At 46.4% G+C, this 60948-nt stretch overlaps 2 protein-coding genes and 1 pseudogene across 2 annotated transcripts; 2 read left to right on the top strand and 1 right to left on the bottom strand.

The window, feature by feature from the left end:
- Positions 1–2908: 2908 nt before the first annotated feature.
- On the bottom strand, positions 2909–8876 carry LOC146360156 (uncharacterized). The gene is made up of 2 exons (XM_084821999.1): positions 8871–8876; positions 2909–4030 (listed from the first exon to the last, which is right to left on the bottom strand). The coding sequence occupies exons 1-2, from the start codon at positions 8874–8876 to the stop codon at positions 2909–2911; spliced, it is 1128 nt and encodes a 375-aa protein (XP_084678125.1).
- A 2399-nt stretch (positions 8877–11275) lies between these two features.
- LOC146360154 (uncharacterized) lies at positions 11276–34616 on the top strand. Its single transcript, XM_084821861.1, has 4 exons — positions 11276–11371; positions 29359–29589; positions 30453–30788; positions 34375–34616. Exons 1-4 carry the CDS (start codon positions 11276–11278, stop codon positions 34576–34578), a joined length of 867 nt encoding a protein of 288 aa, XP_084677987.1. The 3' UTR covers positions 34579–34616.
- On the top strand, positions 14047–14224 carry LOC146360155 (U2 spliceosomal RNA; annotated as a pseudogene).
- Positions 34617–60948: the final 26332 nt, after the last annotated feature.

Genomic DNA, 60948 nt, shown 5'->3' with positions numbered 1-60948 from the left:
GCAGGGCCAAAGGCAAAGGGGGTGGGGCCAAAAATACCAGCATATTTTAGCCACACCCTCTTCCCTTGGCTCCACCCCTTTCCTCCAATCACTCGTCATTTGGAGGTTTCCTGGCTTTTCTGCAGGTCTTTCCCCCATTCTTAAAGGCTGAAATGCCTCTCCTAAGGCTTAGTTACTGGCAGTCAGAGCTTTAAGCTAAAATATGCAGGTATTTTTGATATTTTGGCCCTCCCCACCACTGCAATGCAGCCCCCAAGAGCTGAAATGGAATTCAGCACCTAGGCTCAAAGAGTTTCAACACGCTTGCTCTAATAATGCACACGAAGGAAGACACAAGGCACATATGCTGGAGCATTTCCATAAAGTATAATATACTACTGGCAATACAGAGGTTTACAGTTATAAATAGAAGGCACTGTGTGCGTCGGCTGATGACCTCCTGTCATATTAAAGATAGGCATCCAGTGGTAGTGTCATGTATTCCTCATTCGGACTGTGTGGGGGAAAGAAGAAGTAATGCACTAAATTGCATGAACAGGTTTTCAAAGTCAGACAAATCTTTAGTGTTGTCACTCAGAGGTAAAAACCCACAAAGACCCAAGCCCAGCAATTCAGCAGTGAGACATTTACAGGTTCAGGAAAAGTCATGAGCTAGAGTTACAGGTGCATCAGTGGGGTGTCACTAATAACGTAATAGCTGCTGCTCATGGCACGAACAGGAATCATGTTCTTTTAATAGTGTGTCTGGTTTAACTTAAATGGCCATACAAGTTCTATTACCAAGCAATTTGGTGCCCTCCGGAGGTGTTGCACTACAACTTCCATCACACCTAGTCATAATGCTTATTGGGATGATGGGAGCTGTAGTCCACCTGCAGAGAGCATCAGGTCATGGAAGGCTGATCTAGCTTTTTACTGCTAAGGATGCGCAGATCTATCAAATTCGCTTTTGTTCAGTTTGTCAGATTTCTACCATTAAGTTCATTTCATCCTGTTTCCACATCAATTTGCTAATTTTGTTTTTAAAAATTCCACATGAAAATGTGTGTACAAATTTTCAGGTACATTTCTCCCAGTATGCACTTCTTTAAAAGTACGCATTCCTCTCCCATTGTATAGAGTGATTTTGTGCAAATTTTCCCCAATATATGCATTTTGTGTACACATTTCATAATACACACATTTTTGTGCACTTTTTTTTTAATGATGACTGCAACATTCAGAAATATGTGGATTTTGGAGCACAACCATGTTCGTTTGTGAATAAGTCCGGGGAGTACGAATTAGTACGAATAAGTTTGTATCAAAATGCAAATCGAATGAAATTCGCGCTGATGCCTACTTACGCCTATAAAAAGCCAACAGTTTTGTTCCAAGTAAGGGTGAAGACAGAGGTGGACTTTTTACCTAAGCATGGTGGAAGTGGTTTGAGCTGACCACACATACACTGCCCAGAAAACACTTTCCAGGAGCTGAAAATGCTGGGATGTGTGTTGAAACCACTTGCACCACACTTAAAATGTTATATCCGTTTTCATCCTGAGGTCGATGACAGCAGTTCCTTCCCCAGTAATGTGAACCCAGTTTTACTTTTGCCATCTCTGTTACAGACAAACATATAGCCAGTTAAGTCAAATGCTGGGGTGATGAGTTGCTCTCCACACCAGTTGTGGGTGTCCACTCACAGGTTTTCTCTACCCCTCTTGTACCAAACAGGCTGTCTGTTTTCTTTAAAAACAAAAAAACAAAACTTGAAGCCGCACTTATTCATACATATGCATATAACATGTGTTCACTTTCACAAACATTAAAAAACTGTTCACAAAACTATAATGGTTGTGAGGGTGGTGGGGGAGTGTGTTGGTGACATCACAGGTGTTGGCCAATAGGCAACCGCCACAGTTGGTTTTTCGGATTTGAGCTGACATGTTGAAAATCTACAGAATTGTTCCCTGCTCCCGCCTTCCCCAAAACTTACCCCAGGGAAACCCCCCCCACCCGTAAACATGGGGAACAGTGGTAGTGCTATCGCACTACCTTTTCCACTCTTACGAAGTTACATCGGGTTTTCACCCTAACTTAAATCAACGTAAACCCACCACCACCACCAAACTGGAGGATGAAGATCATCATATTCCCTCTCAGCTTAATTTGAGCTAGCACTTACCCCATTTCTATTTGGAATTTCAAGAACGTATGACATGGTAACAAAGAAGTGAGTGTATTACAGCGTGTGCAACATGCATTTCCCCTCACCACAACTGGAATTAAGGACTTGGGCTCATACGTCAAAAGTTGTGGACCTTCAGTAGTGGTACAGCAGAGCCACGCCTCACAGGGACGCAGTGCCGGCAACGTCTGAGTAGATGAAGTCATCTGCCAATCTGCCCCCCGCCCGAATTCCCTGTTCCCGCTGAGCATAGCTGCCCTCTTCACAGAAGCTGGGGAGACATTAATTTTCCCAGCTTGTTCCTCATTGTATTTTGGGGCTGGGGGTGAGGGCTTGATCTTGGATGGGCAATTGAGACCCATTGGCTACAAAAGACCTGTTCCTGAAGGAGATGAAAACTGTTAGAACTGGTTTGTTGCTATGGATCAACACAATTAGCCTGAATTTTGGACTCTCCTTGGGGCTGTGGCTATGGGGACTGCCATGATGAACTTCTGTCCTCGCCCCCACCCTATTTTTTTCCCTGGTCTAGCACTGCAAACAGCACCTGATGGCTGGATTTAGCTCCCCTTTGGATTTCCCACAATGCTCTTGACTTACTGTTACTCTGGGGCATTGTGGGAAATTTAAAGGGTGGCTAGACCCCACCACTGCTTGGAGCTCTGCTATGGCAGCTGGGTAAGCCTGCCAGGGCCCAACATGAGGGGCCCACCAAAAGAAACCTTGCCCAGGGCCCTCTCAATCCTGGAGCCAGCCCTGAATGTCCCACCTTTCCTTATTTGCACAGCAGGCCTCCTGCTTTACCTCCTTGGGTGGCCCCTGCTGACGCAGCTGCTCCATCTTCTCCTCATGCTGGCGCTGGCGCTCGTTCTCGTCATGCTCATATTTCAGCCTCGTGAGCTCGAACTCCATCCGCCTCTTCTCCAGCTCCGTCTCAATGGCTAAATCCAACCTGCTGCTTGACCACTCTGGCTCTGCCCCGCTGACCACGATGCGGGGCACCTGCAGGCCAAGGTGTTCAGTCACCCCGTCATTCGGCTGCTCTGGAGGCTTCCCTGCTTCGGGGCAATTCTCCCCGTGCTGCTCCAGCTTTGGGCTTTCCTGAGGCCTGCTCGTCTCGCAGGGGGGCTTCTTTTCATTCATCTCTGGCAGGCAGACTTCCATGGCCAGCTGGAGTTCTATCCTCATCTTCCCCGCCTCACCAAGGGCCACAGAAGTTGTCTCCGCTGCGGCTTCTGCCATGCCACCAACGGTAGATTTCTGGCTTACCACTCGGAAACTTCCTTGCCGCTGGCGCATGCGCTCCATCTTTTCTTCATGCTGCCGCTGCTTCTCCTTTTCCTCGTACATTTTCCGCTCATGCTGCCTCTGCCTCTCGTTCTCCTCAGAGATGTGCTTCAGCTTCGCCAGTTCAAATTCCATGCGCATCTTCTCCAGCTCGATTTCTGTGATGGGGTCCAGCTTGCCAACAAGCTGTTCCTCTTCCCCTCGAGTGCCTGTTCTGGATGGCGACTGCTGGCGGATGTGCTCCATCTTTTCCTCATGCTGCCGCTGCTTGTCATTCTCCTCGTGCTGCCGCTTCAGCACGGCCAGCTCAAAGTCCAGCCGCATCTTCTCCATCTCGCCGTCAGCTCCCTGGCTTTGCCTGTCATTTCTCTGCTCCTGCTCCTTAACAAGGTTGCTCTTTTCCTCTTTGTGGTCATTCTTATTCTCCTTGGCAGCTGCTTCCATTTGCAAAGGGCTGTTTATGGCTTCTAACTGGCGCCTGGTCTCTAATGGTGTTCTCTGGTCTCCGTTAGCCAGAGCATCAGTCACAGCAGTGGGGACCGATGATGGCGCTGGAGGGTTGACATTGGCATCCTAAAACACATGGAGCGGGGAATCAGACTTTCATTTCTGAGAGGGAATAATTAACAAAGTCATAGGGGAATTAAAAAAAAATTTTTTTTCAAATGTCCCAGGCCAAAATGGTTCTATTGCAGAGAAGACTTTGTTCTGCTGTAATTAAGGGTGCATAATACCATTGTTCTTGCTGAGCTCTTGCTCTCTAAAATATATGTTTGTAAGCTGACAAGACGCAAGAATGTCTTATCTAGTTAGCAAGGCTAAGGTCAGAATAGTGGATATCATGTTCTTGCATATTATGTTCTTTGTTTATCATGGCCTATGACCCAGTTCCTGGGATATAGACAATGGTGCTAAGAGAGGAAATGTTGAGGACTGCGACCCCACACAGGAGGGGGAGGAGGAGCCGTTTCATATGTGTCACAATGTCTATAAAAACAATGTGCTGATGTAAATCGGGGCTTCTGGCTCTTTAGAAATGATTCCAGCCTTAAGCCTGTGCGTTAAATAAAGAAACTCTTTTTCCTTCACTCCATGGTCTCTCTGACTCTGAGTTCTGCAACATAAATGGTGCCATGACTTGGATGTGGCAGGCTCTGAGACAGAGAGGTGGCAGTTGCCTGCTCTTAATCGCCGCACCGGGAGGGAGAGCTCGGCGCACGCTTCCCTTTCTTGGCGCCACTGACCTTTTTGTCGGGTAAACAGGAGAAAGCCTGCACCGGGATTGCCCAAACGGCAGCGAGCAGCAAGAGAACCTTGAGAAGCGGAGGAAGGAACTTGAGCCCTGCCTGTATCGCAGCTGCAATTGAGTTGAAACCCACATTGGAAGCCTTCAGGAGTAAGGCAAGTATGGAGTAAAAGAGGGCCCCGCCTTTAGGGAGAAGGGCCACTGGGCAGAAAAAAAGAGGGCCCCACCTTATGAAGAAGGTCAGTGTTAGTATACGTATACAAAAGAACCTACCCCTTGCGGGTAGAAGGGGGGCCTGATCACACCCCCGAGCGGGCGCCAGTACTCAGCCGGCCAGTACTCAGCGGGAAGCTGGGGAAGCCGCTTTCCGCTCTAGTGAAAAGTGGGAAAAGTGGGTGGCAAGGACATATGAATAAAGTGGTGAAAATTGATGATTGTGTGAGTGGCTACTGTGGTTTCTGTTGCATACCATTGACCGTCCGGGTGCCCAGGCCAGTAGCGAAGTGCATGGTGTGAAATTCCTTTTGTGTCGGCCAGTGAGACCCCTTACTCACTGACCAATCCCCTTTCCCTCCTTGTGTCTTTATCTTAGGAGGGAGGCTATGGGAGGTGGGGGAAGCAAGACTTGCACCCCCTTGAGATGTATGTTAAAAAAAAAAAGGAAAAAGATTTTTTTAAAAGGATTCAGAATAGAGGGAGGAAACAGCAAAAAGCTCAAGGCCGAGCTAAAAGAAAAAACAAGAACAAGAACAAGAACAAGATCTGAGGCTTTTAATCACAGAAATGTTGCAAGACAGCCTGGCTTTTAACGAAGCGTGGGAGTGTGAGGCCGAAGAAGTAGCTAGTGTGCCGGGAGGGGAGCAGGAGAATTGCCCACAAAGTTCTGAGTTGTGCAACATCATCACCTTGCCTAATTGAGATGAAATCCCTAAGAAATGGAAACTGAAAATGAAGACCCGGAAGATGAAGGTGCAAAATGGAATAAAGGTGAAAAATCAGCCCCCAGGGCACAGGCTAGACCCCTCTTTGAGTGGAAAGTGTGCCATAAGACGGTCCCAAGGCAGAATGAAGCGGAGAGACCATGTTGAAGATCTCTGTCAAGGTAACCGTGTTTAGCTTTGAACTGTGTTAAAATTGCACAGAGCCTGTAGCTACTGACCAACAGCTATATGATTTCTGAAAAGCGTAACCATTAAGCTTTTGCCGTGGGATTCCCTGCAATGAAGAAATCTCACTGATTTAAGTGTCCAGTGTTAAACTGCCTGAGTGTGTGTGCTGAAGAGACCGAGAAACCAGACAGCATGTTCCTGGCCAAGCCAAAATTATGCTACTACCATGCTCCTGGAAGCTGCAATAAACTGTGTAACCTGGGAGACCCAACCTGATTGAGAAGAAAAGAAGATATTGGAGTAACTGTCTTGAAAAACAGTGAAATCTGTGTAGCTGGCTGGCTGACGCGGTCAGTGATGTTACAAATTTAAATTAAGACTGTTTTCCTGTTTGAGACCCCAGCGAAGAAAGCTTACCTGAGTTATTTGTTGCCCGTGCCAAAGCAAAGAATTTGGCTGCCCTGTACCTCATCGTGTCCTGTTTTAATCTTGGGATTTACAAATACAAACAAACTGGGAAGCTTGCCTTTGAAGTCCTGCAAATCACCCCACTGCCTCCCCAAAGAAAATTAATGGCTGCCTAAAAAAATGCAAGTATAAAGTGATGCCCATCACCCCCCAGCGTCCTGAGTTTTGGCACTTTGCTTTCGTGTACCAGGTTAGAAGAGAGAGAAAAAAGAGTAAGTTTTTAAAATGTCTGTGAGAACCTGACAGAAGTAAAATAAAATTTACAGAGGAGTTGCCCAGGTTAAAGCGTCACGGCTAGAGAGCTGAGCTGTGCCGCTCTGTTTAGACAGAGGCCTTGCTAAAAAGTTAAAGGCCCTTGTCTGTCAGAAGGGGTATAGGGCCACACTTCCCCTTTTTAAACTGTTGCAAAAATGGGGAGCCTTTGCTGGAAACATCTCATCTTCATTGCCCAGAGCCTTCTCTGTTTGCCTCCATCATTGTCTGGGCTTTTTAGAGACACTCTGCACATGGACTAAAATTTTGAATTGTCAGAGACTTGCCATGGACAGTGCTGTGAAGCTTTTCATAAACTTGAACTCTCATTGCTGTAGACTGTGTGTCTGTTTTTGTAGTCAGCTCAGTGCACAGCTGGATCTGCTCCATCATGCCTTACCATGCAAGAAGTGTTTTCCATTCATTGTGCTAAATTGAAAAAAAGTTTGTTGTGTGTATTTTATGATTTCTTAGATATCATAAAATATATGTGATATTTGCAGATGTTTTTACTGTTAGTTGCAACTCCAAATGATACTGAGTGTGGTTCCCAATGGTTGACAAGAAGAAAGAGAAAGAACATTTGTAGAAAAAGCGTGGCCATAGTTGCCCCAGGGTGAATTAAAAGCAGCTGATTATGCCTGGAGCTTATTACCTAGGGGTAAAGTAGCCACAATAATGTAATAGTTCTTTAAGATGAGAAAATGTAACTAGAAGGAGAAAAAGAGCCTATCCCAAATGTGCGTCATTGGGAGTAGTGTAGAGCAGAAAAGTTTAAGTAAGTGAGTTTAACTTGCAAAAAAGACAAATAAAGAGACAAGGCTGGTGCATAGAGCGGAGAGTTATATAGAAAGTTTGAAACATAATCTGCAATACAGGCAAATCAGCAAAAGAAAGAAAAAGCAAGAGAGGGAGGGAGAGATTTCTCTCTCCCAACACACAAGCGGGGCTAAAGCGCCTCACCCAGTATCAAACCCTGCTGTTAGAAGCCATGAGAGCAAGTATAAAAAAGTCAGTTAATATGACTAAAGTGTCTGAAGTGCTGTAAGGTGCCACTGAAGCCCCCAGAGCGTACTTGGAGCGTCTTTTAAATGCCTATCGCCAGTATACCCCCCTCGACCCAGAGGCCCAAGAAGACGTGGGCGAGGAAAAGAAGACCCGGCAGAGGCAAAAAATTCTTAAGAAAAAACCAGTGTGCCCAGTGCAGACAAGATGGACATTAGTGGCATGAATGCCCAAATAAAATAAATCAAATACAAAAGAGAAAACCAAAGGAGCCAGAATAGGCGAAGGAGACAGCTTGGTTGGCAACCACACTGGCAAAAGCAGGGGTCTATAAAAATGTATAAAGAAGCCCCCTTCATTAAAATGGCTAAAGCCAAAAGTCTTAAATAAGACAGACCGGGCCCCCTTAATCTCAGCCCCGGGAAGCCCCTGGTCACTGCCGCTGTGAAGGGCCGTGACATTGACTTCATGATTGACACTGGAGTGGCATCAAGAGCAAGCAAACGTTAGCCTTAAACAAGAAGTCCAAACACTGGTCAAAGTTCTTCAAGCCCAGCGTCATTTTGTCTTAGAAAATAGGCCCCAATTCCCATCACAAAAGATCACCCTTTCCAACCAAAAGATGAAGTATGAGTTAAAGAGGGAAAAAATAAACCTTTAACTCCCAGATAGAGAGGACCAAAAACTGTTATACTTTCCACCCCCACAGCTATAAAAGTAGCTGAAATTAAACCCTGGATACATTAGACACGAGTCAAAAGAACGAGAGGGGGGAAATGGACTATAAACAAAAATCCTAAAAATCCTTTAAAAATTATTCTAAAAAAGCAGTAAGAAGACTCAGGCTAGACCTTACTGTGGGCACACTGGGAGACTGTCCACCCTGCGTACGGTCAGACCTGCAACTAGAGAAATTGAAGAAGGGGACTAGACCCTACTGCAGCTAGCCAGGTGAATAGCTGCCCGGCGTACGGTCAGATCCCAAAGAAGATCAAACGTGCGTGTTGTAGTGTTAGTAGTGTTGCATTGTGTTTCCTTAATAAGGTGCAAAAGGGGGGTCTGCCCCTAGAGAAGGAAATCTGTCCCAGCGATTCGCTGATAATTACTGGCTTCACTTAGCTAACATCACTGGAGTAAAACATTTTTGTTTACCAAAAGATATACCTGCAAACAGGCTTATTAGCTCTTGTCTAATACCTGTCTGTAGACATCCTGAGAAAATTTAAAAAGATACCATGTTACGCAATTATGGTATAGGCTTGACTTATTCCCAAAATGCTGATTGGGGCGTAGTTGCAAAGATCCTACCCCCTACAGAATTTACTTTACGTACCCCCATCGTTGCTAAAACAAGTGCTACGTGTGCACGAATGCTTAATTGTCAAACATTTTCCAGAAAATGTAAAGCTATCCCTGGCCCCCCTTCCACTGTAATGAAATTCAAAACATATCTTTTAATGATGCCCACATACTTTTGCCTCATGGATGGTTTTAGACATGTAGTTCCCACACTTGGTCATTCATTCCTGCCAACTTGTCTAATAACCACCCATGTTGCCTCAGCCGCCTGGTGCCAATTCTTCCCCTGTGGCCCGAGAAAATCCATCGACGGCAGCCTCGAGCACTCCAACTAACTAAAAATTGTAATAGTCATGTGCAGTTATATTCTGACTCAGAAAAATTGGCCTTAGCAATGTCACTGGTTGGGGTTCCAGGTTTAGCCTTGGCTAATAGTCTGGAGATCAACCGGTTAGCTTGCAGCTTAGCCAAAAGCATAAATGCCACCTCACGAGCATTGTCATTATTAAATAAAGAGTTGCGTGATCTAAGAGGTGCAGTTCTAGAAAATAGAGCTGGTATAGATTACCTCTTCCTTCTTCATCATTTAAGTTGTGAGACATACCAAAAGCTCTGTTGTTTTAACTTAACTGATAATGGCAATGCTGTAGATGAACAGATCAACAAGCTGCACAATATAGTAGCTAACGAAACAATAAGACAAAACAATTAGCTAAATTAGTTAACCCCTTGGCTTCCAGATCTTAGCTGGCTTGAAACATTGTTCATCCTAATTCTACCAGTGTTGTTCATAAGAGTTCTGTTATGTCTCTGCGTTCCTTGTCTTATGCTCTGTTTAACCAATCTGTTTTATGTCTCAGCTAGTAAAACTGCTGCCCTCTACGCTCTAATAGCCCAACAAGAGGCTAAGTAATATGTTTGTCACAAAAAGCTTTGTATAGTTATCAGAAATGCTATAATTGTAATGAAATTATGCATTTAAGGGGGGAATGTAGCAGCCATATTGGGGGTCAGACTAAGTAGCCTCATGCAGTCTCATGCTTCATGTTCTTGCTGAGCTCTTGCTCTCTAAAATATATGTTTGTAAGCTGACAAGACGCAAGAATGTCTTATCTAGTTAGCAAGGCTAAGGTCAGAATAGTGGATATCATGTTCTTGCATATCATGTTCTTTGTTTATCATGGCCTATGACCCAGTTCCTGGGATATAGACAATGGTGCTAAGAGAGGAAATGTTGAGGACTGCAACCCCACACGGGAGGGGGAGGAGGAGCCGTTTCATATGTGTCACAATGTCTATAAAAACAATGTGCTGATGTAAATCGGGGCTTCTGGCTCTTTAGAAATGATTCCAGCCTTAAGCCCGCGCCTTAAATAAAGAAACTCTTTTTCCTTCACCCCGTGGTCTCTCTGACTCTGAGTTCTGCAGCAAACACACACAACAGATTGGGCCTCAGACATTTGCCATGTAATGGAATATAGTAAGGAGGAAACGAAGGTTTTCAGCATTTTGGTTTATAAAAGTGTAAAGGAGACTGTATAATGTAAGGCAATGTTATATTATGCTGTGCCATGATTTGGAGGGGGTTGCTATACTTGGAGTTAATGTGGATGTGCTCACCCTGACCAGAGGGGTATTTAAATCAAAGCCCCATGGGGCAGATGGGGTAAGTAGGACAGCATTTGGTTATTGGTGCTAGCTCCTGTTCAAGGACATTTGAATGCAGAAGAGCAGAATGGACCAAGTGCAGCTGGTTGCAATGAGGAATTAAGAGATTGTCCTAGTTTCTTGGGAGCTGTGATGTAGCGCTTTTCTACATGAGGCATTTATTATGCACTCATCATTCCTTATGCATGGTTGTTTAGAGGCTCTTTAGACAATGAGGTGACCCTCCAGTTTCACTTCTTTCTTTAAACAGGACTTTTGTCAAGGTTTTTTAGAGGACAGAAAACGGAGTATTATTTGTGAAAGCGAAAGAAAACCCTTTTTCAACTTGTATATTATGCTATTCTGTGATACCACAGTGCCACCTAGAGGTTATGTAATGAAAAAGCAGGAAAGGAAACGCTCATCATGTAGTGCCCAGTTCTCAATTCTGTGGCGAAGGTGAACATTGATACAGTGGATTCACAGCCTCATGTAGAAAAGCTTGTATTTTCTTGCCTTTTGGATTAAAGAGATGGCTGATCCTGCCTGGACCTGAAGCTGCTTTACTGTTGAGTAGAGAAGTCATGAAAGTCCACTTGGGGCTCGAGGGTTGGTGCCTTCTCACCGGCTCAGTCCCCGGACACCAGTCTGCGGATCCCTGCACTTGCCTGACTTGGCGCACACCATTTACACAAAATTAAATGGGGCTATTTACGGCTGCCATTTTATGCAAATGGTGACATACGTAAATAGCGGAGCCACCATTTTTTGTGTAAAATGGCAGCTCGCAGCATGTGGGGATGCCATGCACCCTTCGCCAGGCACCCGCAGACTGTCCAGCAGCTTGCGCGGCATGCCGAGCAGAGGCAGGCGGCCAGCAAGGGTCCGGCAAATGGTGTGCAAGGCGGGCTCTGGTCCGTTCGCACATCCCTACTGTTGAGTTGCTGAGAGACCTGTGCAGAAGGAATGAGAACCTGTTCTACAGACTAGGATTTGGTGGCTGCAACGGAGCTGGAGGCTGGTCGTCCCTGAGCCAATGTTGAGAGTGATGATACTTTGTTATCTTTTGTAACTGGCTACTCAACCCTGGCTTGGGATGTTTGTGGTCAATCCATCCCTGGACATTTGAGGAATTGTGCTAAGCCATTCAGTTCAGCTGGGCTACCCTGCCAAGGGTTCATTGGGAGGTTGCTTTTATAAGGATATTCTGCTGAGTTGGGCGATTTATGTTTAATGTGTTCTAATAAATCTTTTGTTAATTGATTTGCCCTTGTCCAGATATGTGAGTAGGGTTAACTGCCTGGTTGTAAGTAATGAGACTTGAGGAAACATAAGAAGATTAGAGCTAGTATTGTGTTGGGCAGCGTCCCCTAACCTGGGCCCCTCCGGAAGTTTTAGACTACAAATTTCATCACCCCTAACTACTGGCCATGCTGGCTGGGGCTGAAGGGAACTGTAGTCCAAAACATCTGGAGGACATAAGGTTGGGAAGGCTGGTATAAGAAAACTCAGGTTCAATTCCCCTCAGGCATAAAGCTCACTGGGTGACGATAGGCCTGTTGTCAGTGCTTGGTACCGTCAGGCATTTGCCAAGAGCGTGAGCCCTTCAGAGAGCCTGTCTCCCCTTCTTTTCCCTTCCCTTACCAAGAGGCAGGCCTGGGCCAGCAGCAGCAAAAAGAAAAGCCAGTGTAGCTGGCAAGTGCTGCTATTGGCACTAGGGATATACGGATGGTGTAAAACCCCTTCCGTCTGTGTTTTGCGGATTGTCAGGAGCCTTTCATTCCGTCATCTGCCCATTAACGGAAGCTGATTTTTTTAGCTTCTGAATTTGCGCAAATTTGCATGCGCAAAGATGTGCAGATCCCCCCCAAATGCACAAATTCCCCCCAAACATGCATTTTCACGCTTTAGCCTATGGGGGAAATGTGCATTTTTGGCCGGTTTTTATTTTTTGTGTGTTTTTCTACAACAAAATTTGCTTAAAATTCTGGAAAGTAAAAAAATATACATTCTGCAAGTCTGCAAACTCTGCCTGATGGGGAAAAGCCGGTCCACTGCAGAATCTGTGGATCAGGGTCCTAAAAAATCTGAACCCATTTGGTTCTGTTGCAGATTTCTCCAACATCCCTAATTGGCACCTGCCATTTTACGTCTCTCATCATGGCCCCAGTTGACTCCAGATGCATTGTGGGGGAATTTAAATGGCGAGTGCCCGCAGCAGCACTTGTGGGCTAGACTGTCCTTTTTTTTTGCTGCTGGCCCAGGCCTGTGTTCTGTGAGGAGAAGGGGAAGCGAGATTAGACAAGCCACCACCTGGGAAAGGGGCTTCACTCTCTCTACTTCCTCGGAAGAGGTAGGCCAGGAGAGGGGGCTCCACCAGTTCTGCTGCCCCTTCACCCAGGGTGGGATGTGCTGCCACCATTGCAGCCCCTGCCAACCCTGGTGCCAACCCTGCTTGGGCCACTCACTATTTCTCAGCCTAATCTACCTCACAGGGTTGTTGTGAGTGTAAAATAGGGGAGGGGGGATGAGAGCAATGAGCACTGCCTTGAACTCCACAGCAGGAAGGCAGGATATAGGTGTAATTAAAAGAAAGTAAAATAAAATAAAAGGACAAAGAAATAAGAGTGAAGGCTTGGCTCTTACCATGGAGAACATGGGCACAGAACGAGTTTGACCCAGTACACTCAGAGACACACAATTTGTCCGTCAGCCCCTTCCCCCTCAGCCAGATACCAGCAGCCCCAGTTTGCAAGACCAGACCATTCAAGTCCACATTCCAGACCAACTGTCTTGGTGATGTCACAGGATTCCACACTCAGCCAGCTCCCTTCACATTCTCCCAGCAGCCATCTGGCAAGATGCACAATTCCGTGGCTAAAGAATTTGGCCTAGTCAGCTTTAGCTCCGTGGCATAGCACGTGCTTGGCACACAGGAGGGTCCCAGGTTCAATCCCAGGCACTTCTAGTGAAAAGGTCCAGGGAGAAAAGTCCTTCGAGAATCAGGAAAGCTGCTACCAGCTAGCAAAGACAGTATGGGGTTAGGGATGGGAGAACAAGCGATTTGCACTGTCTCTGAACACCACCTTGAAGCTTGGCTCACCTTGCTTCCTGTGCTTTTCTGCGCTCTTTTGTTGTTGTTGTTCAAACAGGAAAACTGCACATTCCGAGTGGAGAAAATGTGATTATTTTTTTTTTTAAAGAGCTCACCCAAATGTGCACTTCCCATGAAAAGCATGAAAATGTGAACTTTGGGGGAAATGTGCATTTTTAAAAAATGCGCATTTTAAAAACTGCACTTTTTTTGAATGCAAGTTTGGGAATTTTAGGAGAACATGCGCTCCTCCTTGCATTCAGGGTTGTGAATGGGACATGTTCACATGATTTGTGAATGTAAACAAAATTCTTGTAGATCCGATGTACGAGAGACCGATGGTCTGAATGATCCAGCAGAAGGCAATTTCTTATGTTCTTTAGTGGAGCTTGTGACACCCTATAATGGCTGCTGAAAATTGGATGGAAAATGAGGTGAAATTTTCAGTAGTTGTGAGTGGCCATGCTAGGTCGCTTCTCAGCCTTTTGGCTAAGATCAAATGTAGTATCTGTTCTTACCAGTTTAATATCTGATATGTCCTCTATTTGAGAACTATAAATGGATTTTTGGAACTGGAGTCTGAACTAGCAGGCACACAGGACACCTGGTCATAGTCTTACACACCATAGTGAGATGTACTATATTTCTACTTAAATTATAATAATAATTTCTAAATTTGCATATATACACATACACAAACACATACATATTAGCATATGCAATTTGTATACCAATCACTGTCATCATTTGTCCTCTTTTTTGGTGATGCACTTCCTCTTTTTGGCATTTCATAAGTGGCCACGCAAATCTCTGTGGTTGCCACCTTTTCTCTGGACTGATCCTGTGCCTTTAACAGCAGCATGATCTAATGCAAAGATAAACAAGTGACAATTATTCTGTCATTGGGGTGAAAAAAAATGTGTTGGCTAATTTCTGTGAGTCAAGTTACTGTTAAAAGGCATAGGAGAAAGTCAGGCTGTGCTCCTTCCTCCATCTCCAGTCATCCTCAGCCAGATGCTGTTGGGAATCTCACAAGCAGAGTAGATGGGGGAAAGTCATCCCTTTATGTTAGGCAACCATTCTTTTTAGGATTCAGAAACAATAAACACACTAATGGGTGAAGGGTAAAGGCTTTATTAAGCAGGAGCAAATTAGCAGAGTGATTAAAGCAGAACAGTGCAATGCAATGATTACAGCAAGCAACTGCAAAGCAAGGTTATAAGGTTTCTGTCCCTACCATTGCTGGGAATCCCATAAAACTATGGCAACAGACACAACTCTAATAACGGCTTGGCATGCAGCACCTTTCCGGAACAGCCTGGGAGTCTCTCAAGGATTCATATACGCTATTATGGTCATATTGTTAGAAAAAAGGAGACTCCATAACCGTTGGCGTCTCAAGTTACGTAAGAGCCCGAGTGGCGGGTAAATATAGGCGGAGCAAAAAGGGAATCATACTGACGCGCTCATGACTAACAGCTTGGTAAGCTGATAGTGACTGTTTATTGGATATTAACTTAGTGAGCCGATGTACTAACTGTTTCATTGGTTACTGGTAAGAACAATAGAAGCGATATGATATAAAGGGCTTTTGCACACGTGTCTCGGGGTCCAGACTGCTCTGCACCCGTTTTGCAAAACCTTCAATAAAATAGTGTTCGATCCACTGCTGCCTGCCTGGCATTCTTTTCTTCTAAACCGAAAGCAAGGACTTTTTATCTAACAATTTGGTGCCGTGACTCGGATCCTGCTTCGGGGCGCGTCCCCTTCGCGCTGAGCCGAGGGGCCGCGGAGGAGAAGTGGCCACAGGCGGTTGTTTTACACTGCCTTCTCCTCACGACGGTGGCGGCAGAGGCGCCTGGGGACCAACGCCAGAGGAAGAGGGAGACGTGATCACTCTTTTTATGCACCGGCATTGGATCAATAAGCAGCTGGACGCAGCTGCGGGCGGGACAGAAGAGGCTTTTGGGGTAAGTGAAACAGCTTACATTAGGGGATAAACGCGGGACGGTGGTGTGTTTGTGATTGTGTGAGACGCCTACGGGCGAAGCGAGTGGGGAGCCCCGATCTGCATTTCCTTACCCCGGAGACGGGCTAGGTTAGAGGAGGGCGAAGCGCAAGAATTGCTGACTGAAATTCCCACCGTCATGGGCGGGTCCCAATCTAGGTCTGCGAAGAAGTCCCATACGCCCTTGGAGTGTTGTTTGCGCAATTGGTCACATTTTAAGCAGGATTATGGAACTAAGATGACAAAGGATCGTCTTGTCTTTTTTTGCACCTGGGAATGGCCAATATTAGAACCCAAATGGCCACCCGAGGGGTCTTTTGACCCAACCTTGGTATCTGATGTGCGAACAATAGTAGCACAGAGGGGAAGTTGGGACCAGTTCCCTTATATTGATTCGTGGGCAACTTGTGTGCCCCTTGGCAGCAGGCCTGCTCCATGGGTTGTTAAATGCATGTCCCTTGCCCTTCCCATGGTGGTCAAAAGGAAACCACCAAAAGAAGGACCACCCAGGGTCGTGGCCACGGCACCGGAGGACCTACTGCTTCCTCCTCCCTACGGGACAGCCGTCACAGGGCACTCGTTGCAACCACCACCCTCTCCTGAGGGGCCCGCCCAGCGTTTAGATGCCCCCGAGAAGGACCCCTCTCATGAAATAGTACCAGAGGACCCCACCCCTCTAGTTGAACACCAGGACACTCTCCAAGATCGTCTATATTCCCTAGAGGAAAGATTGGAGGTCCTACAGAGAGAGGCAAAAGGGGGACCTAACTACAACCTGCGAAAGGACCCCCAACCACCGGTGAAGTTCACCTTCCCCATCAGAGAAGTCCCCGACCCTACCGCCCAACATCCTCAAGGGACGATGTTTGTTTATGTCCCATTCACAACATCTGATTTGTATAATTGGAAACAATTTAACCCCTCCTTTGAAGAGGATCCCGGGCCACTCCTGTCTCTGATGGAGAATGTGAGGCTTACTCACAACCCCACATGGGACGATACACAAATGCTATTGAACACCTGTTTTCTCAGCCAAAAGCCAACCATCCTTGCGGGGGCACGAGCCAAGTATAGGGAGGAAAATCCCCAGGCAACTGAGGAGGAGACGGCGGAGGTTCTGCCCACAGGGCAACCCAATTGGGGGGTGGCCACAGCGGCACATAGACGCTTACATGCTGACTATTTTCGACTCATTTTAGCAGGCATGAAGCAAGCCGCGAGAAGGGCCCCCAATTTGCAAAAAGTCCTGACTCTAAAGCAAGACAAAAACGAACCTCCTGCCGTGTTCCTCCAAAGGCTGAGGGAAGCCTTTTCTAAATATACTGACATTGACTTGAATGATCCAAATAATTTAAGGATCCTCACGACTCAGTTCGTGGGAAATAGCTGCCAGGACATCAGAAAGAAGTTGCAAAAAGTTGAAGGAGGGTTGGCAGCTGACCTAGGAGTTTTAGTTGAAGTAGCTCAAAAGGTTTATGAGAGGCGAGAAGAAGAAGAAGGAAAAGAAAAAGACAAGAGGCAGGCCAAGCTCCTTGCTGCGGTTCTTAAACCTGACAAAGAGGGAGCTAGGAAGGGGAGGAAAGGGGGAAGGAAAGGATGTCCCCTGGGGAAAGATCAATGTGCCTTTTGTAAGAAAATGGGGCACTGGAAGCGTGACTGTGAGGCTTTGAAGCAGAAAGAGAGAGGGGAAAATACGGGAGGAGCGCAGAGAGTTCTGTATGAACAGGAAAGAGATTAGGACAGACTGGGGCCCGGCCCCCTCTTAGCCGTCTCTGAGGCAAGACGGGACCCCATGGTCAAAATAAAGGTTGGGGGCCGCTCCTACAAAGCCCTTGTGGACACAGGGGCCGCCCTGTCCGTCCTCCCCCTCAGTGAGCCCCCAACGGGAGGTGGGGGGTTCACCACCATAATGGGGGTCGAGGGAAGGGCAACCCAAGTGCCCCTCTCTCATCCCCTTTTCACCAAGGTTGGGAAAACACACCTAGAACATGCATTTGTCTGTACCCCCTCCTGTCCGGTGGCATTGCTAGGGAGGGACTTATTGACTAAACTCCAAATTGAGATTGCTTTTACTCCTGATGGAAGGATGGAGATACGGCTCCCTAAACAGCAGAGTAGTAACTACCAAATGGCCCTTTTGAAGGTTGCAGAAGAATCCACCCCAGAGGCCACCGAGGACTGGAGCTTAATAGAAAACAGAGTCAACCCTCTAGCTTGGGCCGGGATTGGAGGGGCCTCTCGTGCCAAGTCGGCAGCACCATACAAAATTCCCCTCAAGGAGGGAGCAAGGCCTGTTCATGTGAAACAGTATCCCCTTTCCCGCCAAGGAAAGGAGGGCCTACAACCAGTAATAACAAAGCTCCGAGAAGAAGGCCGGCTCATTGAGATAATGTCCCCTTATAACACGCCCATCATCGCTGTGCCAAAAAGGGGAGGGGGGGCAAGGGCTTTCGTTTAGTGCAAGACCTCCAGCTCATTAATCAGCAGATCGAGGCCCCCCATCCTGTGGTCCCCAACCCACACACCCTCCTTGTAGGAATTCCGGAAGAGCACGCCTGGTTCACTGTCATAGACCTAAAAGATGCCTTTTTCAGCATCCCCCTCCACCCTGATTCAAGGCCTTTGTTCGCCTTTGAATGGGAAAGCCCGGGGGGGGGGTCAAAAGTTCAGTTAGCATGGACAGTCATCCCTTAGGGGCTGAATCTCTCACCGGTGGTCTTTGGCCAGCAGCTCCAAAAGGATCTCGAACCCTGGGTTCAGCAGCACTCAGAGGTGCATCTCCTCCAGTACTGTGACGACCTCCTGATTTCAGCCAAGGCCAAGAATGCGTGCCTGAGTGGGACGGTTTCCCTCCTCAACTATCTAGCGGGGGGGGGGGGTATAAAGTGTCAAAAGAAAAAGTACAGTTGGCTCAACCAACTGTAAAATTCCTAGGCTACCACATAACTAAAGGGACTCGGAGCCTAGGGCAAGAAAGAGTTGAAGTCATCCGTGACACTCCTGTCCCTAAGTCCCCCCGCGAATTGAGGGCCTACCTGGGGCTGACCGGATTCTGCCGACTATGGATAGCAAACTATGGGGAGACAGCGCGGCCGCTGTATGAGGCGCTGCAGAAAGATAGACTGGATAAATGGAAATGGACTAAGGAAATGAATAAGTCTTTTCTCAGTCTTAAAGCTGCTCTTTTGTCACCACCTGCTCTAGCCATACCAAATCCCAGCCGGCCATTTAGACTTTATGTGCATGAAAATAAGGGCATAGCTTCGGGAGTGCTTTGCCAGCGAAAAGGGCCCTCTTGGAGACCAGTGGGATATTATTCCAAGGTCCTAGATGTCGTAGCGCGAGGATGGCCAAGTTGCCTGAGGGCAGTAGCGGCAACAGCTCTGATTTGTACCGAAGCCGAGAAAATTACAATGGGAGGACCCATTGAAGTTTGGGTGCTGCATGGAGTGCCACAAATTTTGGGATCAGGAGGAGGAAGCAAATTTCTCGACCCAGCCCGGCATTCCCGATATGAAATAGGTTTACTAACAAACGAAAACCTCACTTTTAAGGCTTGCTCCAGCTTTAATATCGCCACACTACTGCCAACATTACTGGGCACAAACGGATCAGGACTCCCAGATCATGACTGCCTTGAAGTATTAGACCTAGACACCAAAGGCCGACCGGACCTTGAGGATGAACCAATAGACGGAGCCAGAGATCTGTTTGTAGATGGATCTAGCTATATGCTGGATGGAAGGAGCTACACAGGCGCGGCCGTCGTTACTCTAGAGGAGAGTGTGCGCGAGGAAAGGCTGCCTCCTCATTTCTCCGCCGAATCCGCTGAACTGGTAGCCCTGACAAGAGCCCTGCAAGCCAGCAAGGGAAAGCGAGTAAATATTTATACCGATAGCAAAAATGCCTTCGCCGTTGTGCATGCTCATGGGCAACTGTGGAAAGAGAGGGGATTCCTTACAGCAAACGGATCTCCAGTGGCTAATGGCGGCCTAATAGTGGATCTTCTGGGTGCCCTCCAGCTACCCTCACAAGTAGCTGTTGTCCATGTCCGAGCCCATGGGAAAGAAAAAGAGGAAAAATGGAGACAGGGAAACCAGAAGGCAGATGAGGCCGCAAAAAGAGCAGCCAGAGAGGGAATCCAAGGAACATTCCTCATTCTTCCCAAAAGAAAAGAGCGCCCCACATACTCCCCTGCTGAGTTACGGATGGCACAAGAACACGGAATAAGTCCCTGCGATGACGGATGGATCCAGATGACAGATGGAAGACTGCTTCTTCCACAGACCCTGCAGAGGGTTGTTCTAGAGCAAGTTCACCATTCTCTTGGACACCCTGGAGCATCAGCCATGATTGACTATTGCAAGAGGCTGTTTGTCTCCCCTGGCTTAACTGTATGCGCCCACCGACTAGCCGCAACTTGTGAAGTCTGCCAGAAAATCAACCCTTCCAGGGCACCCCCTCCTCCAAAAGGAGGGCGACTATGGGCCTACTATCCTTTCCAGAGGGCGCAGATTGATTTTGCTGAGATGCCACCACGTAGGGGTTACAGGTATTTGCTTGTAATAGTATGTCAAATGACAGGGTGGGTAGAGGCGTTTCCATGTAGGAACTGCCAAGCTAAAACTGTTGTTGCTAAATTGTTACAGGAGGTGGTGCCCCGGTTCTCCCTGCCTGAAGTTATAGAATCCGATCAGGGCTCACATTTCACCTCAGTTATTACACAGGGGCTGGCACAAGCTCTGGGAGTAGAGTGGCATTTACATTGCCCCTGGAGGCCCCAGGCAAGTGGACAGGTTGAAAGAATCAATCGGAGCCTCAAGGAGACTTTAACCAAACTCCAACGAGGGGTGAAGCTCACTTGGGTTGAGGCTCTGCCAATAGCTTTAACGAAGCTTCGAAGGATGCCAAGAAAGGACATAAAATTGTCCCCTTTTGAACTGATGTTTGGGTTCCCGCCTCGGGTACACTGCGGAAGGAGGGAGGAAGTCAAGTGGGAGGTGGGTGATCAGATGCTAAGGGATCAGTTGACTTCTCTACAGTCTGTTCTTTCACAGCTACGAGCTTATTCCGTTCTGTTTCAGAGACTGCCGTTAGATGCACCTATCCATCTCTTCCAGATGGGAGACGAGGTGTTGCTGAAAAAGTGGAATAAAGAAGCTTTAAAGGAAGGGTGGGAGGGGCCTTATTTGGTGGGACCAACCAGCCATTCGTGTGTAAAGCTTGTGGGTTCTAGTAAATGGACACATTGCAGCCGGATAAAGCCATTTAAGCGACCCTCGCTTCCTTCTGTCATCTGGAAAGAACAGGAGGACACAGGCAACGGTCCTTTGCTCCCTGGCACCCCTCCGGAAGCTGCCAAGGACACAGGCGAAGAAGCCATCCAGGAGCCACAATCGCCTGTAATATACAAGTCACAACATCTGGGAAAAGCTCGGGTTCGAATTACAAAAAACTTGTAATATGAAGCAAGTATTGTGGGTGGTGTTGGTAATGTTAGTTAAAGAAATATTAACGTGGATGGTGATACCTCAAGGACTTGGGCTTGACAGCTTTAAGATAAAACCCCAAAATGTCACACCAACACCCCTCAAACCACTTCTGGTACAGATCCCTGAGAAAGAGAGGCGTCCCTGGAGAACCAGGTTAGGGATCCCAATAACAGAGGAAACTGATAATGTGTGGTTAGAGTAGATAAAGTATACAGCCAAGTCTTTAAATAAGTCTGACTGTTTTGTTTGTGCCACAGGGAGATCTGTAGCAAAGGTGCTGCCCTTTCCACTGGGATGGGACACTCCTTCCCTCCTCACCTGCGTGATCCGTTTGTTCCAACACCCTGATGCATGGGGAGAGGAGGAATGCCAAACCCTCAATAAATTATACCCCCCACTCAAATCAAAGGATCGTGTCAGACCTTCCACAGTCTTCCTGCAAAGAAGAAACCATACCGGATGCATACACCGAAACCTTGCAGACACAGAGGGGCGTATAGGGAACCTGGCGAGTAAAGTAAGATGTGTTAATTCCACCCGCTTTAGGAATAATTCCCTTTCAATCCCACGAGCTGATCTCTGGTAGTATTGTGGTGGTCTAGAGTTGTATGAGGTATTGCCCTCCAATTGGTCTGGAGCTTGTGGGTTAGTTCAGTTGGCAGTCCCCTTTTCAATTGCATACCATCCAGCAGAGAAGACTGGCCAACCCCGGCAGAAACGATCAGTAACCCCTTTTGATGATCAAATATATATTGACTCCATAGGAGTACCAAGGGGAGTGCCAGACGAGTTCAAAGGAAGAAATCAAATTTCTGCAGGATTTGAATCTACCCTGTTTTGGTGGGTGACCATTAACAAAAATGTAGATTGGATCAATTACGTTTATTATAATCAACAGAGGTTTATAAACTATACTCGAGATGCTGTAAAAGGATTGGCTGAGCAGCTAGATGCCACCAGCCAAATGGCTTGGGAAAATCGGCGTGTTCTTGATATGATGTTAGCAGAAAAAGGAGGGGTTTGTGCCATGCTAGGTGGACGGTGTTGCACCTTCATCCCTAACAACACTGCCCCAGATGGCACGGTAACAAGGGCTTTGCAGGGCCTCACCGCCTTGTCTGAAGAATTAGCCGAGAATTCAGGGATTAACAACCCCGTGACTGACTGGTTAGAGAGATGGTTTGGAAAATGGAAACACCTAGCAGCCTCAATCCTTATTTCGCTTGTAGTGATGATAGGAGTTTTAGTGTTATTGGGTTGTTGCATTATCCCCTGCGCTAGAGGCTTATCCCAGCGGTTAATTGAAACCGCTCTGTCAAAACAGATGCTCTTGCTTTATTGTGCTGATAAAGAAACTCCGTTTTAAATGCTTTAAGACGTGAATAAAGACTTAAAAGAGGGAATTGTTAGAAAAAAGGAGACTCCATAACTGTTGGCGTCTCAAGTTACGTAAGAGCCCGAGTGGCGGGAAAATATAGGCGGAGCAAAAAGGGAATCATACTGACGCGCTCATGACTAACAGCTTGGTAAGCTGATAGTGACTGTTCATTGGATATTAACTTAGTGAGCCGATGTACTAACTGTTTCATTGGTTACTGGTAAGAACAATAGAAGCGATATGATATAAAGGGCTTTTGCACACGTGTCTCGGGGTCCAGACTGCTCTGCACCCGTTTTGCAAAACGTTCAATAAAATAGTGTTGGATCCACTGCTGCCTGCCTGGCATTCTTTTCTTCTAAACCGAAAGCAAGGACTTTTTATCTAACAATATGAATCCCACCCCTATCCTGGCCATACTCCAGTGAATTTGGAGAATGTTTACACATTCTTACAAACTGAGAAAATTAGCCCTAACCATTGGCAAGCAGCCAGCCTAGATAGCTGTACCAGGTTGTGGCAGACCTTGAGATCTAGCCAAAGGCTATCTAAAAGTAAATAATAGCCCTTTTCCCAGACTGATACCTGACTCTGGGAAGAAGAAGCATAGCTAACCATCAAAAGCGTCAGGCCCAACTGGATGTCTAGAGATGGGAAGGAGCAATTTGCTGTACATCATTAAACTCCTCGAAACAGCAATTGTCTTCCGCGTTTCCTCTACACCCCTCCTGTTTGTCTTCAGCATCTGGTAATCAGAGGTATAGTGCCTCTAAATATGGAGGTTCCATTCCTGGGATCCTAGCTATTGTAGTCAGTGGAGGCTGGTGGCTCCAATGTTAGTGGGCCGGTGCATCCGGTCCGGGTTTCAGTCAGAACCAGTCAAAACTCTAAAGGAGCTACCCAAGGTGTGAAGCAGTGTAAGTGCTTCTCTGTGATGCACCTTGGATCACTCCTGTAGAGTTTTGACTGGTTCTGACTGAGACTCGGACTGGATTTACCACCCCACTGACATTGGAGCCACCAGCCTCCACTGATTGTAGAAGACATTTATTTATTTATTTCCCACCAAAAATGGTGCTCAAAGTGGCTAACAATAAAAATCCAGTTTAAAAGCAAAATCTTAATTAAAACACATCAATGCAAATAAATTAAAAAACACAACAACAAAAGAAATGAGCAGCACCAACCAATTAAACTCCCTTCAGCAACAGACCAGCTCATATGCTCAAGGTCTGTCTGTGTGAATAAAAAAGAAGTTCCATTCCTAATTAACACGCCGCCGCTCCTGTGTGTGATAGGTTGAAGTAAAAGTGGCCACACTGTACTGTGATTCATAAGGAAGAGATATAGGCGAGATCTACGGTAGTGCTTTTTATCGGTATTGAAGTAGTGAAGGCACTGATAACTGTTGGGACACATTACGCATTCCATATACCGCTTTCCTGGCATTATTTCCAACTTTTTATTCCATGTTATCCAAAATACCACAACAGATGTCACTGTGTGTGTTATGAGGTATAAATGCACAAGAGGGATATAGCGTCACCATGATGGGATCGTATCAATGTGAGACAGGGTGTAGATCTGGCCACAGTTTAGGAGTTGTGTTTTAATGTAAGAGAGAGAGAAAGAGGGAGGGAGGGAGATAAATTTACCTTAGCAGGATACAGGCAACCTGGGGCTCCTCTGGATGTTTTAAGAGTATAACTCCCATAACCCCTGAGCATTGGCCATGCTGGCGTGCGCTTATGGGAGCTATGGTCCAAAACATCTGGAGGGCACCAAGTTGCCTACCACTGCGTTAGATGATGTGCCACCTTAATTATCCACTAGATTATGTGCCACTAACCTAGGACATTTTGCTGCCTGAGGCAGAATAGCAAGTGGCGCCCCACCTCCCCAAGCCAAGATGCATAGTACAGTACCCAAAGATGGCCAAGTTATTTTGGTATCTGCGACCACTGGAGGCTGGTGGCTCCAGTGTAAGTGGGGCTGTGAATAGGCTCCAGGTTTCAGTTAGAACCAGTCAGAACTCTACAGGAGCTATCCAAGTTCTGACTGGTTCTGACAGAAACCCGGAGTGGATTCACAGCCCCACTGATGTCGGAGCCACCAGCCTCCACTGCCTGAGACAGAAAATCCCACAAACACCCCTCCTTGGAAGCAAAAATACTAAAATAGTACGTCAAATAACTAACCATTTGCTGCCCTTTCATATTGTCCAAAATCAGTTACCTGAGGTGGTTGCCTCACTCTGCCTAATTCTAAACTGAACTGACTGAAGACTCAGAAGATATTTTTTTATTTATTTAATAGATCCTTTGAAGAGACTAAGACAGCATTATCCCATTTTATCCTCACCATTTTTCCTGTGAAGTCAATTAGGCAGAGAGAGAGAGAGAGAGAGAGAGAGGAACTGACTTGCCCTAAGTCATCCATTGAGCTTCACGGACAAGTAGGGTTTTGAACTTCAGCCTAAGTCCAGCACATTATTCACTATATACCACATTGATTTTAAGAGACCCTTTAGCAGAGGTGGTCAACCTGTGGTTCTCTAGACATTTTGGACTACAGCACCCACCATCCCTGACCACTGGCCGTGCTTTCTGGGGCTGATGGGATTTGGAGCCCAACAGCATCTGGAGGTCCACAAGTTTTCCAGCCCAGTACTGTTACTACTCCATTTTGGTTTGTTTATTGAGCCCTCAATACTTTTGCATAGATTCAAATACATTTGTATAAGCAACTCGAAAACAGCCAGTTTCATGGCTCTGAGAGAAGTGGAAACTCTTCTTAGACACTGTTGAAGCCTTTCAGGTGAAAGGAAGGAAAGAAGGAAGGAAGGAAGGGAGGGAGGGAAGGAAGGAAGGAAGGAAGGAAGGAAGGAAGGAAGGAAGAAAGAAAGAAAGAAAGAAAGAAAGAAAGAAAGAAAGAAAGAAAGAAGGAAAATGCCAGTAAATGTTAAACTGTTAGGGCACAATCCTATGGGGATGGCCATAAGCCTCTGAGGCTTACGGCCATCCAATGCAGAGCAGGAAGAGTGGCGGAGGGCTTTTTCACATGTCTAGCTGAGGTGTTGGGGAAGGGGAGCAAAGGAGGCTGGGGAGGCTGGATTCCTCATACGCTGGCCTCCCCAGTCCCCTCCCTTCCCATGGGAATACCCCCTTTACCTTCCCCCTGAGGCTGCTTTTTGCGACCTCAGGCAGCCAGCATGGTTCTCTCTGTGCTGGCTGCAAGGGGGAGGGGGGGAGCACGAACTCCTGGGTCCAAGGTCAGAGTGCTGGCTCCAACCTCTGATCCAGGAATCTGAACTATCCTATGCCCCCCCCGACACTGTCTAGGGGCCATAAGATTGCTCCCCCCATTGTCTCAAGAGCTGTGTTGTGAAGCAGAACAAAATGGCTGACACAGAAATCAACATGGTACTGATGGATAAACTCCCCTCAGCTTGATTTGGGATTGGAAAACCAAGATATTTTTGTGTGTGATTTGGGACCTGGAGCAGTATCCAGTGCTGCTCATATGCCAGCAAGACCCTAAAGCAACTGGAAATGAGTCAAAACACTCATTTCCAGAACAGAACAGGTCAGTGTGGAGCTAGCAGAAGGGAGCTCCACTGACCCGTCCCAATCTGGAAATGAGCATTTCGGCTCATTTCCAGGGATGATCTAGGAAGTGCTAGCTTCCTGTTGTGCCACCAGTGGGTCCTGCTGGCACAGCATACTTAGTGGAGGTGCAGCAGCAGCATTGGATACTGCCCCAGATTATCTGTCTAAACAACTGTGTGCCTGTACAGAAGTCCTTGTTGTGAGAACAAAAGATGGGGCCTTCTCAGTGGTGTCCCTGCATCTCCAAAACTCCCTTCTGATTCATGTATGCCTTACTTTTATGGTACAAGCATTTAAGTGGGCCTTTAAAACTTTTCTCTTCACCACTGCCTTTAATTAAGACTGTAAATGGCTTGTTGTGATTCTGAGCAGCTTTCTTACAGTAATTGTAAACCTTCCTGATGTGCCTAATGTAGCTATTCTATTTTTATGTCGTTCCTTTTTATGTCTGTCATTTTGTGGGATGTGTCCCTAAACAGATGCTTATGCTTTGATTTCATACTCCCAATGCGAGTGCAACAGGTCTGAATGTTAGAATTAAGGTAAGAAAAAAAGAGCTATATGTGTCCTCCTGCATGCCCCCTCTCTCTGGAGAGCCCCTGTACCCTGTTCTGTTGCCCCTTCCCTCCCATCTTATCTGGCTTGATGGCAGCAGCAACAAGGAGCCCTCCGTTTCTCGTTCCTCTGTCCACAGTGCCTGGGACACTGGAATGGAATGACATGTAATTTCCCCGGGGCAATGAGTCTTTAGCATGGAAGTCAGTCACCCTGTAAACTACATATCCAAGGGCTTTTTGCACCTGGGATGTTACTGAGGAACTATATTTCCCAGGGACCCTAGCGACAGGGATGCCAGTGTTGCAGAGCCCCAGGCGCAAGAGAGAGAAGGAGTTGGAGGTACACCAGCTCAAATTATGCTCCAATTTGGTGAAGAACCTTTCTTAGTTCAGAATACAACAATTCAAACTAATGTTGAATTTTGGCAACAGAAAATATAATGCAATGTAAATTCAGCAAAATATTTATGGTTCCAAAAGGCCATGTACAAATATGTATTTTCAGTCTAACTGGTATCCACAGAAGCGCTAGACCTCACCATAACCAGGGATACTGAGTATTACACAAATACAGTTTGCTACTGGGAGATGGCAATGGAAAGAATGGCAGTGTAAAGGAACAGAAGGGTCCTCCATTTTTGTATTTAGTTTGGCTTTAGGATATTACAGGGTTAAATCTTTTTTGTGTGCATGCTAGTCAGTTTCAGCCAAAAGGTTCATACTTTAGAGGTCAAAAGTTTAGTCAGACTGTAGAGGTCAGGAAGTCAGGAGATTATAAAGTTCAACAAAGGGTCAGATGAAGAAGCGGGGAGGTTTAACTCAGGAAATAGAAGGTTTGCAGAAATGAACAAGAAATCACTCTTTTGGTTGGTTGGAGTTGGGGAGGGGGGGAAAGTAATTTTAGAAGATAAAAGACAGAGAGGGAAGGAAGGAAGGAAGGAAGGAAGGAAGGAAGGAAGGAAGGAAGGCAAGAAGGCCAGAGTCCTAGAGGAAAGAAGGACTCAGAACTGCTGGTACTGGAGAGCTCATGGAAAGAGCTTGACCAAAGACAGTAAGATACTGTTTGGATAAGGGGCCTGGATAAAACAGAGACACAAGTCCTATTCAGGTGTTGCCTGCTTGCATGTAAGGCTAAAATGGGGAGGAAAACATGGGCACACACGTAAGCCCTACCCCAGCATTCCTGAACATAGGCCATGCTGGCAGGGGCTTCTGGGAGTTGAAGTCCAAAACATCTGGAGAGCTACCATCTTCCCATTCCTGCCATAGGGCCATCAGCCTAATTTCAACTGTCTTCTGCAAGCAATCAGTTGATGCTGGGAATTATGGGAGTTGCAGTCCAGCATGTCTGAAGGGCACCAGGTTGGCAAACGCTGTCTCATTACACACCCAGTCCTGTTTAACAATAAAATAAAATAACTGGCTGGGCCTCTTGGCAATCCACAAAGGGCCCCTTAGCAACACTCCTCTGTGCTGTTGTGGTTACAGGAAAATTATGATGTCATCATAGTGTGGAACTTTTTGACATCACTGTGGCAGTTTAGAAAAGGGCTTGTGGCTTGTGTTTGAACAGTGTGTTTCTGCTTCATACTGGGGCAGCTGGTTTCAGTTCTTCTACATGGGGCAGGTGGGGAAATAGAGGCTTCTGCCTTTGAATCCAATATTGATGCACATTCTCTTCCCAGAATTAAATCTGCTATGGTAAGAAATCATAGTAAGTTATACTGTTTGAAAGCTGCATAAAGACGGCAGTGTTTCAAAGACTTGGAGGTGACAGGGTAAGACTGGCAGTATACAATATCCATTTTGCAACCTTGAGATGGGATAAAAACAGGCCATGTGGGGTGGGCTTCGGGAAATGGGACTTTAAGCGATAGGCAGATTCTTAACTCTCTCCCATTGAAATAATTGGGACTTTTGAAAGTGCGTAATGTTTGGTTGGATCATGCTCTAAGGTTCCTCTTCAGGCCCATTCCAAGTTTGCAAATCTTTATTGTGGCTCTAACAGCTGTGGTTTTATTATGATTTTTTTTTACTGCAAACCTCTGTAGCTGACAATTTGTCAGGGAAAGCAGTCCATTCCTTTTAAAATAAATTAACCAAGCTATGAATTATTTTACCTTAAATCGGGGGTGTCAAATTGTTATTCATCCAGTGGGCAGATTCCCCCACCCAGGCCCAATCTGGTGGCTGGATAACATCGGGTGAGGGGGTTGGCCCTGAAAATCATCCCCTAAAATCATCCATCCCGCCCCATCCATTTTGCCTTTGTGAAGAGAGAAGTGTGGAGCTCTGTGCCTCTCTCTGCATGGAGAAAGGTACTTGGCTGGTGCGTGGAGGCGGCGTTCCTCCATGTGCTGGATGAATTGGGCCCCTCCTTCATGCGCTGCTCACCATCCCAATCAGGCCAGTGAGGGGCACACAAACAGTCACATGGCTGTGGCCTCCTTTGTGCACTGTTCACCATCCCAGTTTGGGCAGACCATGGTGCACGAAGGGGAATCCCAGATGTCATCTCTGATCAGTGATTGGAAGTAACACCCAGGACTCCTTTCCCCATGGGCCTTGGGAGAGAAACCTCTGTGGGCCACATTCAGTCCACGGGCTAGAGATTCCTTATCCCGGCCTTAATCTTTGGCAACTTCACCACATTTATGGTCATTCCTGCAAAGCTGATTGCTGTTATGTCTGATTAAACATAAACTCCCCCCCCCCTGCCCACTTCTGATCTGACCCAGGAAACATCCAGAGAACCCCATTCATCCTCAGATTTCTCCAACTTCGAGACAGAATCCGTGCATCACACAGACAAGGAGATTCAAGCGGATCTGGATCACACCAGCAATTTGGAAGGGTCTGAATATTCTTATCAAGGAGGCAGTGTAGAGTTCAAGGAAATGCAGGCAGGAATTGAGTTTGCTGTGCAGATAACGCCAATTAAAGATTCCAAAAAGTACAGGGAAAAGATGGTAAGTGGAGAAGGCGTGGCACGCGGAGGAGGGAATTTGGCTCACTCTCTGGGTGTCATGAAAGGGCAGCAAATGGTTAGTCATTTAAGAAAGCAATTCTTACTCCTAGAATCCATTGGCTGGTTCTGATGAGGCAGACATGCCCTTCACAGGTGAAGAGGAACTCTGCCTGTGGTTGTGGTGGTGGAATAATGGGCAAAAAGCTATCATAACACCCCCACCCACCCATATGCTGTCTAGGGGCCATAGGATTGCTCTCAAAGGGAGCAAACACAGGATACATGGAAAACAATAAACAAAACCTATCAGCTGTCTGCTTTACTTAACCTGCGCCTCCTTCACTAACATACAGACCGAAACTCCCAGGGAAGAACCCCACACACCATACTGTCCTTCATGGGATCAGCTTCTGGTCCTGAGAGATGCAACCTCCATTCTTTCAACAGACCCACCCCTTTCCAGTCTCCCACCATGAGCTTCAGAACTCTCTTTCAAGGGGTAGCTAGCAAGAGCAATATGCTGCTCTACATGAATTCACCCCCACACCTGTGCCTTGTTAGCAAGGCTGGCAGATATCCTAAAGGGAGTTTTTGGCCCATGTCCCACAGCCCAGGAACCTGTGGGAGAGTGACCAATTTCTAGGCAAGAAGCACAACCATTGCTTGGTCATTGGATTGGAAAGGAGGATGCTGGACTGGATGAACCTTTGGCCTGATCCAGCAAGTCTCTTTTTAAATTCTTATATTCTTGAGGGAGCTCCTTATGGTAGATACCGATGTCACTCGCTTAAAACGGAGACAAACTGAGCAGGGCTGAATGTTACGTGTGAATGCAACGGCTTTTCCTGTCCTCCTTCATTACAGGACACTGCAAGGGACACCCCGGCCTCTTCATACATCCCTGATGATATGACAGAGACCTTAGACAACAAGAGCCAAGTAGAGCAGCTGGCGAACAGCACCCAGAGAGGGACCAGTGCTTTGCAGCCAGGAGCATACTCCCGGGTGGGTGCAGTCAGCAGTTTGGAGGGGATGGGTCAGCTGAGCAGTAGGCAGATCACAGCAACGGATCTCGACCTGGAGAAGATGAGGTTGGATGGTGCACTAACCAGGCTGAGGTACAGGCATGATGATAACGAAAAGAGGCGGCAGCACGAGGAGAAAATGGAACAGCTACGTCAACAGACAGCTTCTCGATCAGTAAGTGGAGTGAAATAATGGGTAAACAATGAAACCTTTCGATAAAAATGGAAGCCAGGCTCTGCACTGGTTAAATTATAGGCTCTTGGGCATTGCAAGGGAAAGGGCCTTTTCGGTGGTGGCCCCCAGATTATGGAATGATCTCCCCGACAAGGCCCACCTGGCACCAACATTGTTATCTTTTCGGCATCAGGTTAAGACCTTTCTCTTCTCCCAGGCATTTGGCAGTATATGATAAGTGTTTAATCCATTCTGGAATGTCTTATGGTTATGGTTGTTTGTTTTTGAGATTGTTTGTTTGAAGTTGTTTTAGATATATGTTTCTTTTGTGTATATTGTCTGTTCATGTGTTTTTTATGTAAATGGTTTTTAATCTCTGTATATTGTATTTTTAATGTTTTTAATCTTTGCAAACCGCCCAGAGAGCTCCGGCTATTGGTCGGTATAGAAATGTAAATAATAATAATAATAATAATAACAACAACAACAACAACAACAGCAGCTCAAGATGCTGGTTTTGAACTATAAAGATCCTCAACAGATTGGTTCCAGCATACTAAGGTTGATTCTATATTATAAACCCATGTTGGAGTTATATCACTTTAATTATCATGTCTAAAGATTCCTTAGAGTTTGGCCAGGGCGAACCCAAGTTATTTGGCTGCCTGAGGCAAAGGACAAAATGCTGCCCCCACCCCACATACAGGAACCAACTGGATTAGCAGCTGAATCTTACTTCAACACTGGCGATGGGACAGGGTCCTCCACTGCACCAGAGAGCAGCAGGCTAGCTTAGGGGTGCAGGGCAGGCTGTGTGGCACACACAGTGGTGTCCCCCAACAGCTCCCCTCCCCACTACACACAACCTCTGCTGTCTGAGGCAGCTGCCTCACTCTGCCTAATAGCAGGGCCGGCTCTGAGTTTGGTTAATTCTTTCTAAAAGTTTCCCTGTTAAAGAACTACAATTCCTAGGGTTTCCCAATAAGAGTGAATGGCTGTTAAACCAGTTTCAGTCTGTGGTATAGATTAGAGCTGTGAGCAAATGGCCTATTGAAATTCACCACCCTGTTTGTGGGCAGAAAAATTGCGGGGGGGGGGGCAATTTCTCCAGAGGAAGGAGAAATGCTCCAACAGTTTCTCAGAGGTGGAGCTCACCCTTAGCAGTGGTGGTAGCATGGCTTCTTTCTTTTTTCCTCAGGGTTTTTGTTTTTGCTGCCACTACAAGTGGCAACAGCAGCAAATATATTGTCAGCCTGGTCACTATACTGCATACTTCACCATGCCCCATACCTAATGTAATTCAAGGGTATAGTGTGTTGGGGTGGTGGGTGGGGAGGTGGCCAACACAAAAATCGTGGAGAAAATTTGGCAGTGGCCAAGAGTGCAGCGTGCATGTTTTCTTTCTACTATACATTTTTCCATTGCTCTGCAGCCTCCCTGGCTGCCTGCACTTCTCCATCCCAAAAAACCCTATTGGAGAAATTACTTCATGATGCCTTCCCCTGGGCTTTAATTGAAGTGTGGGAAACTGAGGAGGCTGCATGCTGCCAGAGAGATAATTATACTGTGAAAGACAGGACACTTGCGCACACTCCTCAGCTAAGTAAGGGAAGGACAAGAACACTGAACCCAACCCATGAGAATTTATCTGAAATTTTCTTCTCCTTGGAGTTTCTTTTTAAAAGCCATTTCCTTCCTATCCAATTGAATGAGAATGGTCGAAAGAAATTTTTGGCACAACACTAGTATAGATATATCTTTAGGATGCCCATGAAGCATGTGAAGTGGCCTTCAGATGTTTGGGAGCCGGGAAACGAGGTGCTGAAAAAGGCTAGTGGTGGGGCCTTCTAATTTTAGAAAGCCAACAACTCACTGTACCGAAAGACGCCTCCACCATTTGGTGGCTGTTGCTGCCACTGGTGGTCCACTATGAAGAGAACAACAGGTGGTTTGTATGTATGTATGTATGTATGTATTCCCTGAGAGAGGAGTAACTCCATTGCAACCCACGGTCTGCATTTCTGGAGGAGGCACACAGAGGCAGCTTTGCAGGCGGCTGCCCTTGCATCTTGCTCAGGGGTATGCTGGAGACCTTCTGTTTCTACAGGGGAGGATGTAAAACAGTGGCAGACATTAAAGACAAAAATGAGGAAACAGCATCCCAGTCAACTTGGAATCATAGAATGGGCTACTGTGATGCTGCTCAGCACCCCATTAGACATGTGCAGGGGGGATGGCAACATTTTGAATGGTCCAGGGTAGCCAAAGACCAGCACTTTGGCCTGGCCTTGGTGACACACCTGGAGTTCTGCTCATTTCAGCAGATGAGGGAGAGAGATGGATGACAGGGCTGGAAAAGGAGGTGTGCCCCGCAACTGCTTTTTCTCCAAAATAAAAGTGGGCAGGTTAAGCACACTTGCAGGTTGGCCCTATGCACATTAGGAACATAGGAAGCTGCCTTATACTGAGTCAGACCATGGGCCCATTTAGCTCAGTATTGGTCTGCTCCGGCTTTGCCTAACCTGGTGCCTTCTGGAGGTGTCGGGCTACAACTCCCATCACCCCCAACCATGCTGGCCAGGGCTAATGGGAGCTGTAGTCCAACACATCTAGAGGGCACCTGGGTGGGCAAGGCTGGTCTGTGTACTGACTGGCAGCGGTTCTCCAGTTTCAGACCAGGGTCTTTCCCAGTTCCACTTGAAGATGTCAGGAATTGAACCTGGGACATTTTGCATGTAAGGCATTAGGACTTGACAACTACATTGTTGTGTCTTGTACTGGGAAGAGTCAGGGAGATTTCCCCATTTTCTTTGACAACTATCTATGTAAGGGCAACATGCTTCCAAAACATAGATCATTCTTTCAGATTCTCCTGCAGTATATTTCTTGCCTGAAGGTTTTTTGCGGCAGTCAGAAAGTAAAAAATTCCTGCCTGTTTACACAAATACCCCTCCGTGTGGCTTCATTCAAATGATATCAGGGCAAAAGGGGTCATATTCTTTTGCTGCAGGGTGGGGGATACTTCCAGGGAGAACAAGAGAAGATACATCAGAAGCCTCATTGTAGGGTTTTCCTAACTTCCACTCTGATCACATCAGAAGTAAAGACACCGCCGTTTTCACAGGAGTGTTAAAGCACCACCCCATCAATTGTGCAACATCAGTCAAAGTGAAGTCCTCTATCAGTGTTGTCAAATTTTCATGGCGAAATCTACACACTGAATTTAAAATGTTGACATTTATCTGAATTTGCACCAAACCTCCATTTTAACAACAGGCAAAAGCACCATCCAGAGAATTATGAGCATTCTTAAGTCCGTAGCAAAATCAGTGGAAATTAAGTTAAGCATATTTACCATGAAATGTCTACTCAGAAGTAAGTCCTACAGAGTTCAATACTATACACCCACCTGGGAGTGAGTCCCGTTGAATTCCATGGGGCTTGCATCTTAGTAGACATGTATAAGATCGCATTGCACACTGTCTTTGGTTTATGCGTCAAGTGTTCGGGCAGCTGATTGATGGGAGTGCTTTATTGGCAGACGCATCATTTTCCCTTGTTTGCTTTCTGTTTCTTTCCCAAACAGATTGGACAACAGTTCCATGAATTACTCCAGCCCCAGAACCAGTATGCCCTATTTTTTTTCTGCTTCATCTTTATCCATGTTATTTACACAGTCAGGGAGCTGGCTTTCTATTTTATTACGAAACACCACGTACTCTGGTTTGCCATTTTGCTGTATTTCATTTTCAAGAAGATTTTCCTGGATTACAGAAATAGGAAAAAATAACCACAAAACAGCTGCAGACTCTAGACAGCAGAGAAAAGAGGAGAAGTAGCTCCCCCGATGTTCATGTATCTCAGTTCTCTCTTCTTCCTTCCTCTTGACAATCCCCCCTCCCTTCTAATGGGCACAAGGAAGGCATGTTTTGGCTTGGCTGCCCAAGGTGGTTCCCTCTTCCTTCAGTGTTGTGTTTGTGTTTGTCTTTGTTATTCAGTTAAAGGATCACCCACTGCAGCCATCCACCTGAGCCTGCCCCAGTCACCAATGTTAATAAATTGACATGCTATTAAAAAAAGAAAAAACAGCTGATGGCACGTGTGCATTTATTCTTTGAGAAAGGGCCATTGTAGGCAGAGACCCCAGACATGTTTTTAAGGGTGTGGTAGGGCTCAGGATGGTCCAATGTTAAAAATGAAATTCAAAAGAGATTCCAGCTGTACTGAACAGGTGCCGCTCATGAATGTAATAGAATGGGGGCAGCCTTCTCCAATCCGGTGTCCTCCAGATGTGTTGGAATACACCCCCATCATGTTGGCTGAGGATGATGGGGATGTAGTCCAGCACATCTGGAGGATACCAGATTGGGGAAGGCTGCACTAGCAGAAAGGCCATTTTTGCACCCCCACTCCCTCTGCTGCTACCACTTTTGCTGCTGCGATGGCAAAAAAATGCAGCAATTTTGCAAGGAAAGAAGATGCATGAGGAGCCTCCCAGGAGCACAGTTTGAACAAGGCATGTGTGTGCTGCGTGCCTTGTGCCCTTGCAAAATCGTAGTGGGGTTTTTTTTGCCGCTGCTGCAGCAACTGTAACAGCAGTTTCAGTGGTGGCAATTTCTGCAGGGGTGGGGTACGTGCCCTGGTGGGTTTTGGGGTGGGACAATGCGCCCCCCTGATCCCATGCCTGTCTTAGATCCTCACAGTGGCCCAACACCCTAGCAGGGGGCCGAGCACCAGTCCCTGCGCACCTGTCCCCTCTAAGCAGCTGAGCAGCGATAGGAGCAAGGAGAAGGGGCAGCAGCCTCTGGTCACCTTGCCCTGTTCCTCCGGGCAAGCTGTGCAGGTTGGGCTGAAGGAGGAAGAGCAAGCAGGGAGGGAGGGAGGGAGAAGAAGGTGGGGTCCACTCCGAGACGGGGCCCACTGAGGCCACTTGGAGCTGGCACTGTTATCCGTGGGTAGGTCTGGAACACAATGGCAGCGCTCAGTTGCAAAGCTGGGCACTTCAGCAACTGTTTTCACACTGCACGCCCACGCCCTCGTCCCCTTGGTGATGTCCAACCTCTGTGCCATTTGACCTCTTCTGGCTTATTCACATGTGCAGGTCAACTGCTTGCTGCTGTAGCCAACAAGGGAGGGTGATGCATTTGTGAACCTGCCAAGGAAAGGTATACCGCTTTTCATTTAGGTCAATGTGGGTCTGTGAGGATATAAGAATACGGGGTTGGATTCAGGATCCGCCTTATGTGGAAGGGATCTGCTTTTGACAGATGCCTCTGCCCAATCTTCAGGGATCTCCTGTTCTTTTTATTTTATTTCATTTCTATACCGCCCAATAGCCGAAGCTCTCTGGGCGGTACTGTTCTGCCCCACACCACTGCTCAGCCTATTCAGCAGGGTCCCCCAATGCTCTATGCAACATTTTTCAGGGGGGTGGAGGAACTGCTGTGGGGAGGAGGAGGCAGATAAGCCCACTTGCACACACACCGAAATCTGGATCCAACACACACACTACAACACCCTTCCCTAACCTGGTGCCCTCCCTCTGTTTTGTACTTCAACTCCCATCAGCCCAAGCCAGCATGGCCAGTAGTCAAGAATGCTAGGAGCTGTAGTCCAAAACTATCTGGTGAGCACCAGGTTGGTGAAGGCTGGGCTCCAATAACCTGCAGACAAGAATATGCTGCATGGAAATATTCAGGATATTGAGATCTAGAGATCTGGTGCACAAATCAGAAGCAAAGGTGGCCTCAGATCATTAAGAATAATGGTGAATTAAGAATAAATGGTGAATTAGGGCGTCTCAAAACACAAGAGGAGAAATGCATGATTTTAGGATGGCTATTTAAGTAGGTTCATTTTCTTCTGTAATTAATCCCTTGTTATCAAAATTGGAGGTGGGGGTAGAAACCCCATGCACACACATGCACGAACAAGGCTCGCCTGTGACCCAGACAGGTCCAGTGAAGCAAGATCAGGTAAAATATATATATATATATATATATATATATATATATATATATATATATTTAAAAAATGATGACTTGAAGGTAATCATCACAGGAAGACGTCTGCCCGCAAATGCATCACTGCACTGGACAAGAACACTGCAGATCTGTCAAGAAACTCCACCCCTTGCAAGCCAGAAGCAGCTGCAACTCTTTAAGGAAAGAAGAATGAGAGGAAGGGGAAAGGCAGATGCTGGGTGACTTGTTGCAGCACTGAAGAGCTGGATTTATGCTGCTCTCAATGACGGGGAAAAAGGGGAATCTCTGGATGTTTATTGCTGCCTCTAGGGAGTTTCTCAGGATCAGGATGCAAAGGTTAGTTGCATTGTGTGGTCCTTCTTTGAGGAAAGGGACAAAGAGGAAAAGACTTGACAGCATCCTTGAGACAATGTCTTGGTTACCTGCTTGTCAGCCCAAGGTCTACATCTGAAGCCAGTGTAGGGTACTGCCTAAGAGGGTGAGCTGTACAGTCCCTAGTTCAGATCTTGCTTCTGCCGTGAGTTCAGGTCGATAGGGTGGCCAGATGCAGAGGAGGACAAGGCTCCTTCACCTTTAGCATTCATATGGGGGGCGGGGGGGTTCAGTGGGTGTAGCTTGCATGACAGGTTATGTCTGCTGAAATGCCCTTTTTCTACACCATTACTAAAAGGTGACAGAGCCAGGTTCTCTTTTGCATCTCGCCGCCCTGTAAAGGCTGTAATACTAGTTTTCTCAGTCTACCCTTCTGTAATATGGGTATAATAATAGTGGCTTACCTTACAGGGTTGTTCTGAGGGTTATGAAGGTAACATATAGCAATGATATTGATAACAATACTTAGTATTTATATAATATGTTTTTACTGATTGATTTTTGTAATGAACTTAATTCTTATGATGTATCTGTTGTTAACCCACTTTGAATGGAGTAGTTGCAAAAAAAGGGATACATACATAAATTTGATACAATGATTATGTAAACCTAGGATGTCCAGTCTGGGTTTACCTGATTTGTGGCACTCTGTTACTTTGATGTTGGATCACAGGAAACAGTGTTTCTTTCTACCTTTCCTATGGCCAAGGGTTCAGTGCCTTTACAGCTGCATGCGAGGCAGAAAATCAACAGGTGAAGTCCCCACCCCCACCCCAGGAGGGTGGGCAAAAGATAGATCTCCAGAAGTTTTGGAGTTCAACTCACAGAAGCCCCTGCTAGTTGAGCAATGGTCAGGAATGCTGGGAGATGAAGTCTAAAACATCTGGAGATCTACTTTCTGCCCACCTTTGCAATCATGGGGAAAGCTTCACCAGTTGATTTTCTGCCTCTCGTGCACCTGGCAAAGGCACACAACCTCTGTCCATGAACTGTGGAAATCCTATGGAGGGGCAGGGCGTTGCACCAGAATTGTCTAAGTGTGCCATCTTCTGGCATTGATAGGTTACTACGCTAGATCTGTGCAGACAGACTGTCATTGAGAGAAGGGGAGGGGGGATGGTTTGGGTCATCATGCTTGGTGCCCCCTCCCAATTCCTGCTTTCCATGCTTTCGAGGCCCTATTTGCACAAGGCCTACATATGCACACCCAAACATGTACACAGTCCCTCTGCATGGTTTTGTTTGTTAGTTTGTTTGGCAGCATACAAATTGTGTGCACAGCTGTATATGTGTAAGGTCATGTACAACTGGGAAAGGGGTGGGTGGGGGTGGGGTAAGAATGTGCAATCCTAATTTCTCCCCCAGCCCAGCACTGCTTCCATTTGTATGCTCGATAGCCATTTTCATGGGATTATTGTGTCACGCACGGTCAGGTGTCTCCTTGTCACCTCTGACCTGAAATCTCTGTCACTGGGTTGGTCGTTGCTTTTTGGTGTGTGTGTTTTGTTGATTTTAAAAAGGGATGTGTCCACTGAGGGAGAGGCCTTTGGCCAATGGCTGCCCTACTTATGTCAGCTTGTGTTGTTAATATCTAAATATGAGGGTGGGTACCTAATGAGCGCATAAGTTTGTCTTGATGAAAGATTGCAGTCCATGTCTGTCGTTCAGAAACATTGATTGGCATAATCCCGCCTGTTTTTCTATCTAAGCATGCATAGGATTGCACCCTTAAACTCCTCAACTGAATCAAGGTTTGTACGTAATGGTTTTGCCTAACTAACTGGTTAAAACCTTCGCAGGGTCAAGCCTTGATTCAAACTTAATTGCAATGCATATTTTAATCAGATATGGAATGATTAAATTATTATAATAATGAATATTATTCATTAAGCCGATCTGGGAATTAGTCAATTAATCCCTTTATTCTCTGTGTTCTCCTCCTCCTGAATACAATCAGGCTAAAATCTGAAACACACTTACTAGGGAGTAAGCCCCATTGGACACAGTGGGACTTACCTCTGAGTAAATATGCATAGGATTGCGCTGTACTATGCACAAAGTCTGAAACACGACAGAAGGGGGGAAATATGCCCTCTCCTACTCTCCCTAAATGGCCCACCTGCATGGAGTAAAGCCTTAGAAATGTTACGGAACATAGCACTGTACAGTTTAAGGGGGGAGTGGGCAAAAGGTGTCCCACAGGTAGCCTGTGGTCGCCATGGGCGTTTCTGTGGGGTGCCCCTGGGTGGTTTCTGGGAGCATGATTCTGCTTGAAAACGAGGTGCACGGTCTCTCTGCCCTCTTTGTTTCTTTGCAAAATGGCCAGGTGTTTTTCTTTTGTTTTTTTTACCTCTGCAGCAAATTGGGTGGCGATTTTGGTGGCAGCCTTTTCGGCAGAGGTGGGATGCAGCCCCTGGTGGGTTCTGGGGGGGCATGTGCCCCCCAACCACTGGACATTGTCCACAGCGAGTCAAGAGAACCAAGAGGTCAATTTTAGATGGCAGTGAGCCACGAATGTCACGGAGCTACAACGAAAGCATCCTATGGAATTCCAGAGCAGTTTCCCCTAGTGCAGTGCCCCCAAGAGTGTTGGATTACAACTCCACCCCACTGTCCATGTTGGCCGGGCTGGTGGGAGATGTAGTCCAACGCATCCAATAGGGAAGGCTCTACTAGAGGTACATCCAGGTGACCACTTTCCGTGCTCCCAGTTCGAGCGCCATCACATTCAGCCCAGGGTTTCTCCCTAGTCAAGGCAGTGCAGGCCGGTTGCTGCAATGTCAGTGGGGCTGTGATCCCACTCTGGGTTTCAGACAGAACAAGCCAGAACTCTAAAGGAGCTAGCCAAGGCACTGAACCTATTTTAGGGGTTGGGTTCAGCACCTTGGATAGCTCCTTTAGAGTTCTGGCTGGTTCTGTCTGAAACCCAGAGTGGAATCACAGCCCCGCTGACTCTGGAACAACCAGCCTGCACTGAATCCAGGCATGCACCTCAGCCCAGGTAGTGTTGCCAGCTGACCACAGAAATGCTCTGGATTGCTCCTCAGCTTTACACAGACGTTTCAGAGGCAGAAATTTATTGGTGTAGCTTGTTATGGCCTGGAGGTGAAGACGATCTTCTGCTCAGTCCTGCAGATGACATTGCGGTTAGCGGCATAGCTATATCCCATCCCCGTTCTTTTAAAAGTTATCATATGTAGCCCAGGGGGACCTACCCCTCTTTAGGAGGGTCAGTTCCCTTTTTTCCCTGGCACTGGTCCCTAATAAAACATTGGCCCTGTTTTTACCTCTTAGGGAGATATAAGAGATGTCTGGCATTTGAAGGGGGGGGGACTCCTTTTGTATGCTACACACACGTGCACGTGTACGCCTGCTATTTATTTATTTATTTTATTAAATTTATTAATCGCCCATCTGGCTGGTCACCCAGCCACTCTGGGCGATGTACAACACACAATAAAACAGTTTAAAACAATAAAATTCTACAATAAAAACATTTTCTAAAATACCCTAACCCACCCCAAATGCCTGCCTGAACAACCACGTTTTTAATGCACGGCGGAAGCTCATTAAAGAGGGGACATGGCGGAGTTCCCTAGGGAGGGAGTTCCACAGAGTGGGGGCCACCACAGAAAAGGCCCTCTCCCTCGTCCCCACCAGTCTAGCTGTCCTGGCTGATGGGACAGAGAGAAGGCCATCCGAGGCTGATCTTGTTAAGCAGCCTGTCTGGTGTTGCTGGAGGCACTCCTTAAGATAGGCTGGGCCGGAACCATATAGAGTTTTAAAGGTCAAAACCAACACCTTGAATTTGGCCCGGAAAACAACTGCTAGAGTTCTTTCAGATTCAGCCTCTCCCTGGGCATAAGGAACTTAAATCTTGGAGGGTGGGGGAAATGCAGGTTGCCTCTACAGCCCACTCCTTTGAGTGCTTTCGCTTGGAGACTACATGTCAGCCCATGGCTTCTCTTTCATCCCCTCCATAACCACCTGATGAGATTCCTTGGTTCCAAAGCCAGCTCCTGGCTCCTGAAGAGCAAACAAAAATACCAGGGGTAGAGCCACTTCCCACCACGTGTAATGAGGAGGACGGGGTGAAGTGGTGCACAGGCACCGATCCCAGCTCAGTGGCAGAGCACCAGCTTTGCATGCAGAAAGTTCCTGGCTTCTCCAGGTAGGGCTGCCAAAAGCCACTATCTGAAACTCTGACGAGTCCCTGCCAGCCTGTGTTAAGAGAGCCAGTGCAGTGTAGTGGTTAGAGCGTGGGACTTGGGAGACCCAGGTTCTGGTCCCCACTCGGCCATGCAGCTCGCTGGGTGAACTTTGGGCCAGTCACTGACTCTCAGCCTAACCTACCTCCCGGGGTTGTTGTGAGGATAAAATGGAGAGGAGGAAGCGGACCAGGTAAGCTACCTGGGGTTCCTTGCAAGAGGGAAAAAGGCAGGATATACATGTAATTAAATAAATACATACAGTACTGTGCAAAAGTCTTAGGCCACCATTAGATTTCTTGTTTTAGCAATGGTATAATGACCATATATAATTATTTCTCAGTCTCTTCGTTAGAATACAACCAGAAAATACATGAAATTTGTATGCAGTATTCAACAATAGGAAAAAAATCAGAAAAAAACAGCTTCCATAGGCTAATGTGGCAAGTATTTAGTGTGATCTGCCCTTACACTAGAGTAACAGCAAGCGCCTGGCCAGGAATGGTCTTTGTGGAAGGGTAGCAGCCAAGAAAGCACTTTTGCGGAAGGGGAACAGGGTGAAAAGGCTAAGGTATGATAAAGCTCACAAAGATTGGTATGAGGATCAGTGGAAAAGAGTATTATGGAGTGATGAATCCAGGTTTGAAATTTTGGGGTCCAATCGTCAACAATATGTGAGAAGAAGAGTTGGAGAGAGATGGACGAATGAATGCTTGCAGCCTTCAGTGAAACATGGTGGAGGGTCTGTCCTAGTTTGGGGCTGCATTTCTTCCAGTGGTGTTGGCGATCTTGTCCGTATTGATGGGATCATGAATGCTGAAAAGAACAGACAGGTTTTAATTCATCATGCCATTCCTTCTGGAAAGCGCCTGATTGGGAATGGTTTCATTTTTCAGCATGATAACGATCCCAAGCACACTGCTAATGCAGTGAAATCATATTTAGCGAGAAAAACAGCTGATAAAACACCGACAGTCATGGACTGGCCTCCACAGAATCCAGACCTGAATATTATAGAGGCAGTATAGGATCACCTGGACAGAGAAAGAAATAAAAGACAACCTACATCTAAAGAAAAACTCTGGGAAGTGCTGAAAGAAGCCTGGTATAATATACCAGAAGATTACTTCAGAAAACTTCAGGATAGTCTCCCCAAAAGAGTTCAAGATGTGCTTAGAGCCAAGGGAGGTCACACTAAATACTGACTTTTGCCTGTACATATTCCCTATATTTTCTGTTTGTATCTTAATATAGAGATGGGAAAATAATTATGGATGGCCATTAAAAATTTGCTAAAACAACAAAGCTGGTGGTAGCCTAAGACTTTTGCACAGTACTGTACATAAGAAAATTCAGACAATTCTGAGCTAGATGGACCCATGGGATGACTTCAGAATAAGCAGGGCTGGCGTCAGCACCTGGCAGCCTTGGGCAGTTGCCGGGGGCCCAGCACCCAGGCAGGGGCTGCCACTGAGGCCTGCCCTGGGCCCTGCTTTTCTGGTGCTCCATTGATATGCTCCTCACTCATTTCAGGAAGGCATCAGTTTATGGCTAGAAGTAAATGTTAAGACAGTGCCCCCCCCCTTTCCATTATGAATTGTTTGCCAAGGAACTCATGTGTGTTGCAAAGGATTCTGGGTTCTACTCTTGAGCACACCCTTGTTTCACACTAAGAGCCCTCTGTCTGGAAGCACCCCTAGCAGTTTTGTTAAACAACATAAGGGTGCAATCCTATGCATATTAGACAGAAAAAACGTCCTACAATTGGGAGTTGTAGGACAGTTTCCTGTCTAAACATGCACAGAATTGTATTCTAAAACACTGTCTCCGAACAATCATTTTATATCCATCAGTGCCCTCATATCAACACCAAAGATTAATAACCCTCAGATAAATTTTCAGACTTCTTGGTTATATGTTCAAATTGATAGTGTATGGAAACTGATTTATGGGACATCAATATGATCATGATCATATGACTGTTTTGTGAATAAACTTCAGCTGGAAACTGAGAAATTCTGCTAATGGCAAAAGTCCACTCTGTGACGTATATAATGGCACTGCTGTTATTCAGTTAAACTATTCCTGAAATCCGTTCTCTTCCCAATGGCACAGTGCAACTGAGGCAGCATTGCAGCATTTCCACAGGCCTCTGCACCTCTTCCTACAGTTCACGTGTAACAGTTCGTAGCACTTTTGCTGCAGTTGGCCCAGAATTGTCCACTTAGGTTGCCATTGAGAGCCACTTTTCCTCTCCCAACCTCAGTCTACAGCAGTCTCTTTGAGCCCAAAGGCCAAATGCAATTTTGGAGAAGCTCTCAGGGGCCATATTCCAGTGGTGGGTGGGGGCAAAGGCAAGGGGTCGGGGCCAAAAATATGAAAAATACCTGCATATTGTAGTTTAAAACGCTTACTGCTGGTAACTAAGGGCTTCTTCACATGGAGCTTTGATCCTGCTATTGAGATTGCTCACTCATGGAAGTTTGTGGGTGATCATCATGATGTATTTAACCTCCAGGGCACATACAGAGGTATTTCTTGGTTATTTCGCTCCGAAAAGATCTGGAAGTAATGAACCATTTTAAAACGTCGAATTGTAATGTGATTGAAACAGCCACTAGATGGTACTGTTTCATTGTGTTCTATGGAACCATGAAAATTAAAAGCTTCCCCTCTCAGCAATCACATGGTCGCTGTATGGGAGCCCGCGAGAAACACAGGAAGGGTCCAGAACGGGAGGACTGTGGAGTTTTTCTTTAGTGTAAAGGCAGCCTAAGCCTTAGGAGAGGCATGCCAACCTTTTAGAATGGGGAAAAACCTGCAAAAAAGCAGTGAAACCATCAAATGATTGATGGCCGGGGAGAAGGGGGCGTGGCCATTTGGAGAATGTTGGAGAGCAGGATTGGGACCCCAGGAGGGCTGGATTTGGCCCCACCGCTGGTCTGCTAACTTTAGATCTTTTTTTATTACCTTTCCCCATACATATCCTCCCAGAAAGATTATGAATGTTGTGTGTTGTCTGGGGGCATCTGTGTTGTGGGAATACTGAAAACAGCTGCAGCTTTGCCTGATCGATTTGCATAATCCACTGGTTCTATCGTACGGAGGTAGTACGAACCTTTCCAGTAACACCATGGTATTGTCAGGGATGTACGTATGCTGGGGCTCCTGCTAGCATCAGAAATGCAGCTGTGACTTTTGGGAAAGATGTTCCATGTGTCCCAAGCTAACACCTTGACTTTCCCAGCATAGGACTGGGTCATGTCACACAAGTGCAAAGCAGATGAGGAACTGAGTGAAGCTGACTTACGTAGTCTGTTTTTCTGCAAAGCCCAATATTGTCTACTTTTGACTGGCAGCTCCTTCTAACTGAAAATGTGAGGGACTGAACCTGGGGCCCCGTCACTGAGTTTTGGTCCCTCCCTCTTTGGAACCAAAGCAACGTGGAACCAACAATATAATTCCCAACAACAATATGGTAGCGACAAAGGTAACTTTTAGTAAGTCATGCATTAGATTATAAACTTCCCTCATATACTTGGAAATAATGCATACTTAAAGGCATGTATGATGAACAACATGCCAGTATCCAAAAGGTACAATAGCATCACAAGAGAGTTAATTAAAAACAGACTAGTATTTTTAAGATAATGCTTCTTCAGGACCAAAATCTGCAACTGGAACATAGTACAAGATCTCAAAAGGAAACAACACATTTGTCAGCCACAAGAGGATACTGATCCACTCACAGGTTTCCACATGAATGTCTAATCATGTAGCCTTGTATTTACGCACTCGCCTGGGAGCCATAGGTGACAAAGTGTTGCTTTTTAGTTTAGAAAACAGGCAAGTAAGGGGGGATATGATAGAGGTGTTCAAAATGAGGCATGGTGTGGAGGAAGTGGATAGGGGGCCATTTTCCTCCCTCTCTCTCATAATATAAGAACTCAGAGTCATCCCATGAAATTGAATAGTAGGAGATTCAGGACAGATAAAAGTAACAACTTCTTCACATAGCACATAGTTAAACTATGGAATCTACTATTTCAAGACGTAGTGATGGCCACCCACTTTGATGGCTTTAAAAGGGGATTGCACAAATTCATGGAGGAAAAGGTTTTCTATGGCTATAAGTCATGATGGCTATATGTTACTTCCAGTATCTGAGGCAGAATACCAGTTGCTGGGGAACATGAGTGGGAAGATGCTATTGTGCTTATGTCCTGCTTGTAGGCTTCCCACGGGCGCCTGGTTGGCCATTGTGGGAACAGAATGCTAGACTAGATGGATCTTCGGTGTGATCCAGTGTGGCTTGTTTTATGTTCTTATGCCATTATGAGTTAAAACAACAACAATGCACCTCTGTATATATCTCCTGGGAAGCAGCTTTTTACGCATGGTAAAACAGAAGAGCACAATTTTTACACATGACAGTTAACGTGATTGTTCCTGGAGCTGTGCAGGTAAAATGTCAACTGTGAGGCAGCCTTCTGCCCTGAGCAGCTCAGGTGAAAGTAAATGAGGTGCATCAAAGGCAGCCACAGCAGTGAAACTCTCCACCACATTCCCCTGTGAGAGATGCATGCTCTCCCAGAGCAAGCATGGGATGTTCATGCATCTCCTCTCTCCCTTGCACAAGATCTGGAAGGGTGAGGGACGAAGTGCAAGGCACTTGGGCATAGGGATTGACAAACCTGTCAGTGTTGTTTTCTCTGCATTTCCCATTTTTCTAACCTTAAATTCAGTTCATCCTGAACTTTGAGATTCTTTCACACCTTAATTTCGGTTCATGCCACATTTAGAGATTTTTTAAAAATTTCACATGAAAATTTGTATGCATTTTTGTGTTACTTTCTCCTAGTACATGCATTTCTGTATGCAATTTCCCCTAATATACACATTCTTTGCAAACAATTGTCCTAATATAATGCACTTTAATGTTATTTTCGCAAATATATTCATTTGTGTGTGTGTGTGCGTGTTCTCCTAATTTGTGCATTTTTGCACACACTTTTTGATTGGAGAACTCCATTGCAAAATTCGGGGAAGTGTGATTTTCTGAAGATAACGGAGTTTTGGACTGTGTATTGGTTCAAAAATGCAAAATTAGGAAAGTTCTCATTAAAATTTCTCTCCCATCCATACTCATGCTTTTGAGCAAATGTGGCATATGCGCTGGGAGCTGCTTTGTACATGACCGTGGAACATTCTGTTTCACTGCTTCCAGGGGACACAGTGCATTGGGCTAGGAGTTGGGAGATCCGGGTTCTAGTCCCCACTCAGCCATGGAAGCTCACTGGGTGACTTTGGGCCAGTCACAGATTCTCAGCCCAACCCACCTCACAGGGTTGTTGTTGTGAGGATAAAATGGAGAGGAGGAGGATAATGTACGCCGCCTTGAGTTCCTTAAGGAGGAAAAAAGGTGGGATATAAATGGAATGAATAAAAAATAAAAAATAAATTCATCTATCCTACAGTGTGAGATGAGTGAGTGAACATCTACGCAAAGCAGGCAAGATGCTTCAGTTTCCCCCCTTCAAGCCTGATCTGGCAGCATGAAATAGGAATGTGCGAGCCACTCCTGCATCTTTTATTGTCACTTCCTGGTAATGTGCAAAGCCGACTGTGACAACAGGGGGGATCAGCCTATGGCAACAGCCTATCAGTAGGCTGCCACAATTCTTAGGGTGTCACCAAAACTATTCTTTTTGGGGGAAACCTTACAAACTAGGGGTCTGCCAGCAAGGGAACTTCCTCCTCACCTCAGATCCATCACACAACCCTTTTGTCTCTCCAATATATATTCATATATGCAGTTATTCAATGTTGACATCAAGGTCTGGTTTGCATGTGTGAATGAGCCTCCGTGGATCAAACACCACAGGGCCCTCCTGGTTGAGCCATAAAGATGGGTATAAATGTGAAAACTGCAACTTCCTTATCTCACCCCAAGCACAGTGTGTGGAGTTGGCTTACATGCATGTGAGTGATCAACAGGTATGTATGTATGTATGTGTGAACCAACCATAGATCCAGGGATAGAGCAGAAACTTTCAAATTAACAGCAAGAGTAGGTGAGACTGACAACTTGGGATACAGACTTCAGAACAATCTCGGGATGTCATATATATTATCTGTACCTTAGAAACATCCAAGACTTCTGATGAATATAAATTGATTGTTACCCAATTCACCACAAGGTGGCAGAATTTCCCAGCAAAATTTAATTCACAGTCCACTCATCCTCTCTACCTGTGTGATTTATTATCATTTTTCTCTCATAATATCCTGTATCTTTTACATGGATCCTTGCAGCCTGTGTGGTTGGCAGATGTTTGCATTAACACACTGCAAATGCATCTAGTTTTTTTTTTTTTTTTTTAAGAATCTTTAAAACATACAACCAAATAAATTTCACAGTTCCCAAAACCGGGACTGTTACTTTTTGTTATTATTATAGAGTCATTATGGCCCAAAGTGCTTTACAAAGTAAAATAAGGGGTAAACAACAGGATTTTTTTGGCACCATAAAGACTAGAGGAGAATGAGAGATCAGGACGAACTGCAAATCTTACACATACTTAACAATAATATAATAATGAGGTTTATAAAGTACTATAAAATATTTAACCAAAATGTTAAATTCTACAGATTGCTTGTAATTTGATACTGTAATGCTTGTAACAGGATAGAGAGATCTTTTGCCTGTATGTCCTTATAACTCGTGTGTGTGCATATTTAGCAGTTGGTTCAAAAATTAACTTTTACTTGCACCTTTTGTTGTATACATTTAGCTATGTTTTTCAATTTCTTATTCATGTTTTACACTGTCTTATAGATTGTATTACTACTTTCACTTGCACCTTTTGTTGTGCAGTTTTAAGACACATTTTATGAATGTTTTATAGTACTTTATAAATCTCATTATTATATTATTGTTACTTGTGAGTAAGATTTGCAGTTTGTCCTGATCCCTTATTCTCTTTTGGTTTTTATTGGCCAGGAAATTATCTTCTTTGTTTAACCAAAAAGACTAACACATTTCTTATGGAATATGTTTTGGTGACCAACAGTCCACTTCACCACAAGCATGAAGTGTTATCGAGAGTTTCAGGTACATATATAGAGTACACATGTTGGGAGGGGAGAATTGTAAATAGTTTTCCCTAGTCTTGGATTACAACTCCCATAATCCCTTAATTTTCCAGATGAGTTCACTGTAAGGGGGATTGATGGTTAAATGAGAGGTGGATTCCCGCAGTTCCTTCTATGGACTTTCTTCTGATAAGGGTGCAGTCCTATGCGTGTCTAGCATAGCTGGCTGGGGAATGCTGGGAGTTGTAGGACTTTTCTCTGTTTAAACATGCATAGGATTGTGCCCTTAATCTCCCATCCTTTACATGTTTAGGCAGAAAATGTCCTACAACTCCCAGCATGCCGGGAATGATGGGAGTTGCAGTCCAACACATCTGGAGGGCACCAGGATGGGGAACGCTACACTAACATATCCTGGCAGAACAGAGCTAACACTGGGAAGAATGATTTGGTAACTTCTGGACAAGAGGCAGCTTGAGACTGGCATAAGGGAAGAAGAGCTGCTGTATTTACAGCTGCACGCATGGTTTCACTGCGCCTGCCCATTTCAGTTGCTACCTTTGGTAGAAAATGTCAATAAAGACCATTTCAAAAAGAATGTCCGCTCCACAGAATTCCTAGGGGCTGACTTCTAAGGGCCAAACTCTGCAATGCGAGAGATCCATGGCTGAATCACCGGACATATTTCCTTTTCCTTAAAGCAGCCCCTAGAGAGCTTAACTTGGATCAGGGCACAAGAGGATCAGCAGAAGAGGAACGTTCATTCCTCCCTCCCCCAACATACTGATTCCCCGGTGAAAATAGCCCCACCAAAACGACTGGTAGCTGTAGAGGGCTCTTGGGCTTCTTTGGACATATCTACATTACAAGCATATCCCAGTTTTTAAAAACCAGTTTAACCACCATGGCTTCCACAAAGGCCATAGCTGCGTGGTCACACACACGTTTGCATGGAGAAGGTTCTCGGTTCAATCCCAGGTAGGGCTAGGGAAGACCCCTGTTTGGAAGCCCGGAGAGCTACTACTACCTTGCTGCCACTTCCCAGCATCTGCCACCTGAGGCAACTGCCTCACTCTGCCTAATGGTAGGGCCAGCTGTACTCGGATCCTGAGATAGCAAATTCATACAAGGAAAGTGATATGTCTCTGCCTCTCCCCTGCAGCCACTTGTAACCCATTAACCCTCTCCCAGGGGTCAGGGTGCCCCCTTGCACAATATGGGATGGGGCATGGGGGTGCTTGGGGAGGAGGGAATTTCCCCAAACCAGGCTTGGTCTCATGCTGGCTGGGGAATGCTGGGAGTTGTAGGACTTTTTTCTGTCCAAACATGCATAGGGCTGTGCCCAAGATTGGTATCAAGCAGCTTCCTGTGTAATCTGAGAAATGTAGTTTGGTTATTTTTCCCTCCTGCTGGATATTCTTAGTGCTGTCTTTCACACACACCACCCAACCCAAGACTTCCCTGAGTATGACTATTAAAACCATCTTAAATCTGAGGTATAGGTACGCTCTAGTTATAGCTGGGAACTGCGTCTTGATATTTCTATTTTAATTATAATATCAAATGTCAGAACACATTTCAGACTCAAACTTTTTAATTGAAAGACAAATGCCAAGAAAGGCACGTTGAAGAAGCTGGTAAGGCATTCCAAAACCAACCCACGCTTGAGTTGTATTTCAAGTGCTAGATGAGTGAAAATGATAAACTGCATTTGAAGGTGAACACGAATCCTTTTCCGCAAGGGGGAGATGGAAGGTAATGCTGTTCGCTGCCAGAAACAGGATGCAGTTCAGCCCAGATGTTGCTTCTCTGCTTTTGGAGTCAAAAACTCTCTGTCGAAACCCAGGGCTGCCTTCGGCCCTTGACATCAAGGGTAGGCATGGTTGGGCGCCTCCTGAGGGCCCACCCCCACAGGGCCCCACTGACAGGAGCCCCCGGGAGCTGCTCCTCCTCTCCACCACTGCAACCGACTTGTTCGCCTGCTTCTTGCTCTGCTCCTGACAATGGTGGTGGTGAGGACGAGGACGAGTAGGAGCATGCCACGGCCTACTTGCTCACCGGCTCTCTGGCAGTCAAGCAAGGAAGGGGTAGCAATGATGAGAAAGAGGAGAAGGAGCAATTGAAGCTGGTGGCAACGGTGGTGAGAAGGTGGACACACTGAGGGAAGGGGTCCATTGAGGGTGTCTTGCTCAGGGGCCCTCAAAAACCTGGAGTCAGCACGGGCTGCCTTACACAGTGTCAGACTGTGGGTCTATTTAGCGCTGTGCTCTCTATTTGGACTAACAATGGCTGTTCTCCAATGGGACTTGCCCATTGCCTTCTTTGTTGTTGTTTATTTGGTCAGTCGCTTCCGACTCTTCGTGACTTCATGGACCAGCCCACGCCAGAGCTTCCTGTTAGCACTCGCCACCCCCAGCTCCCCCAAGGTCGAGTCCATCACCTCCAGAATATCATCCATCCATCTTGCCCTTGGTCGGCCCCTCTTCCTTTGGCCTTCCACTTTCCCTAGCATCAGCATCTTCTCCAGGGTGTCCTGTCTTCTCATGATGTGACCAAAGTACTTCAGTTTTGCCTTTAATATCATTCCCTCAAGTGAGCAGTCTGGCTTGATTTCCTGGAATATGGACTGGTTTGATCTTCTTGCAGTCCAAGGCACTCTCAGAATTTTCCTCCAGCACCACAGTTCAAAAGCATCTATCTTCCTTCACTCAGCCTTTCTTATGGTCCAGCTCTCGCAGCCATAGGTTACTACGGGGAATACCACTGCTTTAACTATGCGGACCTTTGTTGTCAGTGTGATGTCTCTGCTCTTCACTATTTTATCAAGATTTGTCATTGCTCTCAAATACAAAGTCTGTCACTGCCTCCACGTTTTCTCCCTCTATTTGCCAGTTATCAATCAAGCTGGTTGCCATAATCTTGGTTTTTTTGAGGTTTAACTGCAACCCAGCTTTTGCACTTTCTTCTTTCACCTTCGTCATGAGGTTCCTCAGCTCCTCCTCACTTTCAGCCATCAAAGTGGTATCATCTGCATATCGGAGATTGTTAATGTTTCTTCCAGTGATTTGAACTCCAGCCTTGGCTTCATCAAGCCCAGCACGTCGCATGATGTGTTCTGCATACAGGTTGAATAGGTAGGATGAGAGTATACAAGCCTGCCGTACTCCTTTCCCAATCTTAAACCAGTCTGTTGTTCCGTGGTCTGTTCTTACCGTTGCTACTTGGTCATTATACCTAAGAAGCTATGGATTGAACCTGGTACCTTCTGTACATAACGCATGTGCTTGACCACTGAGTTATGACATGATCTGGCCTGTTGAGGCATGTTTTAAGTCCCATGGATCAATGGGAGGGCGTTAAGTACTCGCTTGACTCTCCCTTAAAAACAGTTGAGTAAATCCTATAACCACTTACTTATTTATATCAGTGGGTATTCTTTTGAGCAAACATGCCTGAGATTGGGCTCCAGAAGAGCTTACCTTTGACTTGTTCATTCCCCAAGTCCCACGAATATAAGGCTATCAATGGCTACTAATCACAATGGCTATATCCTACCTCCAGTAATAAACCCAGGGTATCGAAGCGGAGTGGTGGGAGATTCAGGATACCAATGGCTACTAGTCACGATGGTTATATAATGTCTTCCAGTATCAGAGGCAGCATCTGTTTCAGTACCAGATGCTGGGGGAACATGAGTGGGAGGATGCTATTGCAGTCATCTTCCGATTCTGGGCTTCCCATGGGCATCTGGTTGGTCACTGTGAGAACACAATGCTGGACTAGATGGACCTTTGATCTGATCTAACACGGCTCTTCTTATGTTATTATTGGCTACAGAATAAAATAAATGACTAAGGTATAGGGGCACTTCTGCCTCCTTCTTTTCAATGTTCTACCAACTGCCATTCCATGAAGCTGATTGGTGGGAGATTCAGGACAGATCAAAGGATGTGCTTCTTCACAAAACATATAGTCAAACTATGGAATTCACTTCCACAAGATGTACTGATGGCCACCACTTTGGGTGGCTTTAAAAGGGGGTTGGACAAATTCCTGGAGGAGAAGGCTATCAATGACTACTAGTCCTGAGGGCTATGTGCTACTTCCAGTACCAGAGGCCATGAGCCTATGTACACCAGTTACTGGGGATCATGGGCAGGAGGGTGCCGTTGCACTCATGTCCTGCTGTGGGTTTCCCATGGGCAGCTGGTTGACCACTGTGTGAACAGAATGCTGGACTAGATGGACCCTTGGTCTGATCCAGCAAGGCTCGTCTTATGTTCTTATGTTCTGTCTCTATAACTAGCTTTTGCTACAGGCTCCCACATCTTTTTTTTTTTTTTGTCTGAGCAAATGAATGTAAAAGATGGCTTTCTTTTCAGCCCCCCCCCCAACATTACATTCTCAGAAAATGATTTCATCTTAAAGTGATACATCTGAGAGAAAGGTAAAGTTGTGCTCGTGGCAAGGTTCCTCCCCACCCAATGCTTCATTTTGTATATAATAAACACCAAGACTGTTATAGTCACTGGACTGATTTGCAAAGCAGGTCATGGCTGCTTCCAAATCCCTGGAATTCCAACATTATTTTTTTATTATTATTTATTATTAAATTTATTAATCGCCCATCTGGCTGGTCACCCAGCCACTCTGGGCGATGTACAACACACAATAAAACAGTTTAAAACAAAAAAATTCTACCATAAAAACATTTTCTAAAATACCCTAACCCACTCCAAATGCCTGCCTGAACAACCACGTTTTTAATGCACGACGGAAGCTCATTAAAGAGGGGGCATGGCGGAGTTCCCTAGGGAGGGAGTTCCACAGAGTGGGGGCCACCACAGAAAAGGCCCTCTCCCTCGTCCCCACCAGTCTAGCTGTCCTGGCTGATGGGACAGAGAGAAGGCCATCCGAGGCTGATCTTGTTAAGTGGCCTGTCTGGTGCTGCTGGAGGCGCTCCTTAAGATAGGCTGGGCCGGAACCATATAGGGTTTTAAAGGTCAAAACCAACACCTTGAATTTGGCCCGGAAAACAACTGGTAACCAGTGCAACTCCTGCAGCACTGGAGTGATGTGATCTCGCCGGCGGCTGCCTTTAATCAGGCGAGCCGCCGTGTTCTGTACCAGCTGCAGTTTCCGAACCGTCTTCAAGGGTAACCCCACGTAGAGCGCATTACAGTAGTCTAAACGAGAGGAGACCAGGGCATGTACTACCGATGGGAGCAGATGGTCGGGAAGGAAGGGGCGCAGCCGCCGTATCAGATGGAGTACAGCGCTGTCCGGCTCACAGCTGACACCTGAGCCTCCATGGACAGCTGGGAGTCCAAAATGACCCCCAGACTGCGGACCTGGTCTTTCAAGGATAGCCATACCCCATTCAACACCAGGTCAACATCCCCTGGTGTTGAAAAATTCCAACGTCAAAATATTTCAAGGCTGAATTCTTATGGTTGGTTCCCAGGAATGGGCTCTTCTGCACCTACATGTGTACTTGGGATTTTAGCCCACAAATCCTGAGACCCATTTGCCTGATGCTGCTTGGAGGACTGTTGCTGGTTCTTGCCTCCAGCTAAGCTCTCCAGAACCATCCACCAGAGGAGGGAGCCCCGCAGAAGGAACTTTGCCAAGGGCCCCCTCGACCCTGGAGATAACCCTGATTTGGAGACGGAGACAGGGATTCTTGGAGGCAGCTTCCTTGGGGCTCTGTTAAGTACCTTTTGGGGTGTCTGGGCTATCCCTCTGTGGAATCTGATATAGGAGAGTAATTTGTTGCTGGTATAGACCTCCACCCAGTGGCGGCCAGTGACTCCAGTTTTGGAGGGGCAGTGATTCCATTCTGGGTTTTAGTTACCAGTAGCCAAAGCTCTAAAGGTGCTATCCAAGGTGCTGCACCCATTCTGGGGATAAGGTCCAGCACCTTTAGAGCTTTGGCTGGTGGTAACTAAAGCCCAGAATGGAATCACTGCCGCTCCGGAACTGGAGACACCAGCCATCACTCCCTCCACCTACGCTCCCATTGTATATTTGTAAATAAACTCAAATATCGCCAAATACCCTACGTCTCGAGTGAACCCGAGTGAACTCGAGTGCGCTCTACGTGGGGTTACCCTTGAAGACGGTTCGGAAACTGCAGCTGGTACAGAACAAGATCAGCCCCACCCTGTGGAACTCCCTCCCTAGGGAACTCTGCCATGCCCCCTCTTTAATGAGCTTCCGTCGTGCATTAAAAACGTGGTTGTTCAGGCAGGCATTTGGGGTGAGTTAGGGTATTTTAGAAAATGTTTTTATTGTAGAATTTTATTGTTTTAAACTGTTTTTATTGTATGTTGTACATCGCCCAGAGTGGCTGGGTGACCAGCCAGATGGGCGATTAATAAATTTAATAATAAATAAAATAAATAAAACCCTCCTTCCAAAAGAAACCTAGCTCTGGGCAAGCATTGCACCTGGGACTTCTCAATGCTTGGGAAACGCTATACAGCAGGGGTACAGAACCTCTTTCAGCCCATGAGTCAAATTCAACTGTGGAGAAGCTCCTGGGGGCCACATTCCAGTGGTGAGTGGGGCCAAAGACAAAAAGGGTGGGGCCAAATAACAGCATATTGTAGCTTAAAGCTCGTACTGCCAGTAAGTAAGCCTTAGGAGAGGCAGTTCAACCATTTAGAATGGGGCGGGGAGGGGGAACTACGCAAAATCTCAGAAACCACCAAACAATTGGCAGTCAGGGGAAATGGAGTGAGGCCAGGGGAAGGGGGCATGGCCTTCTAGGGAACCCCAGTGGGTTAGATGGGAAACTCAGGTGTCCTGCGGGCCTGGGATTCGACACCCCTGCTATATGGGTTGTAGCTATGTCTGAATCAGGCAAACCATCAGTACTGCAAATTCTAATTTTCCTCCATGCCAGAAGTAGAAACCCAGTTTGAACCCATGCCTGTATTTTTCTCTAGTTTGGGAGGGGAGGTTTAGAGCAGGAGAACGGCATAGGGAGGGTGAAAGGGTTAAGCATCCCCGCTTCTAGCTGCACGTCTCCAATCGAATTCAGAGCCCCCCACCCCAGGCTGCTTTCTGACTGTTGAGTTCTGATAATTATTCTTCCGTAATTGGGATGGGAGTTTTTCGGGGGGGAGATAGCAGGCTATGCCCCCAATTTACAGGTGTCAGTTAGAGGTCTGTAGGGAGCTCCCTACAGACTGATAACAGATCAAGGGCAGAGCTTGACACACACATTCATTATACCCTAATCTGAAAGGGGCTCATATATTACTAATTAGGATCTCTCTCTCTCTCTCTCTCTCTCTCTCTCTCTCTCTCGTCTGTTTCTCTTCCTCTGGCATGATAAAGTTCACAAATTTCATCAGGATCATCAAAAATGAAAGATGAAGTCTGCCATTGTTTTTCCCACGAGAACCTTTTGCTTTGTGGTTGCTTGAGGAAGTTGACTTCAGCAATTTAAGTTGAAGTGGTGGTTTTTCTTTCTTTCTTTTTTTTTTTTTTTTAGAAAGAGCCAGCCATTGACAGTGAAACATAGCTCAAGTGTGTTAGCGAGTGTAAACTCAGTCTGGTCCCGTGATGGCCGATGGGAAACCAATGTCAACCATACTCTTCAGGTTAGAGATGGGTCATGCAGATAACATCACTTTTTGTGGCGTTGCATTATTTTTGACGTCTAGTTGCATTGTATACAGCCTATACAGCTGGGGTGGAGGCTTGCTAAAGACGTTTGAACGGAATTCCTTTTTTGTTTCAGGTATTGAACGTCATAACATGAAGACTGCTTTTTTTCACTGTCTTGTCTCACAACATTCGAATTAACTTTTCCCTTGATGTGGGATCATGGAAAGGTCTATTCCAGTGTTCCTCAACTTGGTGTCCTCCAGACGTGTTGGACTACAACTACAAGTAAGCATGATGGGAATTGTAGCATAATACATGGAGGGCACCAGGCTGAGGAAGGCAGGTCAAAGCTAAAAACCTGTATTGGCTGTTTTGGGACAGCTAGGATGCCAAGAAGCCACCTTCTACCAGGAGTTCCCAAGATTTGAACCTGGGACCTTCTGTATGCCAAGCATAGACACTGCAATGGAACTAGGCTCCCTCCCTCTAATGCAGCCTTCTCCAGCCTGGTGCCCTCCAGATGTTTTGGACTTCAGTTCCCATCAGCCCCAGCCAGCATGGCCAATGGTCAGGAATGCTGGAAGGTGTAGTCCAAAGCATCTGGAGGGCACCAGGCTGGAGAAGGCAGCTCATCTGATGTAATATAGCACAGGGTTCCTGGGACCTGTGATTACTTTGAGCCTAGTACATGGGCCAAATGACAATCACATTGTTTTGGGGCAGATAATGGTAGCAGAAGATCATCCTCTGTTTGAAGGGTTGTGCAGTCCAAGTCCAGTTTAAAGTTTGGAGAACCGCAAGAAGGGAGAGCAAGGGGCATGAAGTTGCCCATTACCTAGTAGCATCTGGAAAGCAGCCTGAGCAGGCACCAGCGGTGTGGTGCCACATTTCAAAGTGCAGCCACTCATCATGACAGTCCCCATAGCCACGCCCCCAACGAATGTCCAAAATTGCAGGCATATCAAAACTTTTCTGCGTGTGGAGATGTAACATGGCAGGGGGTAGTGGACTGCAAACCTCATTCTAGGTCTTGAGATGTGCTGCACACGTCACTGCAGCAGTGTGGAAAAACAACAAGAAGTGAATTCTCAGTACTGCTATGAACTGCCTCTTAGCCACAAGGGAGGGGGGCGAGTCAAGGGCTTCTGTTCTTACTAGCCGTCGGTGATTCTGGCCCGGTTAGCGTAGGGGCCCTAACTAGAAGCCTTTGGGTGACTGTAGCCGCTGTTGCTTGTGACTCATCTAATAGCTGTTGCTATACTCATCAGTGGACAGCTGCCCTCCTTCCAGACCTTTCTTAGAGCTGCCACTGCCTAGCCACTCAAGCATCCGCTTTCTTCTGGCTGCACCTGGCTTCTTCCAGCAGAAGCAGAGAGGAACAAGGAGGTTCTGCACTTGACTTACTTGCTCCTATGTGCTGCTGCTGTTGCTGCTGGAAGGTGTCAGAAGATGGGTAGACAGAGGCTGATGCTGACCCAGAGCTGGAGCAGTGTTCTCCATGAATGTCTGCATCCGTTCTCAGAACCGCTAGCTGCAACAGTAATTCAGAGGCTTTCGACCATGTAGAGGCCTTCTTTATGGTTCATGTTTAAACTGGAGCCCCTTTCAGAGATGCAGCTAGGCCTAACTGCCTTCGACTGATGGACTAATTTTTTTTAACTTAAAACATTTTGAGCCACCTGTCAGGGTGCGCTGGTCTCACAATACTGCAATATTACAAAAACATGAACATACACGTTGCAGTTAAACACACACACACATGCAGCAGTAGCTGTGACAGCTAATGATTTTTAAGCACCCAACACAGACTTGAATAAATGTGTCTTGAGGTTTTTGCTTTTTTAAAGGCAGAAATGATGGGGCGATATACATATATCTTTGGGGAGGGAGTTTCAAAGGTGTGGGGCCACCACTGAGAAAGCCCTATCTAGGGATGTACAGATTCCCCACTGTCTGTTCCGGTGGGGAATCCGCAGGGGGTGGGAGGCAATCTGTTCCTACCCCCCGGAATACTCGCGGAGCGGCTCTGCTCCGGCTCCGCTCCGTGAGGATTCCACAGAGCTGAGGGCTGCCCCATTCCACCATCCGCATAACCCGGATTCCCCCATTTTTTTCCGGCTCCCCAAACTTACGTAAATAATTCCATAAGTACCGCCGAAAAATCCTTTTTGCGCGCCCGCTGTCAGTCTCAGTAAGAGTAAAGCCCTTTGCGGGGATTCCCCATGTAACTTCCGGTCACCTGACCTTACCGGACCTCACCTCACCTGACCTCGCCTCGTCTGACCTCACCGGACCTCACCTCACCTCACCTCCACAGACAATAAACAGAAAAGATGGAGGATTTCCATGGACTTTGCAACTCAGCCCCAGTGAAAGAAAGCCTCGGGAAAATGCCTCATAAAAAGGGTAAAGCCGTTCATGTTCTTCTTCCTCCATTTCTGATTTACAGATTTATTTTCATGATTATTTTCGTAAAACCTGCCAGTCAGCAGACAAAAAAAAAGGGGTCCGTGTGAGCTCTGGTCTGGGTTGACCGGGCCGCCCTGTTCCGAGGAGGATTCCACAGACCGGATTTGTCAGAATTCAATCTCATTTAAAATTCGGGCAGAATTCTCTGACATCCCTAACCCTATCCCCAGTACCCACCAGCCTACCGGCTCATGCTGTGGGCCAGAGAGTAAGGGCCGTTATGTATGCATGTGCATAGAGTGGGATGGGCAGTGGAGCAGCTGACTTCACCCCACCCTGTATTTGTTTTGCTGGAGCCCAGCCCTACGCAGGTCCATTGAATGCATGGAGCCCCAGGACCTTGTGTCTCCCTTCTCACCCTAAAGCAGGGGTGGTCAGAAAGTGGGTCTCCAGAAATGTTGGACTTCAACTCCCAGCATTCCTGACTGCTGGCCATGCTGGCAGGGTCTTCTGGGAGGTGAAATCCAAAACATCTGGAGATTTTACCTTCTACCCATCTCTGCCCTAGATGATGTGTGTAGATGTATTAAGAAAGGTGGAACTGAACTCAAAAATAGTTATTTCAGGATAGCTGATGATGTAAACACAACCTGACTTTACAGGGTTCTTGGAAAGAGTACTGAAACTCTGTATGTGAACTGCTCTGGGTATTAGGAGAAAGTGCTGCACATTAAATTCTTATTATTATGAAGCTGGGTTAAAGATAATTTGCTTGGGTTAAAAGTAATCTACCATTTTTTTTTTACATGAGGTGGAGAAATGTGTACTAGGTTTGATGATAGGTTTTTAGAAACCCATTTTCATGTATCAGGTTCTACCAACCATAGCAGCACCACCATTATTGCCCATGCCTCCAGGTCCACACAGGTGTTGGGGGGGGGGGGTCGAGGCAGGGGGAGGCACCTACCATTGCCAAAAAAAAAAAAGAGGTCACAGCTTTGCATAAAGTTTGCATATGCTAATTTTCTATATCTATGGAAGCACATTTAGCAATAATGACTATAATTTAAATAGAAATACAATACATCTCACCTGGTGGAGAAGATTGACCAGACGACCCATGTGCCTGCTCAGCCCTGCAGCCAAGGTGCTAACTGCGGATGGGCAGCCTCAAGGCCCCTGCTGCTCTCCCTTCATATGGTTCTTCCTCTTTCAACCAGACTTGGACCAGACAGCCCTTCAAATCGAGGAGGCCTTCAAATCAAGGGCTGTCCTCTGACAGCCCTTTTATCAGAAGACTTCCCTCCATAAAGTAGGACACATAGTTTCCCTGACTGGTGTGGTGTCATCACGCATTATTCACTCTGAAATAGAGCACAGCCCAATGTTCTCCCATCTCTTGTCACTTTCCTGGCTCCAGAGCGAATGTGACACAATAGGCAGGAAAGAGCAGCACACCTCCATGTTTTTTTTAGCCTTCCAAACAATTTACAGTAATTTACGGGAGTTATTCAGCCAGCAAGTCTCCCCGGAACTAGCACAGTGTCAGGTGGTTAGCTGCTGTGAGGCAGGCTGTTGCTCTCAAGAGGAGCTCAGTTAGGCTACACTCTTTGGGCTACACTCCAGTGACTCAGTCATCTGCGCACTGAGGTCATGGCATGCCCCGACAGGAGCTGTGGCCTTGCTCAAGGCCTAGTAAATAGCTCTACATAAGAACATAAGGAGAGCCCTGCTGGATCAGACCAAGGGTCCATCCAGTCCAGCATTCTGTTCACACAGCGGCCAGCCGGCTGTTGACCAGGAACTCACAAACAGGACATGAGTGCAACAGCCCCTTCCTGCCCATGTTCCCCAGCAATTGGTGTACATAGGCATACTGGAGAATCAGTATGGTGTAAGGGTTAGAGTGCTGGACTGGGACTCAGGAGATCTGGATTCTAGTCCCCACTAGACCATGAAGCTCACTGGGTGACTTTGGGCCCAGTCACTGACTCTCAGCCTAAGCTACCTCACAGGGCTGTTGTGAGGATAAAATGGAGAGGACAAGGACTATGTAAGCCACCTTGGGTTCCTCGCAAGAGGAAAAAAGGCGGGATATAAATGTTAATATTGACGACGATGATGATACTGGAGGTAGCATATTGCCATCAGGACTAGTCGCCATTGATAGCCTTCTCCTCCGTGAATTTGTCTAACCCTCTTTTAAAGCCATCCAAACTGGTGGCCATCACTACATCCTGCGGTAGCAAATTCCATAGCTTCACTATGAGCTGTGTGAAGAAGTGCTTCCTTTTATCTGTCCTGACTCTCCCACCAGTTAGCTTCATGGGATGACCCCAGATTCTAGAATTATGAGAGAGAGAAAAATGTCTCCCTAACCACTTCCTCCACGCCATGCATAATTCTGTACATCTCTATCATGTTTCCCGTTACCCTCCTTTTTTTCCAGACTAAACAATCCCAGCTCTTATAACT

The sequence above is a fragment of the Heloderma suspectum genome, chromosome 1, assembly GCF_057233095.1.
Source record: "Heloderma suspectum isolate Gila_16-S chromosome 1, 16-S_ref, whole genome shotgun sequence".
NCBI classification, from domain to species: Eukaryota; Metazoa; Chordata; class Lepidosauria; order Squamata; family Helodermatidae; genus Heloderma; species Heloderma suspectum.
This window is presented reverse-complemented; position numbering and strand designations above follow the sequence as displayed.

Excerpts from the sequence above, each read along its gene's own strand:
- LOC146360154 (XM_084821861.1), top strand. The coding sequence starts at position 11,276 with ATGTGGGGATGCCATGCACCCTTCGCCAGGCACCCGCAGACTGTCCAG. Across the intron at positions 11,372-29,358 it reads AGGCGGCCAGCAAGGGTCCG|GAAACATCCAGAGAACCCCA; the intron begins GCAAATGGTGTG and ends GATCTGACCCAG. Across the intron at positions 30,789-34,374 it reads AACAGACAGCTTCTCGATCA|ATTGGACAACAGTTCCATGA; the intron begins GTAAGTGGAGTG and ends TTTCCCAAACAG.